The following is a 72,089-nucleotide window of genomic DNA, read 5'->3' as shown; positions in this document are numbered from 1 at the left end:
AAATACACCCAGACTGAGACTTAGTATGAAATGAGGAAATTTATGTTTATTAATAGATGTTTTGGATCATTATATAATCCTAGCTGGCTAACTACTTGGGGAAACAAAAGCAGCCATGCTTGCCTTCCTTTGCTCTGAGGGAGACAGCCAAAGAAGGTGACCTCATGACTTGCCGTCCAATGAGAAGAGTGAGAGGAAGGCAGAAGTTGGACTGGATGCAACCTAAGGTGTATCAATCTAAATGTCAAAGGACAGAGAGGCCATCATAGATATCAAAGGTACAAACATAGCCTAGGAAACTGGAGGTCCTTACTCTAACTGTTTTAACCACATGTAAACCTCTTTCTGAAAGATGTAAAGGTAAAGGTAAAGGGACCCCTGACTGTTTAGACCAGTCGCAGACAACTCTGGGGTTGCAGTGCTCATCTCGCTTTACTGGCGGAGGAAGCAGGCATTTTGTCCGCAGAAAACTTCCAGGTCATGTGGCCAGCATGACTAAAGCGCTTCTGGCGAACCAGAGCAGCGGGTAAAATTCACATTCTGTTGTGTGGGCAGGACGGTCCCTCCCCTTACCTGGCCAATCCCCTGGCAATGCCTCCCCAGGCAGGATTGGACGATTGGTTGAGGTAGGCGGAGACCTCCAGGTATCCAGCCTGGGGAGGATGAAGCCAGCCCGAACTACCAGGAGTCGCACTGGGATCTGGGCGGCTGTGCACGACCACACAAAAGGCACCCCCATTTGAAGTGGGAGTGGTCATTGTCTGCAGACAGCTTCTGGGTCATGTGGCCAGCATGACTAAGCCGCTTCTGGCGAACCAGAGCAGCGCACGGAAACGCCGTTTACCTTCCTGTCGGAGCGGTACCTATTTATCTACTTGTACTTTGACATGCTTTCAAACTGCTAGGTTGGCAGGAGCAGGGACCGAGCAATGAGAGCTCACCCCGTCGCAGTGATCAGCAAGCCCTAGACTCTGTGGCTTAGATAAGTTGCACCCAAACTTCCAACATTATCTGCATTGGGTTATTTTCTTTGCTGTCCATTATGAACCATATCAGATCCATTGAGATGCTGTGTGCTGTTTTGTTGTATTTTTATGCATTTGGTTTTTGTTGACAGACAGACAGGCAGGCAGTGCTCAGACTAAGTTAAATTAGTCATCAATGTAAAGCAGCATGTATAATTATATAGTGTATGTTGTGCTGACACCTTGCTTCTAAGCACCCTTGATAATAAGTCTCATTGAGTTCACTTTCAAATAAGGGTCCCAGGACTGCGCCATTACAGTATCTAGCAGTAAATCCCATTAAACATAGTGTGGTTTACTTCTGAGTAAACAACCACAGGATTTCACTGTACACTTGCAATAGACCATGGTTTCCATTGCTAATGGTTCTTCTAAATCTGCTTCCTTGCAGTGTCCGCCTATAAGTTCTAGTCTTCCCTCTGGAACAACATATAGCAAGTCTTATCCAGCTTCTGTGGGGCAGCCCTTCAGATATTGGAAGACCACTCTCATGTTCCTCTTTAACCTTATGTTCTCCAGCCTAAACATGCCAAGCTCTTTCCATCATCCTTCAAAGGACTTGGTTTCCTAGCACATGTGTAGAAGCAGGGCTAGAACAAATATGGGTTACCTCCCCAGGTGTCTTGTGTGACCAATTGGGATGCTGGGGAATTCCATCAGAAATGGGAATGGGAACTGCCACTGTTCATGTTTTTGTCCCAGGTCTGGGATGGACATTAACCCATGAAATACAATCAGCATTTGGTCACAAGGTCATTGTGGGGCTGTTTTAAAAATCCACAATGTATACGTAGTTAATGGTTGTTGGTTTGTTTTTGTTTTTACATTCTTTAGACAATTCCTTTCCATAGCAATGAATGATGTAGAAATAACTGCATCATTGCACTATAGTCATAATGTACATAAATTACATAAAATGTTGTGTAAATTACTGATAGTGAGACGAATAATGTAGAATTTGGCAGAAACTGAACTGCAACGGAACGGAAACCATGCTGATTGTGACAAAGGCAGTCACAACAAAAATCACTGCTTTCTTACAACCGTAATTAGAAGGGCAGCTCCTTAGCAGGGCAGAATTCAAACAATCCTCCTGGCTGATGCTGCTTACATAAGACTGAATCCATTTCTTACTGCTCTGGACAACTTTCTCCTGCTGTTGAAAAGAAAAAAAATTCAAATTCAGATTATCTGTAGAAGCTGATGGGAGCCAAAGGGGAAATGTCTCCTTCAGTTCTTTGCCTGTAAGAGAAGAATTTGCTCCTATTTAGTAAGAAGGCTTTGCAAATAAAGCCTTATTGTAAGGTTAAGCCTTGATAATTAATCCCTCCAGGGCATGCAGTAGTAACAGTCAGAACTGCATTATAGACATGCAGTTAAGTGTCAGCATCTTTTAGATTTATTGAGGAACGGTGCTCATGCAAAGAGGCAGAGGACAAGACAGCACTGGGAAAGGAAGAGTCACATTCTTGAAACAGTCCTGTGCCAGCTCCTAGACTTGTTTACAGAGGGGTAAGTAGCACTGACTTCAGTAGGACTTACTCCAGGTACTTCTGTGCATTCAGGCAGCTGTTACAGCTGCAGCACCTTGGGGGATCTCAGCCCCCTGACCCGCTGCTGCTCCTTGCTGTGGTTAACAATTGCTCACCCACCTGCCTGAGCAGGTGAGTGGGAGCTGCTACCATTGTCCTGTCACACAAAGAGAGAAGGCAAGCTGGCAAAGAGGCATTAGGGTGGGGAGAAAACAAGAATTGGGCCAAAAAGGAGAAATTGTGTTGTGAAATGGCCCCTCCCCCAGCTTTGTTTTCCCCAATCATTTCACTGATCCTGCAGCATGTTGACTTGGGAGTAAGGCCCATTGCACTCAGTGATAATAATAATAATAATAATTTATTGTTTATACCCCGCCCATCTGGCTGGGCCTCCCTAGCCACTCTGGGCAGCTCCCAACAAAATATTAAAAGTACAATGAAACATCAAGCATTGAAAACGTCCCTAAACAGGTCTGCCTTCAGATGTCTTCAGATAGTTGTTTATTTCCTTGACATCTGATGGGAGGGCGTTCCACAAGGCGGGCGCCACTACCGAGAAGGTCCGCTGCCTGGTTCCCTGTAACCTCACTTCTCTCAGTGAGGGAACCACCAGAAGACCCTCAGTATCTGGGCTGAACGATGGGAGTGGAGACGCTCCTTCAGGTATACTGGGCCGAGACCATTTAGGGCTTTAAAGGTCAGCACCAACACTTTGAATTGTGCTAGGAAATGTACTGGGAGCCAATGTAGGTCTTTCTGACCAGTGTTATATTGTCTCGGCGGCCACTCCCAGTCGCCAGTCTATTTGCCACAAGTGAGGCTTACTTCTGGTTAGACAGGCATGGGATTCATAGCTAGGCCACATTCACATCATGTATTTAGAGCACTATGGCACCAATTTAAACAGTCATGGCTTCCTGCAAATAATTATGAGAGCTGGAGTTTGTTGAGGGTGCTGAGAGCTGTTAGGAGACGCCCAGTCCCCTTCCAGAGCTACGATTCCCAGAGTTCCCTGGGAAGAGGGATTGATTGATTGTTAAACCACTCTGCATGAATGTGGCCTTAATCACTTATCCTAAAAAAGAAAGGGATGTCTTTTAAACACCTGGGTCTGCTTTCAAATAATACATCATTGGGATGGCATTCTTGTGAAAGAAAGAAAAACCAAACATTAAAAAAAAACCAACTATGCTTTCTCTCACAGCTTAGATTTTAAAATAACCACACTACACCTTTTGAATAAAACGATCTGCTGAAGGAATGATAAGCCTACTCTGTAACAGTGTTCCCTCTCTCCTGTAGCTGTCCATGGTGCCAGGCCCCAGAGAGTGGCAAAGCAAACACCCGTTTTTATTCTGACAACCATTTTCAATTTACCCAAATTCACAAAGCACCTCAGAACAGGGTAAGAGGTGACATGATGCAAATTCATAAAGTTACTCATGGGTTGGAGAAGGTGCCTAGAGAAAAGATTTCCTCCCTCATGGACATCCATATGAAGCTGAATGTTGGAAAATTCAGGATGGGTGGAAAGTAATTCGTCACCCAATGCATATTTAAACTATGGAACAGGAGTCAGTGATGGCCCCCAACCTGGGTAGCTTTAAAAGAGGATTAGACAAATTCATGGACAGCAAGGCTGTCATTGACTACCAACCATGATGACTATGTTCGACTTGCATTGTCAGCAGGAATATGCCTTTAAACATAGTATGGTTTACTTCTGAGTAAACATCCACAGGACTGCACTGTACACTTGCAACAGACCATGGTTTCCATTGCTAATGGTTCTTCAGAATCTGCTTCCTTGCAGTGTCCGCCTATAAGTTCTAGTCTTCCCTCTGGAACAACATATAGCAAGTCTTATCCAGCTTCTGTGGGGCAGCCCTTCAGATATTGGAAGACCACTGGGAATCACAGGTGAGCTGTGGGCTGATTCACTCATGTCCTGCTTGCAGGCTTAACACAGGCATCTGGCGGGCTACTGTGTCAACGCTGCCAGGATAGCCGACCAGCCGCAGCAGCTCAGGAACAGGCAAGAGGCTTGGCATGCAAATGAACTTTTATTGCTCAGAACACAAACACACGGAGAGCCAGCAGACACGAGTACAGTGGTACCTCTGGTTACGTACTTAATTCGCTCTGGAGGTCCGTTCTTAACCTGAAACTGTTCTTAACCTGAAGCACCACTTTAGCTAATGGGGCCTCCCGCTGCTGCCGCCGCGCGATTTTTGTTCTCATCCTGAAGCAAAGTTCTTAACCCGAGGTACTATTTCTGGGTTAGAGGAGTCTGTAACCTGAAGTGTATGTAACCTGAAGTGTATGTAACCTGAAGCGTATGTAACCCGAAGTACCACTGTACTCAGGAAAGAGACATTGCAGACACTGAGGTTCTGGCCTCACTCCCAGTGCCTTCCCAGCAGCCATTGGCTCTTTGCTCTGCGTTGTTCAAGGCCCTTTGCATTTGGGGTGAGAGAGGTGGGTGGGGGACTGTTCTTCTGCAGAGCAGGAAACACAGCTTCTGCTGCTTCTCTGTCAGCGTCTGTGCTCACACTACACCTCTCCACCTCTATCCTGGATTGACTTTCCCCTTCTGCCTCCCCACAATCACTCTGTATCCAATAGCTCCCAGAAGGTTCCTTCTGCTGGTTGCTCTCCCCAGTCCCACCACCAAGAACCAGGCTCCAAATTGTCTTCCCCGGTGTCCTCCCCTGGGGCTGCGACCACTCCTCATCCAGCCAGTCCCTGACACACTGTGAGAACAGGATGCGGGACTAGATGGGTCATTGGCCTGATCTAGTAGGCTCATCCCCTGTTCTTATAATTATTCACAGAAGCGAGCAGTGCAATGGGATGCAGATGCAGAGCCACACTCCTAACATCAGCATCACTGCAGCTTACTCAGATGGGGCTGGGGAGGGGCAGGTGGCATTGACGTCAGGGCGGCACAGATGCTCTAGTGGAGCCAATCTGATGTTCCTGCCTGTGCATCTCCATAGCCCTGACTTCACTGTCTGCCCGCCTTGCCCTGTTTAGGTGAACTGCAATATTGCTGATACAGTGGTACCTCGGGTTAAGAACTTAATTCGTTCTGGAGGTCTATTCTTAACCTGAAACTGTTCTTAATGTGAAGCACCACTTTAGCTAATGGGGCCTCCTGCTGTCGCTGCACCGCCACTGCAAGATTTTTGTTCTCATCCTGAAGCAAAGTTCTTAACCCTTAATTTCTGGGTTAGCAGAGTCTGTAACCTGAAGCATATGTAACCTGAAGCGTATGTAAGCCGAGGTACCACTGTACTCTGAGAAAGTGTCTTCACAATTCTGCCTTACCACATCAGCCACTACTGGTAATTCATGACAAAATTCACAGAAGCAGGCTATGACATGAATTTTGACTGAACTGCCCAAGAACATTTCGAGCTGAGATACAATATAGAGCAGCAGGCAGGACTGCCAAAATTCAAGCTTACTTAGGGTAAGCAGAAGGGCTGTAATTAAAACAAATGAATAGGTGAATTAAATGTATTGTATTGAGTTTTCCGTTAGGCCCATAAATTATCCTCTGTGCTAGTGAAATTATTAACTGACAGATCTTCTGGGTGGGTGATGTGTCAGCTTAAATTTATTTGATTTTTTCTCTCCTGCCCTTAGTGTTCTTGGTGTGTTAACAAAATAGAGACAAATCATGGAGATGACAAAGACCTTGACTGGCCCAATAGCCTACAACAGAAGTGTGTCTTTTCCTTCCTGTTGTGTGGTTGCCACTGTAAATCCCTTTTAGAAATGTCGTCTTACTGTGTTGTATGGGCAAACATTTGGTACGTTTTGTTGCATCTCCCCACCAGCTTTGATCCAAACTGAGAAGAAGAATGTTTTAGCTGCCTTTTAGGTCAGTAATGGCCACCCAGCCTAATCCTTTGTTATATAAATTTGCTGTTGGCCTCAGGATAAAGGAATACTACGTTGCCCAAAATATTAAAAGGAGAGTTGTTTAACTGGAGCTAACCCCCCTTGCAGAGTTCAGCTGATGTTCCTCTCCAGCTGTTGTGGAACTGGCCTATGGCAGCTGATCCCATAAAGCATATAGCAGTAACATAACACAGAGTGGCATGCGAACAGCTGTCCCACTTCCTCTGAGTCTTTCTCCAGCATTTCATATGGACACATGCCTTGCAACCCTCCCAATGTTAAAAACACGTGTGTTTTCTCACTGCTTTCCTACATGCTGATTTCAGATTGCTTTCCTCCTACATGCATTTTATTGCTGCCGGATAACGCAAAATCCAATTCTTGTCCAATTATTTCAACCATTTGCCCTTAAAAAAAATAACCAACTCCAACTCTAGTACTGCCAAAAGGCTCCTGAAGTAGCAGAAATGTATTTTCTGAGCCGAGCAGACTAAATATAGGAATTCATCATTCGTCGTAGGATAATTTCGCTGGCAAATAAGATTGTTCAATATGTCTCATGTGTAATTTGAAAATGAGCAGAACAGTGGAAATGGTGACCTGATCGTGGAAATTTTCTGTTAGCAATTGCTTAATGGGTTGAAAGGTTCTAATTTTAAGGCCATCGTTCTATATAAGTTAAACTTACGGTTATTACCCATGCTACTTTCTGCCTATTATATTTAAATGGATGTCATTCATTGATGCTGCACACCCTCCCTTCATTTCAATTACATCAAATCATTTGGACACACTGTAAAACAGACCCCCATCTCTGTGATTGCTCATAAATGTCTGTGAGAGGAGAATTTGTGATGGCATCAAGTGAAGATGGGAGGCATCCAGGAACAGATATTGATAGGCCAAGTTCTCACATGATGGGGAGCTCTTCTGAGATCTCAAATAAGAGCTGGTAGTGTTGGCCCTCTACCAGTGATGTATGGAAGTGAGAGCTGGACCATAAAGAAGGCTGATAGCCAAAGAATTGATGCTTTTGAATTATGGTGCTGGAGGAGACTCTTGAGAGTCCCATGGACCGCAAGAAGATCAAACCTTTCCATTCTTAAGGAAATCAGCCCTGAGTGCTCACTGGAAGGACAGATCCTGAAGCTGAGGCTCCAATACTTTGGCCACGTCATGAGAAGAGAAGACTCCCTGGAAAAGACCCTGATGTTGGGAAAGATGGAGGGCACAAGGAGAAGGGGACGACAGAGGATGAGATGGCTGGACAGTGTTCTCGAAGCTACCAGCATGAGTTTGACCAAACTGTGGGAGGCAGTGGAAGACAGGAGTGCCTGGCGTGCTCTGGTCCATGAAGTCACAAAGAGTCGGACACGACTAAACGACTAAACAACAACCAAAGTGTTGGCCCATACCTGGCTGTCTCTATTGTGGGCATTTCTGGAATCCATTGTAATTTGAGAGGACATCACAGGCTTTGCTGGTTGCCCTTGTGGAGCTCCACTTCCTTTAACTCTGGGGACAACAGCCATTCTTCCTTGGAATGCTGCTTTCATTGAGGGAGGTGTAGCCAATCAAATGGGAACACCAGTTAAAGGCTTGTTTTTTCATACAGACAAGGCAGCTGTAACCTGGGGGTAGCCACCAGACCCTGAGCTAGACAGGTGGTGGCAACCATCAGGGGTGGATAGCCTGTCTTCGTGCACCTGCTTCATGCCTTCCTTAAACTGAGTGATGTTGACAGTCCTCATTCCTGGTAAATGAGTCACCACCAGCTATACTTCCTTTACAGTCATAATTGGGACTAGGAATTGGAGCCCACTTCTTCTGAAGGCCAGATATATTTCCTCCCTACTTCAGTGAAGAGAGCTTTCCTTTTCTATTGCTTACATGTTTGTGCAACTTTACGAAATCTTGAGTTTAAAAAACAGAGGAACGTCCTGGCTCTCCCAGCGTGTGTAGAGGATTAGCTTTTAAAGGGTCAGGGTAACTTCTGCCCTATTTAGGTTGAACTTATATTACGGTTCTTACTTATTTTGTCCCCTTCAAATTGGTCTCCACAGTCACTTTCGGACACACTGTTAAGACTATATTCATGGATGATAATCTTACTCGGCTATGAGTGATTGGCAAAGAAGAAGTGGCTTTGATTTCAGCAAAAACTGTTCAGTTGGAGGCTTATTAAAGGCAGGTTTGAGGAGTAGAATGTGTGCGAGCCACCTTGGAAGATGTTGCTCAAGAAGCGAGCTGGACAACAGGAAGTGGAGCCAAAATGGCAGGAAACAGGAAATTTGAAAGTGGGAAGGGAAGGGGAGGTGTGAAACCCATTGGGTGCAGGCTTGAAGTGTTTAAAAAATTGCAACTTATGAGGTAAAAACTGTGAGCCAGAGGAGTGGAAAGGGATTCAAGGTGAGGTAGAAGGAATGAAAACAGATCAAGTAAGTGAAACATAAGAGGCAGAATAAAGGAAGCTGACTCTGGAGCCGTAAAGAGGGGTGACTGCCAAACAGCAAACAACAACAACAACAACAGCCAGGCGGTGGAAGTGGCAATGGAGGCTTATGAAGCTGAGCCCTTCTAAGAGAATGACAAGGTTTTTGACAGTGAAGAGAGATGTCAGAAGGAAGGGTAGAAGACTTAAGGAATGACTGATTGGTGGAAAAGAGATAGTGAGGATTATAAATCCGCTCCACTTAAATGTGGGGAGGAGTTGCGGTGGACCACATGGCTACCCACTCCCCTCTGGGGATGGTGGGCGGAGCCCCCCATTGCCCGGAGGATTCCGGCCACGTCATCAACCAGCCTGCTGATCTTATGATGGGGGAGGGGAGGTGTGGCCATCACCTGCCCCTCCAAGCTTAAGGATATTCCATGAAAGGAATCCGGGGGTGTGGATCTTGTCCGAAGCCCGGGGTGGGGCTAGGGCCATGCCACGACCCAGTCGGGAACCAAGGAGGAGCTCGAGTTAGTTTGCATTGACAGGGCTCCCCCTTCCAGTGGTTTACCCTTACCAGACTCCCTGCATGATGGGCAGGAGTCAGATATAGTCGGGTCAATCCAATGCCTAAGCCAATACTGCTCACATTCTGTATCCAATAAAGTTGTGGCCAAAATTTGCCCAATAACATTAACCTAATGTCTGTGTCCTGGTGTTTTATTCATCAACGAGGGGGTGGCTACGGGGTCTCGACATGCAAGAAAGGACTGTGAGCAAAATTTGATAAAGTTTGCCAAGTGCCAGCAACAACATCTTCTGCAACAGCAATAATAATTTCCACATTTCCCCCATTCAATAGCACGTATTCAAGTGGCACTAAAATTCCTTAAAGCTAAAATGTTCTGTTTATCAAGATGTTCTGTTTCCTAAAGCAAACCCTCCTCATTCCTGGGACGCCTTCTCTGTTCATTTATCTTGAATTAATTCTGCATACAGTATTTTCCTGTTAGTGGTTGCAATCATCTTAAATTATTTCACCGGTGGCACTCTAATACCATCCTGCAAACAGGGAACTAATTAACTCTTTCCTTTGATGGCAATAATTGAGTCTTTGTTATTAATTTAAACCTTACAGACTGGGTGGATTGCCACATGCACAGCTGCCTTTAGAGGGCCAGGCAGCCTCAAACTCTGGGGAAACTGCCAGCATCCATGTACAATGCACTAACACACCCACAGTAGCAAATCTGATCAAAAGAGAAATCACGTTTCATGCAAATATTATTATTCGCTTGCTTCAGAATGTAACTGGAATATGCGCGTCTATATTCTGTCACCAATCAGATGTATAAACCCAAATGAACATATACATTATGTAACCCTACATATGTATGTAAAGAAGTATAGATCTGTTGTTGTTGTTTTTAATCTGAGCCTACAAGTTTGTAATTAAGAAGAATGTGGCAGAGGGGGCATTGTCCTCTCAATATCTTTGACCTTCAGATATGTGTGTTGCAGATTTGCAGCATTTGACTTTTATGTTTCGTCAGCACTTTTTATCTGGGGGGAAAGGGTGAGGGAACTCACCACGAAGTTTGTTTGCTTATTGCAGACCCAATCGCAGTACCCCGGGCAGTGGATGAATGTAAGATATGATTAATAAACTCAAGCAGACAATAATTTGGACTAGAAATGGGCACAACTTTATTGATTACAGATAAAGGTGACTTTTTGGGTGTTGATTCATTCCAGCACCACCACCACCCCGACAAAACAAAATTATTAAATTTTTAAAAGGTAAGGGAACTCAGCTATCTCGAGTTCCTCCTAAAAAAAACCTCTTCGTTTGTACAGTGGGGAGGTTGGGGTGCCTTTCAGTTTTCTGAATGGTTTCTTAAATTGCACACATGTGGGTTAAACCACAGGACTTGCCGATCAGAAGGTCGGCGGTTCGAATCCCCGCGATGGGGTGAGCTCCCGTTGCTCGGTCCCTGCTCCTGCCAACCTAGCAGTTCGAAAGCATGTCAAAGTGCAAGTAGATAAATAGGTACCGCTCCGGCAGGAAGGTAAATGGTGTTTCCGTGCGCTGGTCTGATTTACCAGAAGCGGCTTAGTCATGCTGGCCACGTGACCCAGAAGCTGTACACCGGCTCCCTTGGCCAATAAAGCGAGATGAGTGCCGCAACCCCAGAGTCAGTCACGACTGGACCTAACGGTCAGGGGTCCCTTTACCCTTTACCTTTAATGTGCACCTATTGGCACAGATGCAGAACATGATGTGATGTGAACATGATCACTCAGCCATCATTTCTGATGTTTTCCTTTCTTTCATCACTGTTGCCTATGCACCTTCTCATGGGCTGCCCCGAAACATCACCTCCTAAATAGGTGTACTTTTGGGCTTTAAAGGAGTTCCCATAATTGTCCCTTAATGAGTCTAAACAATAAATGTAATGTCAATGATAAAGATATAAACTCCACATAAAAAGGAAACTATTAAAAATATTGATTATTAAAGCAGTAAATGTGTTATAACTGAGACCTCTTACCTATCTAAGCAGGAAAAAATTCCAGTAAAACTATAATAAATTAAACTGAGGTATTGAGAATATTCCCATAGAACTCAGTATTACACTACTGAGTTTCCATTTTTTAAAATAGTCTTTAAAGTGGTGATAAGAGTATTATCCGTGTAGTGTTATTTTGGCAAGTTACTTTTTAAAAACCAATATTTCATCAGGCTCTATAGAAAGCCACTTTTAAACATCCCTTTGCTTTAAAAATATTTCTGTTCATTACCACTATTTTTTTTCTTGGCTTCTGAAACTGGCAGAGTGCTGTTCTTATTATATACACAGTAAGAGCAGGCCATTTTAATTTATAGCAGGTCTTCATTTTGATAATTGGAGGTTGGTGTAAACTGTAAATTCTTTTAATGACAGTTTCTAGTATAAGTGGAAATGTTAGCTGGCATTTTTATTATCACCCACTCAACAACTACTAAGAGTCTTCTATTTTTAGGAACTACAGTGTTCTTCATTTGCTTGAAACGTCTCGTGAATTGTAAAGTGTTTAGGATTCAGCTTATAAAGTGGTAATTTGCTGAACGCCCATGAAACCTCTTCTGTGCTTTGGTCAGGCTCCCATAATGCACTTGGACAACAGATCCCCAGACTTCTCAGGCTAGGTACAGTCTAGGCACTAGTTCCATAAGAATAAATAAGATTGTTCCATTTTCAGTGCAAGTAGAAGACTGTAGTCTTTAAAATACATGTCGCCATCACAGCAGCGTAGCATGGGTTGCTGCTGCCCGGGGCAGGCAAACTGCCAATGCCGCCGGAGTGCACCTGACCACCGGCTTCAGGAATGTGCCCTCGGAAGCACAAGGAAGGTGGATAGAGCCCTCCACCTGGCCTGCACAGAGCTTCTGCAGGGATGTGGCAGCAAGGCCAGGCCAGGTTGGGCTCCAGGGTCCAGAGACCCCTGACAGCAAGCAGACAGGCAAGGAAGAATGGAGAGCTGGCGATGGGGCCCGTTGGTATGTGCCTGGGCAGTGGCAGCTGCCCCAAAAGGATTTCTCTTCCACCTTCGCTGGGGCAGGATGGGGAGCTCTGTGGAAGCTGGTGCCTGCATGGGGGTGCCTGGTTGACCCCCTCAGTATTTTGCACCAAGAGCCATGGCCCCACCTGCCCCCCCCACCATGCCACAGGCCCATCATAGAAATCCACCAGGGTGGGGAGTTAATGTGGCACCTTTCCAATGACCTTGGATTATAATTCCCCTATTCTCTGACCTTTGGGCCATGCTGAGTCGGGATGGTGGAAGTTGGTCTAACAACATCTGTATGGCGCTATGTTGGCTACTCCTGCTATAGGCCGATTCCTAAGGAGAAATGCATGGAAGTATTGGAATGGAACAAAAACCCATTGATGAATCTTTCCAGAGGAATCTACAAAGTATGTTCCATTCTACTGTATGTTAAGCCACATATATTCCTTAAAGCATGGGTAGGCAAACTAAGGCCCAATCGCCTTCTAAATCTGGCCCGTGGACGGTCCGGGAATCAGTGTGTTTTTACATGTGTAGAATGTGTTCTTTTATTTAAAATGCATCTCTGGGTTACTTGTGGGGCCTGCCTAGTGTTTTTACATGAGTAGAATGCGTCCTTTAATTTAAAATGCATCTCTGGGTTATTTGTGGGGCATAGGAATTTGTTCATTCCTCCCCCCCCCAAAAAAATCTAGTCTGGCCCCCCACAAGGTTTGAGGGACAGTGGATCCTCAGTGGACCCCCTGCTGAAAAAGTTTGCTGACTCCTGCCTTAAAGTACAGAGTTTCTTTCCCCTGCATGTGAATACAGGCTGCAGCAGATTGAGCGGACAAGAGCAAAAGTGAGCCAAGTCTCTCAAAACACAGAATGTTGGCACTTCATGTATATTGAGCATTGATTCTGATTTGTTTGCGGGAAGGTTAAACAAAGTGTTGTTGGCTATTTAATGAGCAATTATGATGTTGCATCAAAACAAGTGTTCTCCGGCATTTTGCAGTATATTTCCCCATCCCTTCCTTACTGCAAAAAGTTAAGAACAGATTAACTCATCATTCACCTCATCCACGTTAGAATATGGTGGTTATTTCTTAAAAGCAAATGCTATTGTTAAGGGTAATCTTCTTTGAACTTTTCCCTCTCTCAATTTTCCCTCATTACTGAGAGTTTCTTATGGCCTCTACAAGTTGACGACCTTTATTTCCCTATTTCATTCTTTGAATGTAAATTTATGATGTATTGACAGGATGACATTTTCCGGCTTCCTGAAATCCAGAAGATCACTTGCACAGATCGGATCATTAATCTGCTGTGTAAGGCTGGTGCCCCTCCAACTCTCATGAATCACTAAAATGTTTCTGTGGAGAAGTCTTTTTAAGAAGTGCATATTATCCAACTGAAAATATACAGGACAGTGTCAGACCATGACTGCAGATGTGCCTGCTTTGAAGAGATATTGCTACTTCTATTCAATAAAGATTTCCATTCAACATTTTCATGTTAACATCATTTTAATAGCTCTTTGCTTGTTGTAGCACGATTATTGTGTTCATTACTGCTGCATTTGTAATGATCACAGTAACTGTATTCATAGCCCAAATGAGCTTATAAAATCTATGACTATTATTTATCTCAGAGGGAACAGGCAATATTACTGACAATTATACTTCTCTGGGTTTTTGTTTTATAAAAAAAAAAAGTATGGCAACTAGAATTACATAAACAACACAGGGGTATCTCTGCATGAACAAAACAAATTCAACAAGATTGTCTCTTTTTGCTTGTGGATTTCCCTTGTTTCATCCACGCATAAGAAGAGTCTTTCTGAACAAAGGCCTAACTAGTCAAGAACTCTACTTACCACATTGACACGCATACCCTCCAACATTTCTCCGATGAAAATAGGGACATCCCATTCCATAACGATAATTTTACTATTTATACCTCACACGTCTTACTGGGTTGCCCCAGTCACTCTCAGCAGCTTCCAACATATATAAAAACATAATAAAACATTAAACATTTCAAAAAGCTTCCCTATACAGGATTGCCTTCAAATGGCTCAGGGGTCAGATAACCCCATACCCTCCAACATTTTTCCAATGAAAATTGGGACATCCTAAGGAAAAGCGAGACATTCCAGGATCAAACCAGAAACCAGGGCAGCTCCTCTAAATCAGGGATGTCCCTGGAAAATAGGGACACTTGCAGGGTCTGCATTGGCCAACCAAATGCCCCTAGGAAACCCTTAAGCTACTAGTCATGGCAACCATGTTCTGCTTCGTAGCTCTGAATAGCATCTGTTGGCTTTGCAGGTGGGGAGGGAGAGGTCTATTGCATCCAGGTCCCGATTACGGGCTTCCTATAGCATATCTGATTGGACTAGAGGGGCCAGGGTACTGACTAGAGGAAGGTTGGTTGGTTGGAGAGTTGGAGTGCTTGGTGCTTGGTTTCCATAGAGTTAAGAATAAGAGGAGGAAGAGGTTAGGCAAAGACGTTAGAACCAAAAAGCTGACAGAGTGGCTTTGCTGCCAAAGACTTGCTGGGGGTAGCTTATGAGTGATGCTAGAAATTAATTATAGGACCATGTAGTTTCCATGTTTATGTGGGGAACCCCTCCCCAAAATTGTAAGCTTACATTTACTATCCTGTTGTATTTGTTGAGGTAATCTAGACAATTTTGGAACGGAATAATTGTTAAGAAACATGTTGTGGATTTTGATTTTTTTGTGAATTAAAAAAATGTTTTTTGTTTTAAAGAGAAACTGAGAGGATCATGATATAAGCCTAATATATAGGATGGCACAAACAAATATACTTTACAGTGATCTCTCCACTTTCATGTTTCATGGAGCTTTATTCACGACATGGTTGGTGAGATGTAAAGTGTAATTCATCCCTCGACAGTAACTAATTATTACTGATTACTGAGGAATAAGTCAACAAAGATATTTTCCTGTTTACATTCTTAGCAGAGTGTATCAGAACCATCTGTACCGCCAAGTCCTTTATCCCAAGGGATAAATACTTCACATTGTTCACTGAAAAGAGGCAGGCGAATATGCCAGTTTGATGTGATGCATGGAAGCAAACAGTTACTGAAACGTGTGGGTGAAATTTAAACAAACAACACCCAGAACAAAAGTAATGTGTAGCAATAGCTGATAAAATGATTTACTTGTAGGTCTATGGCTCTCAAAGCGCAATGTGGACCCCTTTAGGAAGATGTCAACAAGAGGCAAAAAACTCTTCCCTTGCTTCTACCTGCATATGTCATTTTTTGATCCACAAAGCAGAGAAACACTAAACCCCTTGGATTAATTTGACAGCTCTCACCCCAATCCTGTGATTTGCTTCCAGGTGAACAGGCTTCAGTGCTGGGCCAGCTCCAAGTTTGAGATGACAAAATGAACCCATGCCTACACAGGAGCTCCCTTGGCTTCCATTTTGAAAATTTCCCACAAAGCTCTAGGTTGCCCAATGAAGCATGCCTCCAGTGCATTGTGGGCAATTTAAATGGCAGACCCCGCAAGATGGCGGCCATTTAAATCTCTTACAGTGCCCCTCCACATTAATGCTACTTGTGGGAAATGTAAAATATCAGACCGATCCAACAGCCCAAGGGCTTAAATTGCAGGAGGGCTTCTAATTAATTTGTCTTTTTTTTTTTTTAAAAAAAAGGATATCCCACATTTTGAGGAACTTCCTCCCCACAATACAGAATGGAGTGTGTGTGTGTGTGTGTGTACCAGGATAAAAAGTGAAGCACAGAAATAATGAAGTGTACAGAAATATAAAACATGTCATAGATATAGATAATATTAAAACATTTTTAATTCGATCTATTAATATGGAAGAGACTTAAAACATAAAAACCAAGGAAAATAGAAAAAATCCCGCAAGCTTCACATTATAGACCCTCTGGCAGCTGTTTTTAAATGGTTACAAGGAGGGCATGATTTCACTGAAATGGGGAGATGAGGTTTGTGGACTTTATTCGTCCCAGCTACCTCCCCTCTGCCCATCATTTGAAGACTGCATACAATATTAGAAAGTACGTAATTATCACCTTCAAACTTCCTGGGTAATTTGCAATAAGAACTGCAGGGGTCTCGAGTGTTGGATCGTTAGCAATGAAGAGATTCTTTAACTTTAGCCCTGAAAATTTCAGGGCAGTTTTGCATATCCTACTGGTTCAAAGTAGGATTTAATGGTCTCCCAGCTAGCCTCCTAAGAAGTAATTGTACTTCATTTTGGAAGGTGGATAGTACAAAGTATCTAAGAGGCTAGACTTTGGGGGAAGCACACATGGAAAATAAAGAAGGGAAATGTTAAAAAAATAAAAAAATAAAAAGGGAAATAGCCTAGGTAAAGAAAGCACCTGAGCAACAAATATGGGTATGCTTAGTCTGGAGAAGGAAAGATGAAGTCGAGACATGACAGCTGTCTTCAAATATCTGAAGGATTGCCATGCAGAAGGAGATAGCGCAGACATGTCCCCTGCTTCTCTGGAAGGTGGAACTAGAAGCTTAACACGAGTAAACTCTTTGATGCAGCAGCAAAATAAATAAATAAGTAATGCTATTCTAGGCCGCATCAACAGATGTATAGTGTTCCAGATCAAGGGATGCCACTCGGAATACTGTGTCCAGTTCTGGGCACTACAATTTAGCAAGGATATTGACAAGCTGAAACGTATGCAGGGGGCAACCAGGAGGATCAAGGGTCTGAAAACCAGGCCTTATGAGGAATGGTTGAAGCAGCTGGGTATGTTTAGCCTGGAAAAGAGGAGAATGAGAGGAGATATGATAGCCATTCTTCAGATATCTCAAGGGCTGTCACATGGAAGAGGGAACAAGCTTGTTTTCTCCTGCTCTGGAGGGTAGGTCTTGAACCAATGGCTTCAAATTACGAGAAAGGAGATTCTGACTAAACATCAGGAAAAACTTTCTTCCAGTAAGAGCTGTTTGACAGTGGAACGGCCTCCCTCGGGAGGTGGTGGACTCTCCTTCCTTGGAGGTTTTAAGCAGAGGTTGGGTGGCCATCTGTCATGGATGCTTTAGCAGAGATCCATAAGCATTGCAGGGGTTGGACTAGATGGCCCTTGGGGTCCCTACCAACTCTACAATTCTATGAATCTAGAACCCATGAGTGAAAACTGGAGGAAATATATTTCGTTGTCGGTTTGCAAGCACAGTGGAATCACTCCCACTGCCAGACTATCCTCCACCAGGGCCAGGGCTTTTTCAGCGATGGCTCCGACCTGGTGGAATGCTCTGTCCCACGAGACTAGGATCCTGCAGAACTTGATCTCCTCCCGCAGGGCCTGTAAGACAGAGCTATTCTGCCTGGCCTTCAATTTGAATTAGCCTGATCCTCTATTCCCTTTTTCCTTTCCTCTTCTATGAAGAAACCCTTTCTGGGACACCACATTTAAATTCTTCCCTGGTCTCCTTGCTGGCCCTAGTAGGACCAACTTGGCCAGTTAGCCCTGGTGATCATTTGATGTCTACTGACTCCCCCCCCCGAAATGATCCCTGAATTTTTGAATTTTATTGATATTGATGCTGCATTTTATGTTGTATTTTATGCTGTTTTAAAGTCACATTTTAATCAATGTTTTATATTTTCTGTTAGCCACCCTGAGCCCAGTTTTTAAACCGGGAAGGGCGGGGTATAAATAAAATTTATATATATATATATATATATATATATATATATATATATATTTGAAATCTGCACTAAAGATCTGATTTACTTAAGTAAGTCTTGTGAATGCTCCCAAGGCAGCACTGACTGGCAGGCAGCAGATGTGTTGCCAGGCACAGTGTCCTGGTATTTGACATCGTAAACTCCGGCCAATTTATTTTTATTTTTTGGCTAGCATGGCACTTGCAACATCCTGACGCGCCCAGACAAATCACACATGGAGAGGAAGAAGCAGGTTTTCTTGTGGTAGTAGCGGTGGATGATGTGAGTTGGCTAATGGATTGAGAGATGGCACAATTCAAACACCAGAGCTCCAAGGATCTGGCAAGGGAAGGCATTGGGAAAAGCTACGAAGATGGTACCGAGATAGGTGAAATGTCCAACCGGCTAGAAAGGAGTTGGCTTAGCCTTGAAAAGACTTTGATGTTGGAGGAGAGGGAAAAGAAGAAACACATCAAGCCAAAGTCATAAAAATAGCGAGAGACCTTATATGGCCATGGCCCTCCTCAGCTCCCCTTTCTCAGGAACTTCTGGCTCACTTAGCAGCGCAAGGCAATAAAGCTAATTCATCGCAGGCCTCAAGTTGTAGGCTGAGGCTCCAGAAATCTTGTCTCCTGCGAGTGAGAATGTAAGGAGGGTTTTAAAAACAACACAAAAAGGGCCAGACGAACCCACGAGGAAACAACTATCAGCCTAGGGGTGGTGTAGGAATTTGTTATGGGCCAGACTTTGAGGCAAACCTACCCAATTCACACTTCCCAGAGCAATATGCGAATCAAAGTACAACTGTACTTCACAATTCACGCTCATCTGAATTTTGTGACGTGGTTCTCCAACCAAATGATGTGTACGAAAATGTGCAAATATGTAGCTTAATGATTTATTTGTGAAAGTAACAAAAAGATGCATTCTGTATTGGGGAACATTGCTTGCAAAAATGTGCGTAGGAGGAGAAATCTGTACTCGAATGCTGGTGAATTTTCACGATGAGGTTTTGTTTTTCTTAAGTGCAAACTAATGCAGAAATGTAGAGAGCTGAACTTCAGGCGTGAAGAATGGGAAACAAAGAGAAGCAAATCTGAGATATTTGTCAATCTTTATTTTAGAAATAATAATAATAATAATAATAATAATAATAATAATAATAATAATAATATATCATTTATACCCCACCCATCTGACTTTTATTTCCCTCCATGTCTTTTCCTGCTCTTCTCTTCTTGTACTTATTTACTCCCAGGTCATGGGGGGGGGTCTCTTTTCTTGGAAGGATGGTAGCTAAGAGCCTAAGCTGGGCACTAGGAAATCCCTGGTACAAAATTTACCTCAGCCATGAACTCACTAGGTGACCCCTGGCAACCTACTTTCTCCCAACCTTTGCACCCCTCTCCAAAGCAAGCATATGAGCCTGCCCTACAGGATCTTCATAAGAGCTGCTGAGCACTATAGAAAGGCTAAGTGTTGTAAATAACATGCTTTTATACTGAGGTACTGTGTGGGGGGGGGTGTCCGTGTATCAAATCACTATGAGGCAAATCACTTTGTTCCTCACTCAGTAGGAAACAGTCTTGCATAAATTTAGACAAGGCCGGTGGCATGCTGGTGCTTTTTTGATGCTTCAGGTGCAGCCCATTGCAATTGGGAAGGATTTCTCCGCTGCTACCATCATCACCATTAAACACAAACCTCCAACATGTGATTTAGAAATTGTGCTTTCCCCACATATCTATGACCCATCAGGAACTGCCACAATCAAGAACAAGACATCAGGTGTTGTGGAGAAGACGCAGCAATAGCTACAGAGTAGGAATTTATTTGGGGTTGTGGCAGGGGAAGAAAAAAATTAAATTGCCTTTCCTGCAACCCCCCAAAAAAATCCCCCAATGCACCCCGTGCCGTTTGCATCTTCAAAAACCTTTGCGGTAAATTCAAGGTAACATTTAACATCACGCCAACTTTGGCCCTTAGCCTTCAAGCCCTCTGCTAGGGCGAGATAAACCCTTCCGTTTCCAGGAGGTGGGATTGCGAGACCAAAGATACTTTTCGCAAACAAGATAAGGCAGGCATCAGAATGACTTAGTTGTGGGAGGAGACCATCAGCAAGCAAAGAGCGCTTCATATTGCGATAAGATACGGGCCAGCCTCTGGTAGCGCTTCGTGCAAATCATGAATAGAAGGCCCCTGCTCTGTATTCCACGTGAGCCTTCGATGGAGCTCTTTGCTAGCGCTGTCTGTGCCAGCAAAAAAAAAAAGGTGCTTTCAGTGTGCATGAATTGATGCAGCCGTGCAACTAGACAAAGTATATTAAACTGCTGCTGCATGGAGAGCTGGCCGTGTAAAGGCTTAGAAGCGATGTGCTGGGGAATCATCCCAAGTGAGTATTTAAGCATAGTCAAACTACTGGTCCAAGGGCTAGAGAAGACTCTGTCTTTTCAGATATTCCTGGACTCCAACTCCCTTTGGCGTGACCGGTCGGCATGGATTATGGGGTTGTGTTTAACCACCCTGGTATCCTGCGTGAAGGTGAACGCCATGTACGGTAATTATCTTTGTGTTTAACAGAAAGAGACCCAGATGAGAGTTAAATTCACCCTTAGTCCACTAGAGGGTAGCCCCCTCCAGATCAACCAGAGAAGCGTTCCCAGCCACCCTAGGTTCCTCCGATTGCTTGCCTTCACACTTCATTGGGTTCAAAAAAGGGTGAAAAGGATGAAGAAAGCAGAAAAGAAAGACATGTCATTCAGGCTCCTCCTCGTCATTTTTCTTCTGCAAGATTTCATTTCCAATTTAATATGCCACAATTTTGATTTTTTGATTATTTTTTTAAGCAGTGGGTGGGAATCTGAGTTTGGTGATGATGCCTCTGACAGCCAAATGGGAACTTAGCATGTTAAAGAAGAGGATGTATCAGAAATTTTAGGGAATTTCCAAAAGAAGTGATACCATGACCACCGAAACGATGGGATTTCTATGAAGCCGGGTTTTATTTTTGTTTTTAAAAACCTCGTCGGTTTAGGTGCTTTGTGAAAGAGAAGAAAGAAAGAGAAAAAGAAAAGCATATTCCGAACAAGTAGCTACATTTTTATACAAAGCATAAAGATAGCGGCATAGCCTCTGAGCGTGCCAGCCGTCCTTGTTTATGTCACTCCGTGATCTGCAAAATCAAAGAGGGCATTTGGCACTAAAATATGCCACTACCTGATTGGATTTTTCTCCCCAAATTGCTTGCACAGGAGCTGAGTGGGTGTTGCTGCTATATGTGCAGGAGGTAAAGCGATAGGTTTTTGTGTGCTTCCTCCATTGTTCAACAGTTGCAAATCCTTTTGTTTGTTGTAGTAGATTAAATGGAGGGTTTGACTGTAGTCCGAAGGCCAGGTACAACGGTTCTGTTAAAGGGACAAAATTTCATTGAGGGGTAAAGATGTGGCTTCTTCCTTCCACATGGCAGCATACCCATCTGAAATATATCCACGTCCTTGATCTTTGTATCTGTTTGCCTATCTAGTCTAGCCCAGCCCAGTCAAAATGAAGAGCTTTCGTGTCGTTTCAATGGGGAAGTTTGGTGGCGCATTCCTAAATCAATAGGACTTTTAAAAAAGTAGTTTGGTTGGAGTGTACCCATTGGGGTGTGTGTGTGTGTGTGTGTTTAGTTAAAGTGAAAAGAATTGTGATCTTCCTTTCTGGTAGATAGTTAGGCTGCAACCCTGAACATGATTGCTAAAGAACAAGGCCCCCCTGAACTCAAGTGAACATGTCTAGCATTGTGCTATGCAATATAAAACATACATGTGCAGCATTGGGAATGTCAATATATTTGATGCATGATTTCATTAACTTTGACCCCCCCAAAGTGGGCACTGTATGCTGTATTTTTTTCAACGTGTTATTCGAATCAACATCAACATATAACACTATGGGTGTGCTTTAAAAACACACCATGTACACCTTTCAATTATCCTGCACCATTTCTTAATTTCTCCTCTAGATGGAAGTTGGGCTGGGTGGATTAGATGTTTGATTACAAAGAAACAGTCACTTTATTCTTTTCTCAAACAATGCCCATCCCCATCCCCCTCACTTAAAAACAGCTGGGGGGGGAACCCTAAGATGGTTATTTTCTTTTTAAATTACACGTTAGGAAAGACAGTGCAATTTCAACAGAGCGGGTCCCCCCCTTTTTTTTTGTCTGGCAAGAGCACAATATGATGCATATATTTGGAAATCAAATTATTTAGAAATATGACCATGTCATCAAAATAAACCATTTTGAAATGCACAGCCAGCTCACAAAACAGATTGCATGTGAAAATTGGATAATACTTGGCTAGAGACCTGACAAGTCAGTGAAATCTAAACTCCAGGGGATTGTTTCATTTTATTCGCCTTGAAATATAAATCTATTTCAACATGATATTTAAAGCTGTGCACGGTGTGAACTCCCAGGCGACGGGATTTCTTCGCCGGCTTTATGAGTCAGCAGCACCATCACAGTCTGCAGGTTGGCCACCAGGTGGCGTCCTTTGGTAATGGACATCTGTCCATTGTCTCCTTTTCGAAAGCTCGGTGGGGAGATAAATAATATTGCACCCAGATTCCTGTTTCAGGCAGGGGATTTAACACAGAGAGATAAAAAAAAGATAAAGCTTTCACCTGCACTGGTATAATAAAAAGGGCTTTAAGAGCCTTGTTACTGCTAGATTTAATAGCGTACACATTTTTTTTTTTACAACCCTTACACACCAAAGAGCAGAACATAATATTGTTGTTCAGACCATAAATAGCGCTGCTGCAGATCTATTTTACACAGTACAAACTGTGCCTTGTCTTTCATCTTTTAGCATCTTTCACTGCCGGCCTGTGGTGGCAAAACTTGGGATAGTATCTGTCCATTAGAAATAGAGGCTCCAAGGTACATGCAAGATTTCATTTTCATCCTGATTGTCATTCCGAAGTAAATGCAGCTTCGCCTCTGTCACAGGGTGGGGACTGTGGTTTGAGTTCAAATCCCAGCTCTGGTAATAGGCTTGTTGACACTGAGCAAAGCTGCCATCTCTGAAATGCCTTCTCCATCTGCAAAATGGAAACAGGGCTATTGACAGTGCAGGTCTGTAATAAAAACCAGAGGCATTTTTGCTAGGAATGGTTGGAGAGGACATTAAAAAGGAAGATCAGAAATTCTTCCTGTATGCCGCAGCAGCAGGAAGACTACTCCTCGCACAGAGATGGAAACAACAGGATATTCCGACAATTGAAGAATGGCAACAGAAAGTATTGGAGTATGCGGAAATAGCAAGGCTAACTGGAAGAATCCGACAGCAAGACAATGAGAAATTCCAAAAAGAATGGTCCAAATTTATGGTATACTTAGAGAAAACTGTACATAAATAAAGACACTCACAGGACTGAAATAAAACTCATAACGTTTATTGTAAACATTTGGTTAGACCACAAGATGTAATGCTGTAATATAATAAGGAATGTATGTCTAAAGTATAATACAAAAAATTATTAAGGAATTATAGACATTTATAGAATGTATATATAGTAATCACGCTTAAGTAAGAGTGATGTAGAGAAGCCAGAAGAGGGGTGGGGGGAAGTTAATTCGGAAAAGGTATAGACTGAAAGGAGAATAATATTGTTAAGCTGCATTGTGTTTAAGATATTTGGGGGAAAATTAATAAAAATTATGGGGGGGGGAGAGACATTGCAAGTCTGTTGCAGCGATGAATAACTCAGCCGTTTCCAGGTAAGTGTGTGCATATCCCTCTCACACACACTTTATTGTATTTTTGGATTGTGCATACTAGAGAAATCTTGGTGTATTTTAACACTGTGATCCTACAGATGTTTACTCCTAAATAAGACTCTATTGAGCTCAGTGGGACTCACTTCCAGGTAAATGCGTACCTAGAACTGCAGTCTCTTTTTACATGGACTTATAGCTGTAGAATGAAGCGATCCACCATCTCTTAGCCAGTGACCTCAACCTTGATCTTTTCGGGACAATTAGATCATTTGTTTGCAACTCAAACCATCCCTGGTTCTATACCCAGGCAAAAGCTATGTTACATTTTGGGCTTCTTAACACCATAAATTTTCACATGCATCTGTGAGCAACACACACACACATTTATTATTCTATTTTGGCTCTACCAGCTTTAACTGATTCACAGGAGAAAGGCTGTTCCGATCAAAGGGTTGGGAAGACGAAGGCTCGTGACAGGCTAAAAGAAAGAAAGAAAAACCCCTGTATTCTTGCCAGTGAAACAGCAGGCCGAATGCGATGCACTCCTTCACTCAGGAAAGGCTTCATAACCACCATTTTACCATCTGCTCAGGAAAGCAGTAAAATGGTGGTAAAGGAGAAGAGATTTTCAACACCACACGTTCAATCTCAAACTGCAACGAGGCTCTGCGAGCATCTTTGGTGATGGCGGCGGCAGCAAAGGCAGCACCTCACCATTAGATGTAACGAAACCAAGATTCAACACACAAACACACCAAAGACAAAGGGGAACGAGGACGCAATTCAGATGTGCATCAGCCCAAAGCACTGGCTAAAAATTAACCTTGAAATTGAGAGAGGAACAATGTGGCTATTCAACTCGAAAGGGCCCTGCCTGTGAAATACTCTTAAAAACCACAATAACGCGACCCCCACGATGGCGGCGCAGGCTGTTGAGAAGACACAGACTCCCAAGCCAGCAGGTGATCTTGTGATGCTGCAAAATGAAGGAAGCGCCGATTTATTTAACGGTAAAAATGTGTGTATTTGGCCAAACAAGCTGCCCTTATGTGTACACAACTGGAAATAAGATGAACTTTGGGGAATGGTGCATCTGGCTATTTTGGGCTTGGGAAGAAGGACATTTTCCATGGGATAAGCCTACAGATTTGAAATGTGGTTAGTGTGGATAAATTGTAGCATTTGTCTAGGAAGAGGGCCTAATCATATGCATGTGGGAGATTTTAGTAATGGGGGAGAAGGGAACCCTGGGTATTACACTTTGTATGGGTGTGTGCATTTGTGTAGTACCCACAGTTTCTCTCCGCCTTTCCTCTGATCTTCCCCACTCACAGCATTGTGGAAAACGTGTGTAAATGAATTGAATAATGCACCCAAGAAGGGCTCACACACAAATACATCCACCAGGAACTCTGAAGGCTTGCTGCACTAGTAAAAAAGTGCCAAGAGACCAATTTCTCCACCGGTGCAAAATTGCCAAGTGTGATGTTACCGGTCTTCGTTACAATTGCAGGTAGCTAGGAGGACAACGCAAATGTTAGCGATTGCACTTCGACAGATCTGTGGAAATGCTTAAAGTTTAGTAACAGGATGGACTGTCTTCATCTTTTGATCCACGAGCCCTTTCAAATTTAACAGTTAAATATATTCATGTGCAAAATATAAGCCTAAAAGCAATAGGAAATGCTCCAGGAATGGTGGCTGCTGGAAATAAGTCAAGGGCTTTATGTTCTAAAGGTGTGTGATATGAAATAAGGGGATATTGCTTAAAACAGGGCAGAGCCCTTAAAATAATAATTAAAAAATCCCATCATTTCCTCCACTTTGAAGAAACTTTTTCTCTTCAATTAATCTACCTGTCATTAAAGCAGAACTCATAATCCTGCATCCTAAATATGGATTAAGGCAACAGCATCATTTGTCGCCTAGACTGAGACTGGTTCACCTAGCTAGGAGTAGATTCCACTGAAGCAGGGCAATGGACTCCTGAGCCAAAATTCTGCAAAAGCTGGTTTTGTGTATTATGGAACAAGAAGTTGAACCTGAAACAGGTAGCTGAATTTTGGATTGTTTCAATTTTTGAAATCTGGCTGCCCAAAAGCAAATTGCTTAAAATGCAGAGGAAACACTTAAAGCTGCATGGAAGCACTTCGAAGAGATGTATGCCTCATAGCTCTAATTCACACAATTCCAATCATCTGAGTGGCGAGTGCAGGACCATGTCTGCTGGCTACACTGTTACCTCCCCATTGACCGCCCCATCATCTTCCACATGCTGGAGGGCTGAACGTCTACAGCAAGGAGCTGGATCTACTTAGATCCAGCGACCCAAGTGTGTGGTGCTGGGATGGAGAGCCAGTGAGCATTTCCTTCCTTTCGCCTCCTCACACAATTGGAACTGGAATTGTCTGAGAAGGAGCACATGAATAGGGCTATGGTATATCCAAAATGGGATGAAGATCATCAGCTTTCATGTGTGAAATGTTAGCAATCCCATACAAGTTTTATAAACGCCCTGAAGCTCAATGTTGTGCCAGTGAATGTTGTCACCTAAAACTGACTGTCAACATTCACTGCTGTGTAGCTGAAAAGCAGACAAATACACAATGTAACTATCTTCAGGTATTCGCAACCTTTGTGCGGAATTGATAGCCACAGAATTTTGGACATGGTAGGCTAATAGTACATCAGAAGCCTGATGGGGGAAGTATATGTGGTGAAAAGGCTCAGACAATAATTGACTTACAGGGCACAAGGCAATGAAGCTTTGAATCTCCTTAATTTAAATAGGAAAGAGTTAAGCACATCCTTTTCTGCCCCACTGAAATCTATAGGATTCATAGTGGTCAAATTGTGTTCTTTAGCATGATGGATCTGTATGCTGGATGAACATCTGTGTTTCCTTTTGTATTAAAAAATATATTATTATTTTTTCAAAAAAATCCTGCTTCTAAGCAGAGTCAGGAGCCCAAGTCATATTTCTGTATTGAAGAGAGAGCTTAACTCATAATACAGAAGGCAATTCACTGCCTTGACATTGGAAAATATTTGTAGCACCTCATAGTCCAAACAGCAAGACTTTGTCCAATTGATTTATCAGGGAATCTGGCCGAGAAATTAATGTGGTGTCAGTAACAGTTTAAGCCAGATAACAAAAAGGGGATTATTGTTATTATTTGGTACAAAAATTAGGCTTCGTGTTTTTAATTGGTAGCATATCCTGTTGGGAGTCTGCTGAATTTAAATCACAGCCCTTCCATGTTAGATGGGAGAAAACGGAAGTCTTAAAAGAGTAAGCCCTTTCATCCAGCAGTGTGGATTTTCTAAGAAAAGACAACAGGAAACAGTAAACATAGCAACACCATGAAAATAATTTTCTGATGCACTATTTCTTTCAGTGTTCAAAGACTACATCGCACAGACCAGAAAGGAAGCTGTTGTGTCATTAAAAACACAGGCAGCCTCAAACAGCTACCCTTTTGTAAAATGAGCACCCCCTTCCCCCTTGGACTGCCATATATCTCATAAATCTTTGCTTCAAACTAGGCTCAAACCATGAGCTGGCTCTGCCTCTTGCATTAATGGCTCGAAACTGTTGTGCATCATGTTCAAAGGGAACAGAGAGTATTTTTTTAAAAGGGAAAAAACCAACTCCTGGTGCAGGATGCAATTATAACTGACAGCCAGATGTCTGCCCTGTCTGGTACAGCAAGCCTACCAAGAGATTGTAAAGGGTTCTTAAAGCCCCCTGGAAATAAACAGGGCATCTGAGCGACTGATAACTTGGATAAACAACAACGCCACAAATCACCGGTGCAAGGCAGAGGACTTGTTTGCGGGGTTGATCAAGATTTTAAGCACTGAAGTCAACACCACCACCACCCCAGTGCTGTTTCCAGTCCTCTTTTTACTACGCCAGAAACAAATAATGGAGGACCAGGGTTGCAACAAGCATGATCTCTCCTTGGTTTCCGTCATTTCATCCAATAAAGAGGAAGGCCTCATGCACAAATGTTTAGACGGCCAGGTTTAATGCACCCTACCTTGTGGTCGTTTATCCTATTAAATCACCTAGACCTCGGTCATTTGTGTCAATCTCTTGCACCACGTTTGTGTTCTTTCTCCAGTATGAAAGTATTTCGTACCAGCTGCCATTTGGTTACGGTCACTTGCCAAAGCACAGAACCACACAGAACCAACAACAACAACAACAACAACAACAACAACAACAACAACAACAACAATTTATTATTTGTATCCTGCCCATCTGGCTGGGTTTCCCCAGCTACTCTGGGCAGTTTATGTTTTGCAAAATGAACCATGGAAAGAGAGGAAGGGAAGTCATGGATACCTTAAGGATGTAAAAAATGAGTACTTCAAATTGTAAAACAGAAAATTTAATAAAGAATTATATATATAAAGAAACTTTCATTATGTATCGTACTCCTCTAAATCCACCTCTGTAAGATTCCATGTGCACAAGTCCAGACTATCCAGACTGGACGATGACACCCAAACTCAAAATGGTATGGTTTGGAAGTAAAATCTACTAGGTTCCCAAACATACTTTGTTCCAAGGAAATTTAGAGTGGAATTCAACACAGTCCGTCTGCCCAAACTCCTTCAAGCACATACAAAAATGTGCCCATTAGGAGAAATTCACACTAAGATGCCGGCAAATTCTCTTGAGGACTTTCTTTTTTAAAAAACCAACAACTGCAAATTGATGCAGAAATATGGAGAGCTGAGCTTAAGATTGGGAGAAAAAGAGAAAAACTGAAAGAAACAAAAATTGACAGATTCACCCATCCTTTGTCCAGGGGGTGCTGAATTCTTCCTTGCAGGAGAAGGGTGGTGCTGGGAAAGAAAAAAAAAAAGCTGGTAGCATTTCCCACTACAAGGATATATCCTTAGCATCAACTGAAGAGTTTGTGAATTAGCCATCACTGGTTCATTCCTGTATAGAACATTTGTGCCACTTCATGTTAACACAAACACACTAATTTTCGATGAAGATGCTTCATGCATTGAGCTGAGTGTTCAAGTGATGAAAGAAGAACGGCCTGTACGTGTGGACCAACCCATAGAACGAAGTGTGTGCTGACAATTAGCCATCAAAGTGATTTTAAAAGAACTTGAAGCATGTTGTCCATGAGAGACATCTTGCCCAGATTCCCTCCCAAACAGAGCTGTTTCTGTTGCCATTAACGCAACACCTGGTCATTCGAATGACTGACCTGCTCACTGTGTGCGATGGAGAGGGTTTAAGTTAGAGAGAGAGAGAGAGAGATTTGTTGCCACCCTAGATCTTTAATAATAGTAGCAATACACTTGTTGGTAAGTGTGAAATACCGGGCTGTTGCAACATCCATTGATACAATGAGCCTTTGTGTTATGTTTCCCCCCTGTATACAACAGGAAAGCTGTGCATACAATAACCCAATGGAAGGAAAGTGGGTGTAAGAAACATTGCCCACGTTGCTTGTCACCACCATACTCTAGCTATCGGTGAGTGTATTTGTTTGAGAAGGAGAGAGAGAGAGACAGAGAGAGAGAGAGAGAGAGGTTTGCCATGCAGGTAGTCAGTGTAAACAGCTCCTGTACACCATTTCCTGTCCACTGGGAAACTGGCTAAGAAAGAGGTGCTCACAATGAGTTGTGCTTGGTTTTTTGGTTTTTTAAAAAACTCCTAACACTTTCCCGTTGCATAGGACTACAGAACACACACAGAACCTTCTTGTTGTTTTTCAAGCTTTTCCCGACTTGCTTTGAGCCTCACCAACCCACCGGCAACCATCTTTCGGGCTGGTGTTTGCACGCAACACAGACACAGGTCCAACACTGGTGTGAAGGAGAGAATGAGACAGCCCTCTATTCAAACGGCTGTCAGGAGACTGTCCTCGGTTTTAAGGCCTCATCCTCACCTGGAGGAGCTGCTGTTTTAAAGATCGAAGAACCCTAAGCAGGCACGGTGGCAGGTGCCTGGAGATTGCTCGCCTGCAGTTAGCAACTGGAAAATAGGGATGGGATTGAATCACAGAATCATGGAATTGTGGAGTTGGAAGGGACCACGAGGGTCATCTAGTCCAAACGGCCTCGGTCCAGTATACCTGAAGGAGCGTCTCCACCTCCATCGTTCTGCCCGGACACTGAAGTCCAGCACCGAGGGCCTTCTGGCGGTTCCCTCACTGCGAGAAGCAAAGTTACAGGGAGCCAGGCAGAGGGCCTTCTTGGTAGTGGCACCCACCCTGTGGAACGCCCTCCATCAGATGTCAAAGAGAAAAATAACTACCAGACTTTTAGAAGACATCTGAAGGCAGCCCTGTTTAGGGAAGCTTTTAATGTTTAATAGGTTATTGTATTTTGGTGTTTTGTTGGAAGCCACCCAGAGTGGCTGGGGAAACCCAGCCAGATGGGCGGGGTATAAATAATAAATTATTATTATTATTATTATTATTATTATTATTATTATTATTATTATTACCCCTTGCAATGCAGAAATCTTTTTTTCTGCTCAATGTAGGGTTCAACCCCAAGACCCTGAAATTAAGAGTCTCATATTCCACCAATTGTATTTCTGTTGAAATGATAGTGCTTCCCCCCCCCCTCAATGGGCATGTATACATGCATACATTAGCACATGCAAATGCTATGGCCATCTGTATATTTTTAAAGTTGCATTTCCTCTTTTTTGGCAAGATGTAAGTGTAGTTATAGAGAAAGAGGAGGGGGGAATGGTCTGGTTTTAAAAGAGAGGGGCTGGGGGAGTGAGGGACACTGAACCCTCCCCATGGCTCATGCTGAACCCTCCTAGAGCCCCTCTTTCCAGGCAGTTCAGTTCCACCCATCAGCGTCTACTTATCAGAACTTCCCATGATAGTCCACTCCTTTGTGGTGTGTGGTTGGCCACATCCCCCTGCCAGATGTTGGAGGACGAGAGGAGCATTGGCCAACCAATGCACACATAGCTCGTTGGAAAGGAAGAAATTCAGATTGGCTGGACAACAGCCCATCAAGATGCCATTGTTTGTGTGGGCAAATTTTAAGCTGCTTCTAGCTTTGGGAGCGTTTTTCAATGGGAATTTGTGAATCTACACAGCCGCTAGTTTAGAACCATAGAATTGAAGCACTGGAAGGGATCCTGAGGATCACCAGCATTTTGTTTGTTTAAACCGGACCATTCTTGGGCATGGCACTTTATCACCTCATGAAAAAGATAGATATCTGCCCCAGGGAACTTACACACTATATTTATTTATTTATTATTTATTTAAGTTTCTAGACTGCCATTCATCTGAAATTCACAGGGCAGTTTACAATATAAAAACACACAAAAACACGTAACATAGTAACAAGCAAAGACAATAACACACCAGGCACAGTTTAAAAGGCCTTGGAGAAGACAAATGTCTTTGCCTGGTGCCTAAAGACATGTAATGAAGGTGTCAGGCAAGCCTCCTCCAGGAAGCCCCTGCGGAAATGACCTGCTCTCATGTTGTTGTTGTTGTTGTTATTTGTTTACCACCCTATGGGACATGGGTGGCGTTGTGGGTTAAACCACAGAGCCTAGGACTTGCCGGTCAGAAGGTCGGCGGTTCAAATCCCCATGACGCGGTGAGCTCCCGTTGCTCAGTCCCTGCTCCTGCCAACCTAGCAGTTTGAAAGCACGTCAAACTGCAAGTAGATAAATAGGTACCACTCTGGAGGGAAGGTAAACGGCGTTTCCGTGCGCTGCTCTGGTTCGCCAGAAGCGGCTTAGTCATGCTGGCCACATGACCCAGAAAAACTGTCTGTGGACAATCGCTGGCTCCCTCGGCCTATAGATGAGCGCTGCAACCGCAGAGTCGGCCACGACTGGACCTAATGGTCAGGGGTCCCTTTACCTTTACCTTTACACCACCCTATACCCGCAGGCCTCGGGATGGTTCACAGGACTGTCCTCCAGGCCTCTTCCAGAGAATGCACCTAAAGAAGGGCCTCAGATGATGATCGCAGGATCCAGGTTGCATCATATGGGGAGAGGCAGTCCTTGAGGTATTGCAGTCCTGAGATGCTTATGGTCTTATAGGTTAAACCTGCACTTTGATTTGGGCCGGAAACTGATTAGCAGCCAGTGCAGTCATGCCAGGATCAGTGTGATATGCTCAAGCTGTCTTGCCTCGATGAGCAACCTGGCTGCTGAATTTTCCACCAGCTGAACCATCTTCAGAGGCAGCCCCAAGCATAGCATGTTGCAGTTACTGAACCTAGAGGTTACTAGACAATAGAATAAGGAGAACACAGTCGTTCTGTCCTGATTCTCTGGCCGCATAGGCTGCTTTTACCATTTTATTCTGCTGCTAGCTTTTATAATGTGTTTTGTGATTTTAAAATTGCTCTAAGCCACTCGGAGCACTATTTCTGCAATGGAAGGGCGAGGAAGACATCCTCTTAAATAATTCCATTGTAAGATTTTGATTTTCTCCACATGTATCTCCACAGCTCTTTAACAATTGGATAAAGTTTGTCCACTTTTGCCACTGTGTTTACATGAAAATAGAACCTTCTTCTGTCTGTGCACTAATATGGCCACTTAAGACTCTTTGTATGGATTTGGCTCAGTTTTGGGAAAGCGTGGGGTTAAAAAATAAAGGGTGATACACAAGTATGTGAGATCTGATGGATACCATGAATACTTTTTTTAGAAGGAAAAAGGGGGGGAAATAGAGAGATACATATTGTGCTCTCCACCCCCACAGCAAATGTTTCCTGTCACACAGTTGGCATTCACCCCGCACAGAGAACTCCCGTTTCCATTGACGTCACTGGGAGTTCCATGTCCAGGACATGATGCCAAATCCATCGACGGCAGCAAGAATGGAAGGGAGAGGCATTTCACTGAATTGCTGGCATTTTTCCTAGATCAGAACAAACTCCACAGGGAGAGCCAAGGGTCACGCTTTTGGCTTCTCCTATTTCACTCGGACAATTTCACAGGACAATTGGGGATGGATGGAACAAAGAAAGGGCCATAGCTATTGCCCTGCACCTGATTGCTCAGACAGAAAGCTCTGGGAGTCAATGAAATTCACGCGTGTACACTGACTGCATGTCTGTGCCCACGAAACACCGTCAAGTCCTGTGCCCATAGCTCAAAGGCATGTCAGACCCTGATGGACCAACCCATAAAGTCCAGATTGCCAGATTGCGCTAGTGGCAGCTGACCCTACAGAGGAGAAGAGGACCCCAGTTCTCCATAGCAGAGGTTCATAGGCTCTCAGTCCTCTTTTGGTTGACCATCCATCTTTCTGTAGAAGTTCTTCCTTGGCTTAAGCAGTTCCTGAAGGATAGGATGAAAGACAGTGAGATGATGCCTCCCTCGAGTATGAAAGGTCTTGGGTTCCAGTTATTTGACAATCCATACCCTCCAACATTTCTCCATTGAAAATAGGGGTGTCCATAACAACAACAATAACAACAACAGTAATATTAATACCCCAGCTATCTCACTGGATTGGCCCAGCCAGTCTGGGCGGCTTCCAACAAATACAAAATAATAATAAAACATTAAACATTAAAGAACTTCCCTATACACAGCTGCCTTCAGACGTCTTCTAAAGGTTGTATCGTTACTTACCTCCTTGGCTCGAGGGTCACATAACTCCATACCCTCCAACATTTCTCCAATGAAAATAGGGATGTCCTAAGGAAAAGCGGGACATTCCGGGATCAAATCAGAAACTGGGATGGCTTCTGTAAATCTGGGACTGTCCCTGGAAAATAGACACACTTGGAGGGTCTGCAGCTCTACACAGCCAGGGCAAAAGGAGGTTCAATCTCACCCCACTCCTTTTGTTTTCAAAATGGCAGTATCCTACAGTGGCCAGAGCATTATATTTGGATAGTGGAGGTCTCAGTTCTGGTCCCTGCTTCACCGCGAAGCTTGCTTTGTGGGCCATAACACACCGTCTACCTTTAGTCTAATGTGTTTGTTTATTGACTGACTTACTGACTACATTTTTAGGCTGCCCAAATGGTTCTCTGGCTGTTGTTGAGATGATCATGTACATAGTTAAAACCATAATGGTGGCGCTCACTTTGCTTTTAGAACGTGACGCTCACTACAGAGGCTTTTTGTGTCTTTATAATTTATGCCTCTTCTTGTTTAGTAGCTTATTGTTTATTGTTGGTAGTTTTACGCATTTTATTGGCTTTGCACATGGTTTCTGTGTTGTAAAGCACTTTGTGGTTCTAAGAGGCAGAAAAAAATGGGGTATAATTATATATAATTAATATCACATAAAAACATCCACTGCTTCCCTTCTGTCCAACACATCGCTGCTTTGCTCATTGAGAAAGGACTGTAATGGTCACATACCATACATTTAGAGCGCATGGCTTTCCCCAAAGAACCCTGGGAGCTGTGGTTTGTTAAGGGTGCTGGGAATTGTAGTTCTGTGAGGGGCAAACTATAGCCCTTAGGATTCTTTTGAGGAAGCCATGAGCTTCACATGTTTGTTACATGTGCTTCAAAAGTATGAACAATATCTCAACTTCCTCCAGTTCTTGCAGGCGATATAGATTTCGGGATGCTTTTGTTTTCTCCAAGTCCTGGAATAAGATCTTCCCTCCAAAAATGGAAAAATAGCCAAATAAAAATAAAAATAAAAAAGCATTCCAGGCAATGCTTCATCTGCCTGTGCTGTCACTTCCATCGCAGTGGCTGAGAACATGAAAACATGAGTTGGCTTTTTCAGCTTTTCCCAAACTGGGCTGGGAGCCACCAGCAAAAGCTTTCCCCTTTCCCATACTGAGTGCCCAGATCTTCATAGGGAGTTTGGCATCTTAGTTTGGAGAGTTGTGTGTCTAATGATCCAATGGAAAACAAGTTCCCTCTTCCTACATCTTGGAAGGCAAGCACAGGACTGATTTACAGACTCATATCAGGGTGAGGTCCAAATAGCAGGACTCATATGAGTCATACTCATGTCATGTGACCTTCGTATAGACCAGCCTCCCCCAAGCTGATGCCCTACAGATGTAGATGGCCTACATCTCTAGCCAGCAGGGCCAGTGGTCAGGGATGATGGGAGTTGTAGTCCAACCGTGTCCAAGGGACACCGAGTTGGGCAAAGCCAATCTGAAAAGGCATGAAAATGGGCTACTTTCTTGTTTTAAAGTACCCAGTTTTTGAGGGTCTGACATCCATGTCAGGCACAATTTGCAAGTTCCATAGGGGGTATTATCAGCATATGAATGAATAAAGTAAACAATAACAGACCCTCCAAGTGTCCCTATTTTCCAGGGACAGTCCCGGATTTACAGAAGCCGTCCTGGTTTCTGATTTGATCCTGGAATGTCCTGCTTTTCCTTATGAGGTCCCTATTTTCATCGGAGAAATGTTGGATGGTATGGAGTTATGTGACTCCCGAGCCAAGCATATGAGTAACTATATAATATTTAGAACACATCTGAAAGCAGCCCTGTATAGGGAATTTTTTTAATGTTTAATATTTAGTATGTTTTTATATATGTTGGAAGCTGCCCAGAGAGGCTGGGACAACCCAGTTAGATGAGTGGGGTATAAATAATAAATTTGTTGTTGTTGTTGTTGTGAAGTAGGATGTTCCTGTTTCGATCAGAAAAACGTTGGAGGATATGCAATATTAGCAACATGTGAACGAATAAAATTATTTTCAAAACCCTCCACTTAGGTGCAACTAAAAATGTTGAACAAAGCACGTCAGAGAGAAAATAGTGGCAGGAAGAAGCGGGGGGTAAACTTGGTTTCCCTCCTCCCTTCCTTTTTTGGCATGTTTTTAGGAAACAGCAGACCTCAACGGAGCACATTTAACGCTAAAACAAAGCTGCCCACCTTGCTTTCAGTGTCAGGAAATAGAGCCGTTTCTCCTTTTGACACAAGAATGAGTCGAGCGACATGTGTTAAACGGACAATTATTTAAAATAAAAGGAAATGACCTTAGGAACAGCTGCAGTAGCTCAGGCTGGAGAGAGCTGAAAGCACACAGCAGAAGGGCCTGGATGAAACAAGATCACTGTGTAAATGGAATGCACATGGCATCGTTCCTGGTCTTTTTTAGAACTGGTGCTGCAAAGAACCAGAACAGAACTACAACTTGAATTGCCCTTGAGCCTCCCTGGCTGTATCTCCCATAGGGCCACTGCAAAATGTTGCAAAACCAGACGAAAAGGATGAACGGTGAAAAGGCCGAGGCAAAAAGAGAAAGTGCACTCTGAAAAAGCCACGTGCCGAAAACATTACATAAAACGATTTAAAAATAAAATAAAATACTGAAAGATCCCAGAGTCACGTGACTCAACTTCCAACCTGCATGAACAGCAAGAGACTCAGCAGTAACCGGCGCAGAAATTAACCAGGCCTGTGCCATCACCGTTCTGTTTGCAAGAAGGCTCAGCCTGTTGATGCTCTGGGTGTCCATATCTTTCATGGCGCATCTGTACAGCTATTAAATTGGATAATCCCTCTGGCCTTTGATACATTTCTGGACATGATTATTTCATTACTCGCCATATATCAGTGGGATCATAATAAAAAGGACTTCTGACAACCTGCCAAGAGTTTTGTGGCCTTGTAAACACAAAAGTGCTCTAATAAAATTTTATTAAGTGTTAAAAAGTCATAAAAAGTGAAATAACATAAACTACGAAATTTACTGTCCTCAGCAAATGCTGAAAATATCGTCCATAGTAAAATTAAATTAGCATGTAATAGAGAGAGAGAGAGAGAGAGAGAAAGAAAGAAATAGAAAGAAACAGTCTGGAGGTTTGAAAGCTAGGGAAATAATCGCATTGCAAACGAATATGAGTCATGGGGATTTAGCTGATTGAGAGTCTTTCTTTTTATTGGGGAAGGAGAATTTGACTAAATATGCAGGTTAAGGAGGAGGGTTCTAAGGTCATCTGTGTTCTTGAAGCTGTCGATACTTGGCTGAGAAATAATATATTGCTGGCTGCCCGAATAATGGCGAAGGAAGGGCCGGCTGTCCACGAGGGTGCGCTGTGCGACTAAGAATATCTGCATGCTCCTTGCAGAGGCCGGGGAATCATAACTTCGCACCGAAATAATCCTATACATCAAAAAGAATGCCGCCACTCCCCCACCTTAAAGAAATTGCCTCTCGTCTCTCCCCCGCCCCGGTTCCTTGCAAACTGAAAGGGGGGGGGGAGAGAAGTGCAGAAAACAATGCAATATACGCACAGCCTCTTCCTCCTGGGAAAAAGCGCGCGGCAAGCAAGTCCCCACACGCTTCCACGCTTCTCACGCAACTTGAACTCCTGGTGCAGAGACAGAGAGAATGAGAGAGGAGGCAACCCACAATGATCCTCTGATTTTTAATGTGGGGGTGGGGTGGGGTGGGGGGTCTTCAAGCAGCAGCATCCATCCTTTGGCGTTCCTTAAAACTCAGTGCACCACTAGCGAGGATAATCCAGCCCAAGTAAGTTTGGAATGCTTTCGGTTTGCTTCTGATCCAGCAAGAGAGGGTTGTGGGGCACAGTGGTGAGAGGCCAATAAGGTGGCATAGAGGGAGTTTGTGATACATTTCCCCACCCCACCCCGCGGTTGTCCACAGGAAATCTGGGACTAAGAAGGCTCCCACCCTCCGTTTAACTCAGTGGAGTTTTCTTCCCTGCCATACATGCATAGGATCGGGGGCAAGGAAAGCTGCGGTGCAGATGAGAAAAACGTAGATGAGATCCTATGTACCATTTTGGGGAGGGAGGAATAAAACTCCGCTGAAGGCAGCCAGGCGCGAGGGAGTCCCACTCACCTCAAGGCAGACCTTACTTCCGAGTAAACACGCAAATGTGGATGCGTGGGGAGGGGGGAGGAACTCCAAAGCCCGACTCATTTAATGCATGTTTACTGGGAAGCAAATGTTTTGCTGCAGTTTGACATTGCTTCTTGGTTTGAAGGGATCGCAGATTTGTAGACCGCCTTGGAATCTTTTCGATGTAGGGCGGTTAAGAAACGTTTTTTTAAAAAAGGAAGAAGCAGCAAATCCTATCTAATCCAGTGGGGTTGCTGCCTCCCAAAGAACTGGGCATAAAATAGCAGCTTTAGCCATAGGGATCTGGTATGCCTGCAACTACACGCAACACACACAGTGTGCATGTGGGTAAACATGTGTATTGTATATTACATATTATATATGCATATATACGCACACACAATAAAATGTGTGTGCGCGCGCGCACCTCTGCTTTTGCACGATCAGGAATTGGAATCCTTCTATAACGCCAGGAACCCTAGAATTGTAGAGTTGGAAGGGGCTTCAAGGGTCATCTAGACCAACCCTCTGCAAGGCAGGCCTCTTTTGCCCAGCGCGGGACTCGAACCCACGATTAAGTGTCTCACGCTCTACGGACCGAGCTGGCGCAGCTGCAGTTTCCAAGTGGGGCTGGGTGGGGAACGACGACAGCCCTTCTATGTAATAATCCCCGCGCCCCATGGCTCTTGGCCCGTTCCCCAAATCTCCGGGGAGTTCGCGGGGGGGAGTACTGCGGGCCTGGCAGCGGATCGAAAGGGAAGCAGCCGTCGGAAATCCGTGCAGAGCCCTGCCTGCCCGCCTGCCTCTTCTGCGCAGGGCCAAAGGTGCCCATTTCACGTCGGGGGCGAGAGGAGCGCGCCTTCCGGGGGTCCGCGGCGCTTCCTGCCCGCATATCCTCCGATTGTGTGCCTCGCCCGCGCCGCACCTCGGAGCGGAGCTGCGGCACGTCCAGGCCCGGCAGAGCAGGCCGCTGGCGCAGGCAAACAGGAACCCCGAGGGGAGGCAGCTACCAAGGGGACAGCTCGTCTCTTGCAGGATATCCCTTTCGCTCGTTGGGTCCTTGCCTTCTCTTTTCTGCCCTTTAATTCTCGCCAGAAAGGAAGCGAGCGCGTCCCCACGAGGACGCTCCACATATCTGGGCATGGGGGAGAGGCAGGAATGCGCATTTCTGCACGGACAGAGGAAGCTTCCTATTGCCAGCGGACTCCCACCTGCCTGTCATGGAAGGAGGGTGATGTTCAAGGCCAGGCAACACGGAAGCCCACACCGACCCGTGGAAAGCCTTTAGGCTGCAATCCTATACGTGCTTTTCTCTAGGCGTAAGCCCCATCGATAGCACGCAGATAGTTCTTTACCATGCTAAACAGGCGTTCCAAATGCACTCAGTTGTGGGTTTTTTAAGCCATCAATGTGTGCCATCATGAAAGCAAACACATGAAGCTGTTCTTTTAGAAGACGAGATGTGGCCTGAGAACATTTGCTGAGCCAAAGGCAATGATCCAGGCTGTGTTTCGACAAGCATGTGTGGAACAGGCACCTAAAGAAATCGGAGGCAAACAGGGAACTATTTTCAGAGAAGGCTACTTTTGTACAATTAATTTAGCCTGGATAGATTTTTAAAACGTGCGTCCAATTGCATTGTTTCATGAGTGCAAGTTTGTTTAAGAGGGCCATCTTAAAAATAAGCAAGTGTTAAGGAAGAGGAAAGCATAGAATACAGGCATGGTTTTTAATGACTTTCATTAAGCAATATGCAACTAGATATGACATCTATTTACTCCTGTTGAGTTAAATGGTGTTCAGTCCCAAGGAAATGTGAATAGGATTATAACTTTAATGCACATAAGTGTGTTTTTTTCTATATTATTATTGTAAGTTGCTTCTCCTATAGAAACTTACTTGGAACAGAGTTCGTGTGATGGAACTGAGACTTACTTCTGAGTTGAATTACATAGGATTGGAACTTTAGAGCTCTGGTAAATAGTACACCTTCTGTATTTTTTTATTACATCTTTTTTCAAGCCTCATTTTCTGCTCCCTCCTTATTGAAACAATGCTGCTGTGGACATATTTATTGAATGGAATAAGGAATAAGGAATAAGCTTGATTTTAAAAAAAACTTTAATACGAGTTTAATAGCCATACTCGCAAGCCACAATTCATGTACTTGAATTGTGACAGGACTGCTTTAGAGTAAGGCAGTATCCAGTAATTAATGTCCAGTGCCCTGATCCAAAAAATGTTTTTTGGAAAGGAAATAGCCAATATGCTTTACTTCTAAGTGACTGTACCTAATACTGGGGTACAGATCACATTCTAAGACTGCTTGATTATTTTCAAAAGGAAACATTTTAAAAGACACATCTTATTTCCTATGACACTGTAACTGAATATATTGTTCTATGTAAAAGGGCATTCCAAATAATGGATATTTCAAGCCATTATTTTCATATCATACTTAGTAGACTACAAACTGTAACTGACTGCCTATAATAATATTTATACTGGAAGCAGTAGAACAGTACAGTTAACACTCCAGTCCTAAACACACTATATCAAAGGAAGTCTCAACTAAAATCCTAGGGACTTACAGACATGGAAAGTCACTGAACTTTGACAAAGTTCTACATAAACATATAGAACTTTAGGACAAAGATAGATGAATGCATTTATTTTATAAACTGAGTAAAAACCCAACCATTAAAGCAGGAGTAATGTGTTGTCTCTTCATTTTGGATAAGAAATCTGCTTGAAAACTGGCATACTGATGCATTACTTAGTTTAAACTATTATAATTTTTTTTTTCAGTTTCCTAGAACTGACAACTGTTCCATGCACAATTATTGGATTTGAGTTACTGTTTAAGTTCCTCAGACAAATTGTTTAACATCAGCTATATGGCAGTTGCATTTTTGCCGAAGGGACGTCTTACACTTGTAAATGCAATTCATCAATGCAAGATGTCTTTGTTTTGTATCGGAGGGAAGAGTTTGGCCTCCACGTAGCTGAGAACGGATTTCTCTTTAATATGCAGGATGTTTGGGTTACCCAGTGCGGTGGATTTCCTAAGCAAATTTCTCTGCAATCCCCCAGTTTAAACAATAACAGAGTCAGTGGCAAAAGACCACTAATACATTCTCAGTTCAAATGTGGAAAGATACAATGCAGGAAGCTGAAAGACTGATCTTGAGGAATGGTGAAAGATATATGTAGCAGAGTGAAAAGTGTCTCTGAATCCTGTTACTAGAGATTGTTGTTTTGTTCAACAGCACTGGGAAATGCACCAAACATGTTACAAATCTAAATATACTGTTGACCATATAAATCTAGTTAGGGTCTGAACAAAGAGGCACATGTAATACAGGAGGTAGAAAATGGTGCTGTAGGGAGTGACATCTCCAACCCTTCACTGGGGAATTTTGTTGTTGTTTATTCATTTAGTCGTGTCCGACGCTTCGTGACCCCATGGACCAGAGCACGCCAGGCACTCCTGTCTTCCACTGCCTCCCGCAGTTTGGTCAAACTCATGTTGGTAGCTTTGAGAACACTGTCCAACCATCTTGTCATCTGTCGTCCCCTTCTCCTTGTGCCCTCCATCTTTCCCAACATTAGGGTCTTTTCCAGGGAGTCTTCTCTTCTCATGAGGTGGCCAAAGTATTGGAGCCTCAGCTTCACGATCTGTCCTTCCAGTGAGCACTCAGGGCTGATTTCCTTAAGAATGGACAGGTTTGATCTTCTTGCAGTCCATGGGACTCTCAAGATTCTCCTCCAGCACCATAATTCAAAAGCAACTATTCGGCGACCAGCCTTCTTTATGGTCCAGCTCTCACTTCCATACATCACTATTGGGAAAACCATAGCTTTGTCGGCGAGGTGATATCTCTGCTTTTTAAGATGCTGTCTAGGTTTGTCATTGCTTTTCTCCCAAGAAGCAGGCGTCTTTTAATTTCATGACTGCTGTCACCATCTGCAGTGATCATGGAACCCAAGAATAGGTTTCCACTAAACAGCAACTTTTGCCTATTATCTACAGCACATTGTGCTTTTCCTTCTTACAAGACTCCTTAGAATTTCATTCCCTCCCTTTTGAATCTGGAAGAGCCCATTTATATATTTTTGCAGTAACTTAATTGCTTCGTATCTTTCCAGATCATAGCAGTTTAACCAAGGCATCTGAACAGACAGCATCAACGGCATACCTTCAGACCGCCTTTTCTTTTGGAATAATAATAATAATAAAAGCTTATTTTCCTACTTATTTTTAGTTGTTTGCAAAGCCATTTTTCTCCAGGGTAATTATAAAGTTGCAGAAGGAAGAGCATTTTAAAACATGTAATCCATTAGTTACAGTGCAAGCCTGCGTACAGAAGTAAACTTTGTTGAGTTCAATGACCTTTACTCCCAGGTAAGTGTGTACTGTCAATCTTCTATAATTAGTTAGGACCTATATGCTTCTAGATTTACTATTTGCATTGTACTGATTGAGAGCTGGAGTGCTTGGATTTAATGTGATTTTAAATCCTTTGATCTCAGTTCTCAAACAGTTTAATAGAACACCGGTTTAACAGGTTGTTGAACTGAGCCAACAAAATTGTGGATCTCAGCTAAACCAAATGAAAGACTAATTATTATACACCATTGTTTCTTTGTAGCTCTAGGAATTTAGAAGCTTCAGGAAGTATATGTAAAGCCTGCAGATTGCTGCTTCTTTTTTTAAAAAAAAATGGATTCCATTTGCTTAATCCATAAAAGGACATGAAGGTAGAGACTGGCGTTGCCTAAATCTGATTCAAGTTCTGAATCAGTGAAGGAATGACTTTCTATCTGATTGGTTGCAGAGAGGTCTCTTTCTAATCCTTTGAGTGCTGTTGCTTATGTATCCAAAAGGGTCACCATCAGCTCTCAAGAGGGAGGTATCAGCAGACTCTAGAAGACCCCGAGGTTTGCAAAAGTACCCGAAACCTTTATGAAAAAAACAACCAACCTACAATAAAAAAACGACGCAATGAGGTCTGAGCATGCTCAGTTGTCACGGAATACTGAATGCCTTTAGAGGGGATGGCAGAAAACAACTGGTGAAGGAATTGGGTAGAATCTTGAACAGCAGCACTACAGCCTTGTTAACATCTATTAGCTAAGATACCTAAATGGAACCTAAGATACAACCTAAGATATGTCTGTCATCTTCCTAGCCTGTCTGTGTGCTTCCAGAGGCATTGAACTGACCATGGGTAGACTGGACAAATGGTGCAATCCTAACCATGTCTACTCAAAAGTAAGCTCTATTGCATGCAATGAAACTTACTCCCAGGTGAGTGGATTGCAGCTTCTGTGGATCCTGGTCTTAACAAGCGTGAGATTTACAACGCTCTTAATCATCTAATTTGCTGGCTTGAGCTGTGATCCAGAACAGTAGGCCCACAACTTATGCAGGGGTTATGTTCCGGGGATCATACCTAAAACCAAATCACATATAGTAAAAGAAATCATTGGCAGGTGGGATTGCCAGTATCATTTCCCCCTGAATGCTTTCCACCCTTTTTAATTTTTTGCCACATGCATAAAGCTGAACGCACACAAGTTAAATGAGCGCAAGTTGCGGGCTTACTGTAGTCTCTTGCGCAGTGCTCAGGTCTGGCTCCCTCCAGTGAAACCAGTTGGATTCCCCCCCCCCTTAGTTCCTGTGTGCTTTGGTTTTCCCATGTCTTCGTTGGTTGGAAATTAGGTTTTTAATTTTTGATTTAACCTCAATTAATTTTTAATTTAACCTCAATTAAGAAGAAGAATTGAATTTTCAAATACACCTTTTGCCATCCATGCACCCACTTACAGTCTCTCCTCTCTTCTCTCTTGTGTGTGTGTGTTTTTTTTAAACAGATAAAGGATTAAGTCTTTGAACATACTGTATTAAAGTATCGTACAAGTTGATACAGTTTGGGGCATTCTTTCTGTGTACGTTCATACCAGGCGGTTAGCAACAGGCAGGCTGTAAATCTTCCCATGAAAAGAAATAATAATTTAGAAAATGTGTAGTATTTCAGGTATTTTTGGAAGATACCAGCATTCTGACAAAGTCATCCAGGGGATTAATTCTCAGGCAACTCCAGGATATCAGCAAACAGGACCAAAAAAGGCATTCCACAGGTGGATGCATATTGAGGCTACATTTTTTCAGTTGTTCCCATGTTAATTCTGATTCAGAATGTTCATGATAAAGTAACCTCAACTGGGCATTATAATGGAAGGCGTGTTTAATTTGGTCTGAATTGTGCTTGTTCTGCAGAAAGAGGGGTGGTAGGGCACAGGAGGAGGTGGTGAAGAATCTGGGCAGGACCAGGCTGGAGAAGAGGACCAACAAACTATGTCCAGCCCATCCATGGCTTATAGGACACCCCAGCCAAGAAGCTCAGCAAGGATGTTTATCTAAAAGAAGAGAGCAGTTGGGGTGCTCCTGATTCCACCAAGATACAACTATGTCCAGTCTAGTGGCCAAATCATCTCATGACACACCTCATCTTAAAAGGGCTGAGGGGCTTCTAGAGAAGATCCTCTTAACACTTGAGCAGATATGAGTGTTTGTAGGCAGACTGGATCCCAGCCAGCTATGTAGGGCTTAAAGGCTAATAGCAGTGCTTTTAATTGTGCTCAGAGACAGGCTGGTAGCCGCTGAAACTTTAAGAGCTAGTGTTTCATCCAGCTGTTTCCTAGACAGCTATGCAGCAGCTCTGTCTGGACCTAATGCAATTTCTGAAGTAACTTGAAGGTTACACACCATGTGTTTCAGTAGTCTTTTCTAGAAATTACCCCAACATAGATAACCATGGTCATTAAAGGTAAAGAGACCCCTGACCATTAGGTCCATTTGTGGCCTACTCTGGGGTTGTGGTGCTCATCTCGCTTTATTGGCCGAGGGAGCCAGCGTACAGCTTCCGGGTCATGTGGCCAGCATGACTAAGCCGCTTCTGGCAAACCAGAGCAGCGCACAGAAACGCCGTTTACCTTCCCGCCGGGGTGGTACCTATTTATCTTACTTGCACTTTGACGTGCTTTCGAACTGCTAGGTTGGCAGGAGCTGGGACCGAGCAACGGAGCTCACCCCGTTGCAGGGATTTGAACCACTGAACTTCTGATTGGCAAGTCCTACCTAGGCTCTGTGGTTTAATCCACAGCGCTACCCGCGTCCCCCTAACCATGGTCATACTTTATCTAATAATAAGGTATCAAACAAAGGTTGGAGGAGATAAATATGTTGGGCACTTGGGGTGGGGGGTTCAAAAATAGATCAGACTATATAAGGCATTTGATGAGGATGGCCAATTTAATGCACAGACTGCCAGCTGAGGGCTCTGGTGTTTTCCTTTCAGGTGCTAAATGTACACATTGATCTCTGCAGGTACATCAGTTTCCTCCCTTAGATGGTTGAGGGAAAGTCTCCGTTCATGAAGACGTTATCGGGGATGTGGCAAGCAGATGGGAGGGGATCTCCCATCTGGGTTTTGCGATCATATCTGGCACGTACATGCAAAACCTTGTGAGGTGTTTCAAGTAATTGCCAAGCATGATTGAAAAACGCTGATGGTTTTTAAGGTAAGCAAGGTGATGCTCACTCCCCACAGTAGCACACAGTGTAAATAGAGACACACCTTCCATGAGCACAGTCTCAGCCAGATTCATTCCACATCACTCCTTCCAAATTGTCCACTCTCCCATACAAACAAACCCTTTGCTATGGGAGTCACGATCCTGTTGCAGTTTACAGGGCTGTGGTAATGATTACTGAGAGAATGGATCCAATATCATCTGAGCACCTGGGGCAAGCATTGTGTAACACATATATCCATTGCCAGCAGAGCTTCAAAGAAGACTCCAGAAACCACCGCTTGGTGAAACAAAAGAGGGCTATATCTATTTAAAACATAACACCTTGGAGGATCTTCAAAATTTAATCAGCTAGAATAACTGAAACAAAATATAGTCTGGGCAGGTAAGTTCCCTAAGGCAGGAGAGATTGTCTCCCTCCCCTTTCCTGGGCACGTCTGCAGGCTCATCCTGTAGCCCCACAGCAAGGACTGGAAGGCTATGCGAACTTCACAAGCACACCACTGCCAGAACCTCATGCCAAGCCAGAAGGACACTCCCAAGATCCCACAAGCCAAACCTATGTTGTGTGACCAAAGAGTGCCCCATACCCAGTAAAGCCTCAGATATTGACTCTATTAGATACTAAAATTCACTCTCCTGCCTGGCTAAAAGCCAGCTAATTCAATTTTTAAAATGCCGCTCTAGCATAAAACAGGCAGCGATACGAAGTAGGAAAAAAGGAAGGCAGTCAGGAGCTCCCCCCAAAATTCCTACTTCTTTTATTCTGCAAAGCACCTTCTGCAGCCTCCCAGGGTGCTGACATTTGCGGAAAATCTCATTACATCCTTTACTGGGATTTTCCAGTGAGAATTCAGAGAGTATGCATGTCAATGCACCTGAGAGCTGGTTGTTGATGTTTTTAAAAGTGAAGTATTTTTACCGTTAAAAAAATAAGGACAGAAAGTTTTATGGGGTTTCTCAAGGTAAAATCTGTCAGTGTACCAATCTCAGATGCCTAGTAGCCAGCCTTCCAAGTCTCCCTTCAGTTATAGCCCAGTGTTGGCAACTCCTGCAATTGGTTCCCCGCCCCCCTCAGATCAGGAAGGTCGGGCAGCTGGGGAGGCTGCGGAGCGCTGTACAAATGTTTAACAGAAAGAGGGTTAGAAGCTTGCCACCCCCAGCAATAAGATAAAATCAACCCTGCCCCTATTAAAATGCTAATGAAATTCTAAGGCCTCCTAAGAATAAGGGAAAAAATGGAAGCCTCTTTTGCAGGGCGAAGAAAACTTTTGAAAAATTGGAGGACAGGTTTTGGAACAGCTCTCATTAGTGCTCCCATGCACAGCCATTGCTTCTGGAGTGTTTTTGAGATTGCGGCTTGAATGTTCTCTGCAGCTGTGTAATCCCCCATTTGCAAGTCACTGCCTGCAGATATCAAACTCCTGTGAGCACAGTCCGTCTAAGCTACAGAGTCTGAAATGAAGGCCTGGAGCCATATATTCACATGGGTGCAACTAACGAGAAGAACGAGGCTTTCATAATGAAAAGCCATTTTTTAAAAAAATTCATGCCTTTTCAAGACAATGCAAGGAGCACAACTCAAGGAAGCAATTGTACATTTGGGGAAATAGAATGGGCTGAGTTAGAATAACAGAATTTTGCAGTTCATTTCAATGCAAAATCCTATGAATTTAGGGTAGGTGTTTTTTTTTTTTTTAAAGTAGCAGTATGACACAATGCAATTCTGAAGAACGTGTTGGTAATTCCAAAGTGTGTGATGTACGTGCATTATCTGTATCCTCCCCCCCCCCATTAAAAGTGTTCAGTTTTTGTGAATCTGAATTTGGTGTTTTGAAATTATTTCTGTCCTTTATATCACTTTATACAGTGGTACCTCAGGTTACATACTGTCAGGGAATCAGGAGCAGGAGCACTGGGGAGAGAGGATTGGGAGAGCGAAGGGGAAGAATCCGAGGGCAGCGTAGGGGAGTATGACAGTGGCCCGAGAGATTCCATGAGCTTCTCCAGCGAATCAGAAGATTCCCAGAAGGGGGCGCCGATGGTCAGGGCAAGGGGGGTCCCAGGGGGGACGCACCAGAAACAAGGAGCCAGAGGGGAACCCCAAAGCAGCAGTGGAGGATCGGGACCAGTTTCCCCACCAGAGCGTAGTGGGGGGGAAGAATCACATGTGTCAGGGGCAGTGTCTCCTCCAGAGAGGGAGTCAGGGCTGACCCCGCCTCCAACGGAGGGGAGGTCAGTTGCAGCTAGCCCCCCCGAAGGGGGAAGCAGTGACAGCAGCAGTGGAACGGTCAGGAGGAAAGCTGCTGGCTGGGCGCACGCGCCAAGTTCAAATGTGCAGGCGCACGGAACAGCAGGAGACCCGGATGGGGAACCAGCTCCTAAAGCCCGCCGGAGGGAGGGAGAAGGCTCAGGGGAATCAGCGGGAGAAGAGGCTAGAAAGGGCGGAACCCCGGCAGGCAGGCGGACCCAGAGGAGGAAGGAGCAGCGGAGAAGGTGGAGCAAGGCTAGAATCTTAAATTGGTGTCAAGGGGGAGGAGACTCAGACGGAGCATCAGCGGTCTGACACTTGAGACGTGGAGCTGCACGCTGCGGCTCTGGAAGTGAAACTGAACTTCAATAAAGACTTTTATACTTAACAACGAAGCAGCGTTGGTCCTTTGTGAGCTGGGACCTAGGGTAGCTCTGACACATACACTTCAGGTTACAGACTCCGCTAACCCAGAAATATTACCTCAGGTTAACAACTTTACCTCAGGATGAGAACAGAAATCGCGCAGCAGCAACGGGAGGCCCCATTAGCTAAAGTGGTGCTTCGGGTTAAGAACAGTTTCAGGTTAAGAACGGACCTCCAGAACGAATTAAGTACTTAACCTGAGGTACCACTGTACTTGGGGTTGTTGGTTAGGGTTGTCGTTGTTGTTATTATTATTATTTCCACCTATGGCTAATTACCACTTTGCACAATGACTTCAATGGAATTTTTTCCCCTCTCCTCCCCCCCACACCCTCTTAAATTTGTTCTGAGGGTTCCCCTGACCTTTTGGAGCAGATCTGAAGCTGTCTTGGGGCATGTGTAAGGGGAGAAGGGAGGAAAGACCCATTGTACAAGCAGAAGAAATCCCTACTGCACATTTTTTAAATACTGCCCATTATCTATATGCACTGAGAACCCCTTTATAGACTGATGTGGCCAGGAAGGGTTGTAATACCTCTGCGATGTCTAGTACAGTCAATCCTCGGATCCCGAACACCTCCGTTTTGGAGCATTTCGGTTCCTGAACCCCGAAAACCTGGAAGTAAATGCTCTGGTTTTCGAACTTTTTTCAGAAACTGAACGTCCGACGTGGCTTCTGCTTGAGTGCAGGAAGCTCCTGCAAGCAATCGGAAGCTGCGCCTTGGTTGTCGAACATTTCGGAAGCCAAATTTGCTTCTGGAACAGATTACATTCAACAACTGAGGTTTGACTGTATATCAATGGTTCCTGTACATCGTTTTATTGCAGGCCTCTGTTCTGATTGCATATTCTTTATGAACCATCACATTTCCTTACCTAACATCTGTTAATCCAGGACAATGCTTGAAAAGTTCCGCCCCCAACTCTTTTCTCAATTTAGCATTGAGGAAACCTAAGCACATAAATTCACTTAAGCATTGTGGCAGGCTTTGCAAATACCTCATATTTGTAACAACGGATACAAAAGCTCTGCTGCAACTCTGCAAGGCTACATCAATTAAGATGTTACTGATTCCTTCTTAGCGCAATAAAACAGTAAGTGAGTGATATCTTCATATTATCAAAGCCTTTGCCAGTTCTGTCTTGATTGCACTCCAATATTTTCCCATGAGCTCCTATTTCTTTAGGAGGAAGTAACTTTTAATATGATCCCTGAAGAGTAAATGGTTTGGGGCCATGATCCCATTCATTTTCATTCATAGATCATGCCTTTTAACTTCAGCAGCTTTATATGATCACAAAGCCAAAACCAGAATGTACACTCTAATCCCTGCCCCAATAACATGTAAATGCAGAAACCAAGGTAGCCTATGAATTTTAATGCAGATCTATTCCTGTTCAATGAAAGACAGTTGTAAGGCAATATCTTCATAAAATAAGTATCACAACCAATGGTGCACAATGCTTTAGTTTCCATTCACAATACACATTAACTATTACGACTACTACTAATAACAATAATAATAATAATATTTTTTATTTATATGCCGCCCATCTGACTGGGTTGCCCCAGTCTCTCTGGGCGGCTCCCAACAAAATATTAAAAACACGATAAAACATCAAACATTAAAAACTTCCCCAAACAGGGCTGCCTTCAGATGTCTTCTAAAAGTCAGATAGTTGTTTATTTCCTTGACATCTGATGGGAGGGTGTTCCACAGGGCGGGCGCCACTACAGAGAAGGCCCTCTGCCTGGTTTCCTGTAACCTCGCTTCTTGCAGTGAGGGAACTGCCAGAAGACCCTCAGAGCTGGACCTCAGTATCTTGGCTGGATGCAGACAAAAATACATTATTTGGTGTATATACAAAACTTGCTGGTCTGTTTTCGGATTGATGGTCCATGCACCCTAAGTTGGAGTAGCATATGCACTTTACACAGCTAGGTCTGTTTACATGATTACAATCTCATTCAGCCAAAATCTCATTGAGCCAATCTCATTGAGCCAAAAATTACCAGGTGAGTTTTGGAGGGATAAACACCCTCTAAAGAATATTGCGCAAAATGTGCCACCTCCCCATGTATGCACAATTTCGTTACCCGCAAATATTTATTTATTAAATTTTATTAAATTTGTACATTGCCCTTCAATTCCATGGATCCCAGGGCAGTTCACAAAATAAAAATACAATATCAAAACATGCACAAAGAACCTTCATAAACCAATAAACCCACCCCCTCACAAACACAATTAAAAGGGGTATAAGATATTGATAACATGGAGCTCTCTTATGGGCCATTTTCATTGAGCCCTAGAAAATTCTAAGCTAATAATAATAATAATTTATTTATATGCTACCCATCTGACTGGGTTGTGATGTGATGCAGATGATCATTTAGTGAGTAAGTCACTAATATAAAATAAAACTGACCTGAAAGCATTTTCATTTTGGTAATTTTATGTCACAGACAATTCCCCTCACCTCTACACAGTTCTCTCAAGTCCCCTTGAGTTTCAAAATAGGCATCAACAGTGCGATTATAATCTATGACGGTGCCATTGTCAGGTTAACACCTGTATGTGCTGATATATGACTAGTACCGTGTTGCAACAAGCATGCAAATAAGTTTATAATTAGTACATAGTTTAAAAAGTACTGAAATTGTCATAACTTTTATATATTGCTCCATTACAACCTTTAAATAAATGTTTTGATGGAGATCAGCAGTGCTAGGCCAATTTATTCTTGTCTATCATTAAAAGGCCTTACACAAAGAAACAATACTGTTCCACATCAAACTGTCACGAAGAGACATTTCCCTGCAACACCTGCTTGTTATGAATAGACACAGGCTAAGAACAGTTTATCATGATGAAGATAGCGATTCTTGCAAAGCCTTAAGGGAACCAGTTTTCATATAATGCAAGTAATATTTTAGAAATGTCTAAAATATATGTTCAGCGCAATGAACATATATTTGACTTAACCTATTACTTCCCAGAGATCAACTTTAACAATGTATTTACTTACAATTCAACAAAGTGGTCCCACTAGCAGATACCCACACAAGGACTTCCACTAGTGGAACTGGGCTTTCCCCCTCATCTCTCCCCCCCCCCCGCAAAATTTTTTGGTTGCCTTCCCCCAGGGGAAGGAAAGAGGAGATTCTTTCATCAGGCAATCAAAACTGCTTCTGCTGATGGGGCCATCTCCTTTGCACTATGCTGACACATTAGCAAAAAAAAGTTATCTGGGTGGTTTACAGTTAAAATACTAAAAATAAATAATAAAGTACAGTATAAAAATACAGCAACCAAGAAAGTACAGTGGTACCTCAGGTTAAGTACTTAATTTGTTCTGGAGGTCCGTTCTTAACCTGAAACTGTTCTTAACCTGAAGCACCACTTTAGCTTATGGGGCCTCCCGCTGCCACCGCGCGATTTGTGTTCTCATCCTGAAGCAAAGTTCTTAACCTGAGGTACTATTTCTGTGTTAGCGGAGTCTCTAACCTGAAACGTATGTAACCTGAAGTGTATGTAACCCGAGGTACCACTGTAGTAGCATTCATATTCTAAAAAAAGCATTCAAACACATTTATAAATCTGAAAAGCCTGGGGGGGGGGAGATTTAAAAGTTATTTACCCAAAGCAGAGAAGACCACAATGTAGGTGCTAGGCGAGCTTCTCTGGAGAGGGTGTTCCACAGTGGGGGAGCCATCACTGGATAGCTTAGTGAGTAGCATGTGAGACTTAATCTCCGAGTTGTGAGTTTGAGCCTCACATTGGGCAAAATATTCCTGCCTTGCTAGGATGATCCTCGTGGTCTCTTCCAAGTCTACACTTCTATGATTCTGTGAAAAGGCCCTCTCCCTTTTGGCCACCTGCCTCACTTCATGCCTTTTATACACCCATACACACCAGTCACCCAATATAAGTGTCAAAGTTAACTAGATTTGCCTGTAGGCATATTTTCAGATAGATCTGGGATGGCATAATCAGTAGAGCATGAGACTCTAAATCTTGTGGGTTTAAGCCTTGTGTTGGGCAAAAGACAGGGGTTTGGACCAGATGACCCTCAATTCCCTTCCAATTCTACAATTCGTCTCCACCCACATCGTTCAGCCTGGACACTGAGGTCCAGCACCAAGGGCCTTCTGGCGGTTCCCTCACTGAGGGAAGTAAGGTTACAGGGAACCAGGCAGAGGGCCTTCTCAGTAGTGGCACCCGCCCTCTGGAGCGCGCTCCCATCAGATGTCAAGGAAATAAACAACTATCTGACTTTTAGAAGACATCTGATGGCAACCCTGTTTAGGGAGGTTTTTAATGTTGATGCTTTATTGTGTTTTTAATATCTTCTGCCTTCTCCTTTAAGATGCATAGGGTTTTGTTTTCTTTTCTTTTGTTTTGTGATACTGTTCTCCAACCAAACATGTACAAAAATGCATATATTTGGTGTCAGTGTGCATTAAAATGTATATATTTGTTAAGATGACATACAAAAATGCATTCCACGTGACATGCAAAAATGTGTTGTCAGAGCTACCCTAGGTCCCAGCTCACAAAGGACCAACGCTGCTTCGTTGTTAAGTATAAAAGTCTTTATTGAAGTTCAGTTTCACTTCCAGACCCGCAGCGCGCAGCTCCACGTCTCAAGTGTCAGACCGCTGATGCTCCGTCTGAGTCTCCTCCCCCTTGACACCAATTTAAGATTCTAGCCTTGCTCCACCTTCTCCGCTGCTCCTTCCTCCTCTGGGTCCGCCTGCCCGCCGGGGTTCCGCCCTTTCTAGCCTCTTCTCCCGCTGATTCCCCTGAGCCTTCTCCCTCCCTCCGGCGGGCTTTAGGAGCTGGTTCCCCATCCGGGTCTCCTGCTGTTCCGCGCGCCTGCACATTTGAACTTGGCGCGCGCGCCCAGCCAGCAGCTTTCCTCCTGACCGTTCCACTGCTGCTGTCACTGCTTCCCCCTTCGGGGGGGCTAGCTGCAACTGACCTCCCCTCCGTTGGAGGCGTGGTCAGCCCTGACTCCCTCTCTGGAGGAGACACTGCCCCTGACACATGTGACTCTTCCCCCCCACTACGCTCTGGTGGGGAAACTGGTCCCGATCCTCCACTGCTGCTTTGGGGTTCCCCTCTGGCTCCTTGTTTCTGGTGCGTCCCCCCTGGGACCCCCCTTGCCCTGACCATCGGCGCCCCCTTCTGGGAATCTTCTGATTCGCTGGAGAAGCTCATGGAATCTCTCGGGCCACTGTCATACTCCCCTACGCTGCCCTCGGATTCTTCCCCTTCGCTCTCCCAATCCTCTCTCCCCAGTGCTCCTGCTCCTGATTCCCTGACATGTGTATATTATGATAAATGCTGACTGAAATACTGGTGAAATTTCCTGAGGACTTTTTTAAAAAACGAAATAGCAAACTGATACAGAAATATGGCAAAACAACAACAACAGAGAATTGGGAAACAGGGATAAACCAAAATTGACCGATTCCTCCATCCCTTTTTATCGCTGTGGTTCCATCATAGGCAAGAAGGGCCTCACCATCAGGCTAATTCACAAATGACATGCACTTTCACCTGTTAACCATGTCCTTTGGCTACTTGGTTCTACCTAGTAGAAACAGTTCAGTTTCTATCCACAAATAAAGGACGGCCTCATTTAGAAACCGGTGGGAGAATATTTCAGTCTCTCAGGACACTCTGCTGCAGGCTTCAAAGTTACTCGACAAAAAAAAAAAAAAGGCTTCAAAAGGAGACTGCAGCATGAAATTGCTGAACTAGAATTTCTCGGCAAATTTGATTCTATTCAATTAAGACTTAATCAGGACTCTGGTCTTCTTTCTCGCTGCAGGTGTTAAATTAAGTTAGTGCAGCTGGAAAGACAGTCTTGTCACAATGACTGCTGTTGTGAACATGTCATCCTGTTCTTATCCTGCGTACATTTGGGAACTCCAGGAAAATGACTGTGTGTGTTTGTGTGTTTATATATACTTATTGAAGATAACAATGAATGTGTCTGACAAAGTGGGCTCTTGACCAGCCCATGAAAACCTCTGCCACGTGACTTTTGTTTGTATTTTAAGGTGCTAAAGGCCTGTTTGATCTAGTGATAGACGATTTGAGAAAAAATATGACTTGTTTGTATGGAGCAGAAATTTCACCCTAAATATATATCTGGTGCCTTTGTAGATCACTGAATACCATTTCATTAATATTTGCATAGTAGCACTGCTTCACTTAAATGCAAACTGTTATATAGTTGTTCATTTCAAATGGGTGGCTGGGCCCTTGTTCAGACACTTATTTAATTTAATTATGTAACTGTTTTCTTTAAACTGATGTGACAACCTCTCGTATTTGAGGTATGGTCTTTCAAAATATGCAACACAATCCTATCAGAAGTATGCCCTACATAGTTCAATGGGACTTACTCTTAGCCTGAAATACTTTACACCTGCATTTCACTTCATTGCTTATGATGTCCGGAAATGTTTATTTAAAAAACCCCAAATAGCTTTTAAAAACAGATATGTTGCAGCGAGATCAGCTGTACGTGTAGTAGGCTGCAATATAAATTAATAAAGTAGGATTTTAGAGCTGATTTTTAATAAATAAAACTCATTTTTAAATTTTATTTTATAGGTTTTATAGCTGTTTAATTCAAAAGGAAAAGGGAGCGTAAGTGCCCTGGTTGGCAGGAACAATTGGACGGGAGCTGCATTTAGGATCATCTGACTGATGATGGACCAGTCAGCGAAAGAAGCTATAAACTAGTAAAAGTTGCTTGTTTGGGTCATCCTCAAGTGAATTTCTACATGGCCTGGAATCCCCAACACTTCATTAGCCAGACTTTAATTGAGGGGTCCATTTTGTACCTGATGAACTTGCAAGTTTGCAGTAAAAAATAAATGTGCTCTCAACCTGGCAGATTCTGAGTTTTCAACTAAGCGCAGCCTCCAGAAAATTGGAAAGAGGTCAAGGGGAATCTGAACTCCCGTGAAGTATCTTGAATTTTAGTTCAACAATGTCAAAGATTGCTTTGGAAACATTCATTAATCTTCGTGACATATTTGTGACATCACAACAGTTCAGAGATGCTTAAAAATGAAGCTGATGGGTGACCTTTCTCAAGGTCATGCCAAGTCAGTAGAAGAACCTGGGAGTCAAGACTAGGGGTCTGTGGGGGTTGGAATTCAGTTCAGGTTGAAGCTGAATCTATCAAATTCACACTTTCTGAAACAGCATATGAACCAAAACACAGCAATCTCCCCAAATTTCCATGTATCTGAATTTTGCTAGGCAGTTTGCCATGCTCTGTTTACAGAAATACATATATTAGAGGGAATTGTGAATAAAAACAACACAGGGGGGAATGATCATATATAAGGAAATTGCTAGCAAAAATGTGTCCCTTAGTCAAAACTGCATATTAAAATGTGTTTATTGGGAGAAATTTGCACTAAAATATTGGCAAAGTTTCATTAGTATTCTTCCCCCTCCCCCCCATAAAACCCCCACAAACGGCTGCAAAATGCACAGAGAACTGAATTTAAGATTGGAAAAATGAAAAACTGAGAGCTGAAATTGACCGATCCTTCCATCCCTAGTCAAGAATTGTAGCTTTGCACTTGGTAACAACAACAACAACAACAATAACAACTTTGTACCCTGCGCGTCTGACTGGGTTGCCCCAGCCACTCTGGGTGGCTTCCACATATATAAAAACATGACAAAACATTAAACCTTAAAAAGCTTCCCTATACAGGGCTGCAACAACATCTAGCAGTGTGACCTGATAATTGAATTGAGTTGCCTTGTTTTCACCATAAGGCTGCAGTCCTGTACGCATTTACCTGTGAGTAACAGAGCAATCTTTAATCAGGGCCTAGGAAGACATGGCACAATGTATCCACCACCATATCTGAAGCTCTGCCACCTTCAGCCAGCCAGGATGAAAGGTGTTTGGGAGCAATCGCTCCACTACTACTCAACCTTCCTTAACTGATTCGGTTGAGCTTCCTTCTGCGCAAGCCAAATACACACCTGACTTATCCCAGGATGAACTGCATAGTTATTTCACCAACAGCTCCTGCAATTGGGATCCTTGTCCTATTGGACCAGCTGGCAGAGAAGGTCATCTGGTGGGATCACCTGGTAAGGTTTAAAGAGCTACTGCTGAACTGGAATAAATTCCATGGTGAAATTAATAATATTGGGATGCCATGGGGGGGGGGGAATAGATGCTTTTAAAGGCCATTGCACCTTCATCTTGATAAGTATCAGTGTGGTGTAATGTTTGTAGCTCACAGTATTTTGGATCACACACACACACAAACAGGCAATATTTTGGAGCCTCTTTTCCTGTGTTCCATTTTTTAGGTCCATAATGTGTGCTGGCCTGCAGTTTGCCAGGTGGCTCACTTGACATACTTTGTGATGACTAACTCTGCGTGGTTTGGACAAAGCGATGCCAAGACGTTTCATCTTGCCCAAGTGACTCACAAGGCGGAAAAGATATTGCAGCATTTAGTTTGCAAGTATAATTTATGTTCTTTCAACTGATCTTGCTGTGGCCAGGCCAATTCAGCCATGAAAAGCAAGGGAAACACATCGGTTCAAGGAGGGAAGCACTGATCTATGAGAACAATTTTAGTTAATTAAGTGGACATTTCACAAGGGCGAGGGATCCACTAGTCCCCTTAAGAGAGCCAGTCAAATATGAAATACGAGTGATTTTGTTAGGGGAAATAAATGGACAGGCTGCAGATGGGGGGGGGGGCAGATGGAATTTTGCTGCCTTTGTAGCTGAAAGAAGAGGATGGCCCAGTAGAACAAAGGGGTTCTGAGCTTATGGAGTTGAGGGATCTCCACTCTTACGTCATCCTTGTTGTCAAGGACAAAAACTACATGGGCATTTGTACGAAGCGGGGTTTCCATTTTGCTATTTCATCCATGTTAGAAAACTGTCAGGTATGGATATAATCATCTGGGCAGTGATGAGTTACTTCACACAATCGGCTTCTCCTTTATTTAAAGGCACATATGGCAACCCGGCCAGAAGGCAGTCTAGGCCAAAATGTAAGAGGGAAATGGAGCTACTTTCCACCTGCTGCTGACTTCTTCCTGTTCTTCTTCAAGAAGGTTTGCACCAGGACAGGGCCCTCTCCTCTGATTGTGGGAAATGCCCCAACTTTTCAACTGAAACCGAAGGAACAGCTGGAGAAGATGAAACTGCGGGTATATCTACGGTATATTGCCGTCTCACCAGTTCACTTTTAATGCTCAGTCCCTTTGTGCATCACTCCCAGAAATCTGGAGTGGTAGTTTTGGGAGCACTGCATGCCCGCTATTTGATGAAATACAGTGATTTATGACCAAGGCTATTTTTTTTTCAGCGGAGCTCAGTTCCGGCACCTCTCAGGTGAGCGCCATTGCCATTCTAAGAGAACAAGGGAGAAGTTTATGGTCAGCTCTGGCACATCATTTTCTAGAAAAAAATAGCACTGCTTATGGCATTTATTTTACCTCAAGAGCTTGGCCTGTCCACACAACAATGCTGCGTGTAGGCCAAGCTGAGAGTTACTGACTGACACAAATTCACCCAGTAACTTTTGTTGCTGAGCAATGGTCTGTATTACGCTGAATTCAGCTTGGTGATGTAGATGTTTGGATGGAGGAGAAATTCTATTCAGTTCACATTTAAAGGCAAACTGACCTAATTCAACAGGTGAATCGAAACACCACCTTTTAAAATTCGCATTCTCTGAATTTTGCAATGCAGTTCTTCAGCCAGGCAATGTGTACAAAAGAGAACACACTGTGGTGATGCGTACATATAGCTGCATATATTAATGAAAAATACTGTATGTACATTAGGGGTTCATAATGCATACAAAAAAAGAGGGCATATTAAGAGAAAATCGCTGGACTTAAAAAAAATAAAATCACAAATTGATGTGGAGAACTGAACCAAAACCACCACATTCACCCATCTTGATGCAGCTGCAGATCATTTATTACTGTAGATTACAGATTACAGTGAGTTTCTGTTATCTGTCGTATGTCTGATATCTGGTGCCTCTTTTCATTAGGTTAGTTCCTGCAGGGGTGCCTGTCACAAAGTGCTCAAATAACCACTTTAATCTTCTCATCAGTCGCTTTGTGAACAAGCTATTTTCACATTTTTCTTCTTTGGTGCTCTGGTTTGATCAGTCTCAATAGAGTGCAGGGTGTGGATGCTAATAACTGCTTTTAATTCATCTGAGCTCCAGGCCATTTCATAGAAACTTTTCTTGGTACTGCCAGTGGTTTCCCTTGCCTCAGATCCACCCTCACAAAGCCCAGATTCTGTCTTTCCACCCACTGAAGATGAGACGCATATATCTACTGGCTTTTATCTGTTAATAGAGAACAGTACTACATACTCAAAACAAGTACATTACAAAGCAAAAAGTAGGCCCCAACTCTCTTCGGCCTATTCTTCTCCTTGTTGCTCTCATATGCCTTCAGCTCGACTGAGGGTGGGGTGCACTTTCATTCAAGGAACAACAGGGACCTGTTCAATCTGGCATCTCCATGCCAAGACAAAAATGCAGTGGGTTCTTATCTGGGAGATGTTGTTTGCAGATGACACAGCCTTGACAGTGCACTCCAGGGAAGCTCTATAGACACATGAACTGTTTTGCCCAAGCCTCCATGGAGTTCGGCTTCACCATCAGCCTAACAAAGACAAACATCCTGGGTCAGGACACTAGCAGCACTCCGCACATCAGCATTGGTGGTAGATGGTTTTGTCTACCTGGGCTCCACCATAACCAGCAACTTCTCCATCAGTGCACAGCTGGACAAGCGTATTGGTAATGGCTCGCCTCTCCAAAAGGGATTGGGAGAATGTGATGCTAACAACAAATACCAAGATGAAGGTCTACCAGACTTGCGTGTTGAGCACCCTACTTTCCGAAAGTGAGTCATGGGCAGTTTACACTCACCAGGATCAATGTCTTGATGATTTCCATATGTGCTGCATCAGGAAGATATTGGGTATCACATGGCAGGACAGTCTCACACAATGAAGTGCTCTTCCCAAACCCACATTCCCAGTATGTTCGCACTCCTGTCTCAGTGACGTCTCCACTGGCTCAGTCATGCACACAGAATGGAAGATGGCAGGATGTGCTTTATACGATATGATACGATACAATAATCTTTATTGTCATTGTCCCATACAGAACAACGAAATTGAAAAATTGCATCAGACATTCAAAAACCAACAAGCCTACTATCCCAGCCTAGTTAGCCCTCTAAAATCTCTGATACCCCATAATTAAATACAATATACTCCCAAAGAGTACTTTGTGACCTAGCAACATGTTGCGCCTAAAGTAAAGTCATGGCTGCAGGTCTGGCTAAACCATTAGGCAGACTGGGGTGTCTGCTTCAGGCAGCAGATGCATAGGAGACAGGGAGCAGTAGAGCGATGGTTGTGGCCTGTCATACACACCTTGACCTAGTAGCCATCTGCACTATACCTTTAAAGCAGGGACGCAGGTGGCGCTGTGGTCTAAACTACTGAGCCTCTTGGGCTTGCCGATCGGAAGGTCGGCGGTTCAAATCCCCACGACAGAGTGAGCTCCTGTTGCTCTGTCCCAGCTCTGCCAACCTAGCAGTTCAAAAGCACACCAGTGCAAGTAGATAAATAGGTACCGCTGTGGCGGGAAGGTAAATGGCATTTCCGTGTGCTCTGGCTTCCATCATAGTGTTGTGTTGCGCCAGAAGCGGTTTAGTCATGCTGGTCACATGACCTGGAAAGCTGTCTGTGGACAAACGCCGGCTCCCTCAGCCTGAAAGCAAGATAAGCGCCACAACCCCCATAGTCGCCTTTGACTGGACTTAACTGTCCGGGGGTCCTTTACCTTTTTTAACCTTTACCTTTAAAGCAGCATCATACCACTGTTTGTTCAGTTAGGTGTATTAAGTGACACCTAAAAAATTTATAGTGCGGGTGAAAAAAAGGAGGTTTTGGAAAACCCATGCTTCATGTAAAATACTATACAAAACACTTGTGGTATTTTCCAGTTTCTTGTGAAATGGCCTATAAGTTTTTACTGAGGGAAATCTCTGCTGGGAATAGCCATGAAAGTTTGCCATAGTCTCAAAACAGAATAGGTCTCCCATTGCTGGTATTGGAAAGAAATGATGGGGATATATTCATGCATTTCCACCCATAGTATCTTGTTTGAGGATAAGATACGCTTAGGTATTTAAGGGCAAAGCAGCTCACTGCTCCATCTCTAATGCCTACTCAAAATCTGGGCTTCAATCTGGGTTGTAAGATGGTAGAAGCACAGCCATGGGTGACTAGTTGACTTAGCATTTTCACTAAAAAGGCATGCCACATAGGACTTATTGATCCAAAAGTACCTAAATGTTTCATCATTCAAGGCAGCTGAAAGCAGGTATTATAAAATATATAAAATAAAGAAAAACATTTGTACATTTACATAAATTACATAAATAACACAAATAAATTGCAAAACAAAACACATTAAAGGAAATGGAAACCTGCTAACAGAATAATGTGCAACTTTTTTTCTATTTGGATCAAGCACGAAACTTACAGCTGTAATAATAATAATAATAATAATAATAATAATAATAATAATAATAATTTGAATTTATTTAAAACATACCTGATCTTCAAAACGATCCTTGTGAATGTTTGGGCCTTGGTTGGAACAGGTTAGTGAACCCAAATGAAAATGCCTTATGATCATTGCAAAAAGCATTGTGGTTCAGGTTTTAATCAATTTATATAGGTTTAACAACATTACATTTACATGTGCTTGATTTCTGAATCATGCTCATGAATAAAAAAGAACATTGCTGACATTGATAAGCATTTTTTACTGCTTTCCCTACCCTACATACTCAATTACTTCATGTACCTTGTTTCAATAATCCTAATAATTATCTTGTAAGTCGTCTTCTTATATTGCAAGGGCTGAAGCTGTAACATGCTGACTTGCCTGAGGACATTGAGATGGTTGGTGATTGAGCTGAAATTTAAAGCTTCCCATAGATCATACTATAGCCAGGTGCAGATGATAATCTAGAAAGAACGAACAGGTACCCATAAATCTGGCAATGGGTCTCCATCATCTCATCTACTTTGGCAGTCAGGTGAGACATGAGCAGAGGAAATCTCTTGGCATGGCCCATGCTTTCAACCTGGTTCTACTCCAAATTCACACTTAGTGAAGGAGGCTATAATTCATCAGGCTGCAGCAGAGGGAGTGTGAGAATCAAGGCCATTCTGTGGAGATCAGCTTCATTGGGCTCTCCACTCCTTCAGCTGCTTTTATTCCAGCTGCTCGTTATACTACTATGTATCTAAGCCCATGTTTGCTTCTTTCCACTTCCCTCCTCTTCCCTCCTTCCTTTTGTGTCTTGTCTATTAGACTGTGGCACTGTGATCCAAACCCCGGCTGGGCATCAGCGGTTAACAGAGCAGTGGGAATGCCACCACATCTGCAGACCTGCCACTCATGCCGGGGGGGACAGAAAGTGGGGGCCGGCTAATGGTTGCATCAGGAAGGAGCTGGCACAGCAACCAACTGGGCCCCCGGGCTGTCAAGTGAGACTGGCCTGGGATCCAGTGGATCCAGGGTCATGAAACCCCTCCCTATCCAACATTTTGTGGGCTGCTCCTGGCAGTGAACCTCCCATGGGCACTTCTACCTGCTCACCTGTTCAGAGGACTGAATGGAGAGTCCATGCCAGTGGAGTGACGCCGGTAACATTGCACAGGTAGAGATTGGTGCAATCAAACATCCCCTCTCCCCATCAGCCTGTTTTGGATGGTATCCCAAGCCTCTGAGCATGGACTGTCTTGTTCTGATTGATCTTATGCAAGGGAGCCCATGCATCCTATTTTACAAAGGAAATTCCTGGCCTTGAAGGGCTGCCTGGTCCAAGTCCACTTTAAATATTAATAATCCTAAGAAGGAAGAGCTGTAAACTCTTGGAGTCCATCATGTGATATGTTGGGACAAAGGGCTTGATGTGAATAGTGACCAGAGGACAACATTGAGCAGGCAAATTAATAATAATAATAATAATAATAATAATAATAATAATAATAATAATTTATACCCCACCCATCTGGCTGGGTTTCCCCAGCCAGTCTGGGCAGCTCCCAACAGAATATTAAAAACACGATAAAACCTCAAACATTAAAAACTTCCCTAAACAGGGCTGCCTTCAGATGTCTTCTAAAAGTCAGATAGTTGTTTATTTCCTTGACATCTGAAGGGAGGGCGTTCCACAGGGCAGACACCACTACAGAGAAGGCCCTCTGTCTGGTCCCTGTAACCTCACTTCTCGCAGTGAGGGAACCACCAGAAGACCATCGGAGCTGGACCTCAGGCTGAACGATGGGGGTGGAGACGCTCCTTCAGGTATACTGAATGGATCATGGATAATGACAGTCCCCACCACCTAAAGTCTGGCTACCACATTGTGCACATAAAGCTTCCAAAAAGTAAAGGACACTTCTATGTCGTGCGCATTCCAGTCCTACCTTGAGGTGGCAAAGGAATGAACGGTTGTTGCTGACAAGAAGAGTGGCAGACTTTGTGCTGGTATACATGCATGCCACAAATTCACACACAAATCGTGCACTTATTAGTACAGTTCAGACAAAATGCCAAAACATCATTTTGAGCTATGAGAGGGGGGAAACCTAGAAAGAGCCTTGCGCTTTGGTGTCTCTTTTTCCTCCCTTACACACTTAGAGGAATAATTTATTTTGTGGCTTTGTACAAACCATGGTGTGCCATTGCATTTGGCCCAGGAAACAATGGGTGTTCTGGAACTAAGTTTCACATTGGAATTAATCCACATGATCCAGTTAGGTCCATTCATTTCAATAAATATCCTCTGAGGAAAAGAATTAGTTGAACATTGCCTGATAGTTTGTGATTCCCATACAAACCAGTTTGGATTTGACAGCAAACCAGAAAGTAACTAATTAAGCCAAGCACATGGATGGAGAAGGGGAAGAGGGAGAGAAGGGGAGCGGAGGCTCTCTCTAGGCCAGTTTTCCTAGTGTCAAAATATTGTGTGGTATTACATATGAACTGAGCCATTTTCCCCTCAGATGGAATATATTAAAGAGGGTAGATAATCAGGAAAGTGTTGGGCTTTCAAATGTACCTTTCAACCTTGACGGTCTTGGCTAGCTTTTCCTATTAACAAATGGAAGTGGTTTGGAAACAAGGCCAAAACGACGGCTTGTATAATGAAGTTCCTGTGATTCTGATTCCATTGATATCAGAGTAAACTACTATGCCGGAAGAAATAGAAACCATTATCTCACCTCCCCCTTTTCTTCTTTTTACAGTGTGCAATCCTCTTTATCTGTCTACTCAGAAGTAAGCCCCTACTGATCTAAATGGAGCTCCCTCCCTAGTAAGAGCACATCAGAGTGCAGGCTAAGTTTATGGTCTGCTTCATATTAAATATTTGTCCCTGTTAGTGCCAAATGAGTTTTTAAACAGAGTGAATTCTCTAGCTAAAATAATAATAAAAAGCCAAGCCTGTGTGAAAACGAGACCACAAATTAACAGGCATAAACAATTCCACCCTAGAAGAAAAGATTCATTAACTGTTCTTTCCTTATTGGAGAATAACACATTTTGGGCAAATCCTCTGAGACTCTGAGGACACTTATAAATACAAGCAGCATTTGGAAACATTTCATTGCAGAGAAAATTCCAGACTTCCATTTTTCTTCTTGAGGGAGTTCATGTGTTGGTTTGTTTGCTGTGTTCGTGTGTGCCTTTTATACACAAAAAAATTAAGTTCCAGCAAAGGGAAAGTGGATTTATGCAAAAGCAATTTATCAACCACTCCTGTTCTCTGAATTCACTGAGGTAATTTAGATACTTTAATGGCGAGGTAGTTTAGGATGGTATGCAAATAAGTGCTTTCTCCACAATATTGCCTCCTAATCGTCTCTGTCAACCCCTACCAACTTCCAAATCAGTTCAAAATGTTTCCCCTCAATTAATCTTTCCTGTGAAATTATTCTCCACCCGCAAATACATAATTTAAACACAATACCAATTTCCTTTTGTGCTATATGTTCATACGCTGGAAATCTGTTATGAACAGCTTTGTTATACTAGGCACAGCAAGAGGACTAACACAATGTGGTGGTGCTGAGCACTAATCTGATTTTCATAGCGTTCGGCGTGTACCAATAAAAATAGGGCCCTTTGCATCTGTTATTTGACTTTAAAAAGAGAGAGAGAGCAAAAAACCCACCCGTGGCCTTGACCTTAGTGATGTCAGGCATATACTACAGCTCTTCTATAATTTACAATTGACATCATGGATTAAATTTGTTGTTTCAGCTAATGCAACAGAGCAAGTTGAGGTAGATTGTGAAACAAAGCCAGCCACTGAAATACGAGGCTTGTCAAGTATAAATTTACAAAAGATATTCAGACGGAGCACACAAGACACAAATAAATGGCTGGAGAAGCTGTTTTTGACAGACTGCAAGGGGCTAGAGACTTAAACTTGAACATTGTAAATCCAAGTGTCACAAAGTGCTGCAGCAGAGTGAAAGACATGTCTATTCTTCAGGAATATAAATGGTGATACGAAAGCAAACTTCCAAGATGCTGTGCATTTTGGAAAAGTATATCACCTCTGCCTTGCGACACATTTAGCGAGTCTTCCTTGTCTTCCTTACCCCCAGCTTTGAAACATAAAGATCAGCGAGTTAAATATTCAACAGGATAGAAGGCTTTGGGTGCACTGATTTATCCAGAATGCCAAAAAAATATTGTTTTTGCTTAATCTATTTAGCAGCAAACTGAATTATGCTGTTTGCTATTTTACATGGCCTGAAATAAAGCAGAAAATTCCCAGGAGGCAGAGGGCTCCATTGGATCAAAGAACCTTCTGTCCATGGAAAAACACCACTGGACAAGAGCTACAAACTACAAACGGTGGATTCTCACACACACATGATACAGTAGGAATGACTGCATTATATTATAAACCTCTGGAGTTTCGTTGTGTACTGCCATGTCCCCCGCCCCCTGTTAAATCCTTTCTGATTCTTGCTAAAAGAAAAGATCACCTACGATAAACCAGTCGCCATAAGAAGGAGTTACAAACCATTGAATACCCATAGTCTGTGAACCACCCTGAGACCTCTGGTTATAGGGTGGTATATAAATTCTAATAATAATAATAATAATAATAATAATAATAATAATAATAATCGTGGTCTCCAAAAGTTGTTCACTGCATCTCAGGCAAGAGATGCCAAAAAACCCTGTGATTAGAAGTCACAATGGATTTTTTTTTGAAGTCTTTTAAAAATACAACAAATTAAGCTCAGTTGTATAATAACATTCTAATTGAGTTCTGTCGCTTTATCTGTTTAGTGGTGTTTTTTTAAGTTCTCATTTGGAAACAGCTTTTTCTTGCTGTTTTACCTGCTCAGTTGTGTTCATGCAGGTTTGTATCTTATACGCAGATTGCAAAGGCATATGCTTAAACCTAATAAACAGCACCCAATTCTGAAACTTTTCGTGTTCTTCATTTGGAAATATAAGAATATAAAATATCCTTGTAAAATGATCTTTTCCACAGTCCTCGAGCTTCTTCTGTCTCTGTGATTGTAGCGTGTTATATATATATATATATATATATATATATATATATATATATATATATATGCAGGGAAAGAGAACAGGCTCTCTGTTTGTCACATGATCCAGCATAGCTCCCCTTGTATAGGATTTACTGCCATTTCAAGGATGATGTAGTACCCGGCTGCCTATTGACAGGATGCAATAAAGCATGACATCCAGGAATTCTGGAGGTGCAGGCAAGCTTGCGTGTGTTTGCTGTATCCTGTGGAAATTTTTTACCATATTTTCTGTTTATCCCAGATGCGAAAATCACAAAGAGGATAACTGTGACTGTAAACACAGGAAAAGGACACTAGCCAAATGTGTAGAACTCCAATTCCTTCATTTCCAATGTAAACCAGCCAAAATAAAAAATAAAAAAGCACTCTTCCTCCCTGCCTCTCTGCCTTTCTTTATAGAGACAGGGCTGAGCTTTGGGGAATAAATTTGACCTGAGGAAATGAAAACACTCTGGCTGTATAACCCAAATAAGATGTCAACAAGAGATTTAAGGGAAACTTTGTTGTCACAGGACCATCAATGAAGTTAAATACAGGCAGGTTTTTTTTTATTATTATTTTGAGTGAGGCATTCTGAATATAACTGAAAGGCTAGCTGAATATTTCATGATTTGAAAACCTGAGATAGGAGGTGTTCTGCTCAGATTCTTTCAGGTGACGGTGTGGGGCTTCATTTTTTATATATGTATACAAAAAGCCCCGCGGCGCTATATAAATAATAATAGTGAAAATAATAACATAGAGAAATAAGTGCACAGGGAGAAAATGAAAGGCAGCAATTGTTTGTCATCGGTATACAATGTTCTCTAGGTGGTCCCCATTGAAGCAAGCTTGCTACAGGTTTAAAAGTAAAAAAAAAGATAGCTTTTGTCAGACTATTCACACATATTAATTGACCAATAAAACACTCAGCCTAGTTCACATAATACCTGGGTCACTGGTGTGTGTTCTACTACAGAGATGACAGGGGGTGTCTATGTTAATGTACAATTCAGGGAATTTATTTCCCTCAAAGAGAGAATGGGGGGGGCGGGAATCCTCATCCAGACATTATCTACATGGTGATGTTATAAGAGGATGCCTCTACAGCATCAACCCTCAGCAATATGTAGCTGGAGTACAGCAGTGGCTAGGAAAATGTCAATGCGTTGATGACGTCATATTACACCTTTTCACGTTACCAGGGAAATGTGGAGAAGGCGTGGATTGGTGGCACCCATGCATCTCCCCGTGCTTTGTAGAGTTTGGGCATCTGCTATGGTAACATCCATTAGTAAAACGGGAATAAGCAGAGCCCTACAGTAAGGGATTCAACTAACCCTTGTTCATGATGGGTGTGGTTTGCCTTTTATAGCATTTTCAGATTGGGAGTATTTTTGGAAGCTGTTTCTAGAGTCTTCCATCCTGCACCACTCCGGTACTATCTACAGGCACCAATATGCTTGCACATCCTGTAAATACCCTCTGAAAGAGTCTCAATAAATATCCCCTCAAAAACCCACCATACATGAGATACTTATTGATCTTCTGGCTCATTTCCCGTATGTTCTGCTGCTTAGCCTCTCCTACACTGAACACATATTCTTATTTTATTATTTTATTTTATTTATTAGATTTATATACCGCCTTGCACCATAAGATCTCAAAGTGGTTCACAAAATAAAATACAGGATTAAAACAAGTGTTCTTAAACATGTCCATATTTTATTGACACCCACCTCTTGTCTGTGATTAGTGGACAGAAAGGGAGCATACCCACACCATTTTGTGGACCTGTCTCATTTCCCGCACTTTTACATGTGGCGGCTATTTTGTGCCATGCCAAACACGATGGCAGCTGTTTTGTGGCTTGTTACATCCCCACACCAGCCATTCTATGCTATGCTCAACCTCGTGGCAGCCATTTTGTGACAGGCACCCATCGTACTTTCTCAAAATTCTAAATGTGTACTCTGGGCCCGAAAAGGTTAATGAGCCCTGGTATACAGGAACTGAAAACAAGGATATTATCATAATTGCTTCTTATGCTGGCACCCTTCCTTCGAACACTGGTTGTTCTGCCATGAGAGCCAACTATGTCATTAGCCCAACCCCTGATATTTTTTCTAAATAACACATGAGCAGAGTGGCACAAGAACCAGCCATGTGCAAGCGAACATCATTCTAGGCTATTGTGGCTTGATGCGGATCAGACCTGAGTTCCAGACACTGAACCAGTGCACCTAATACCTCAAATTCACATGGACACCATGCTGATCATTACTACTTCAAGTGGACTAGAAAGGTCACAAAGGAGCCACACCAACTGGTGCTAAGTTACCATCGACCTTCCATGATAGTAGATACCTCTTGGATGTGCTTCTTATTTGAACACTGGGAAAGCTGCAGTTCAGAATAGCTCTGTTGTCCTGGACAAATTCTGAAGTAGTTTGTGTGTGTGTTAGTACATGTTTTGAAGCACTTTTAATGTGCAACCCTCACATTGATCACATTGTACAATGACTTTGCATACCAGATCTGTACATCCCCAGCGGTTTATCTCAGCCGAGTACAGCTGCCCCGTGTACACAGAGCATATGCAAATAAATGAATGAATCAATAAATTATCCCACCAGTGCTATTTTCAAAAGCTATAATCAACATGTGGGTTTCATATTCATTTCTATATGTAAGTATCATTCCCCTTGTGCAACTGGAGTGGAAGAAAAGTGGGGAAAGAGGCTATTATACATTTCAGAGAGGGTTTTTTGGAAGTGGGATTATAATATTTTACCTGCCATCAGTGTTCTGCAGGATAACATCCAAGAAACTCCAGAACAGAGCTCAAAATAATATTAGTGCAATAAATAAGCAATAGAAAGCTACACCCATTTTAAGATTCACCCTTCTTTTGTATTTGCATAGGACATTCCTGAGATAATGCTTGAGAAGCACCTGTATACCTGAAGGAGCATCTTCACCCCCATCATTCTGCCCGGACACTGAGGACCAGTGCCGAGGGCCTTCTGGCGGTTTCCTCCCTGTGAGAAGTGAGGTTACAGGGAACCAGGCAGAGGGCCTTCTCGGTAGTGGCACCCGTCCTGTGGAACTCCCTCCCATCAGATGTCAAAGGAAAAAACAACTACCAGACTTTTAGGAGACATCTGAAGGCAGCCCTGTTTAGGGAAGCTTTAAATATCTGAAGGACTATTGTATTTTAATATTTTGTTGGAGGCCACCCAGAGTGGCTGGGGAAAACCAGCCAGATGGGCGGGGTATAAATAAATTATTATTATTATTATTATTATTATTATTATTATTATTATTATTAAATTAATTAACAACAGCAACAGAATTGTGGAAGTGGCAGCTGTTAAAATTCTGCCGGCACAATATAGAGAAATGCTAGACTATGAAGCGCAATATTGCCTTTTCGGAAGCTGCCAAAGGTTATCGTCGTGTACACACCCGGTGCAAATACGCAATAAGCCAGTCCTGCCTTTAATTTACCTTTCTAGCTCACTGAATCCTAGGCTAGGCTTGCGCTGAGATTCATTCACCAGACAAAAAGCGCTTCCTATTATTAATGGCTGGGAGAGGCCTCTGTGTAATCAAAGGGCACAGCTGTAGTGATGTACAGCCAATGACAAACCGAGAGATCGTTCCCTCTCCCTGCTACAAGCTTGCTAGCTAGCAGCAAGGAACTTCCCTTGCTGTATATCTGCAAGATAAATGGCCCCTGGTGTGAATATACCTAGTGATCGCAGTCTTGAAAAGTATTGTTATAACCCACCTCATACAATCACTCTCAAAGTGACTTGGCTGCATTTTTCACCATTTCATAGCTATTCTTGCTGTTTGTAAATAGAAGGCAATGCCGAGCAGAGATTTAGAGCCTGCGGGGGATGGCTTTCTCCGTTCCGATTTCAAAACCAGTGTTTCCGCAATTCACGGTGTCAGCAGAGCACCTTGCATGAGATATCCTATCTGACTCTTCGGTGAGACAAGAATGAAGCAAACGAATTTATCTGTGAAAAGGATCTACAGAACGTACAGGAAATCTTTCTTTCTTTCTTGCCACGTGATCTGAAACCTCCCTTGCGTGTGGATTTGACCAAAAGGATCATTTCTGTACACCGTTATGTTAAAACAAACAGGAAGGAAACCCCATTGATCACTGCTGCAGCCTGGAATTATTATAATAATGAATATTTTTTTTAAAAAAAAACAGCAACACACTTAAGCTTCCGGCGGAGAAAGCTGTTCATGAAAAGCAAAGCTGGCGATAATAGTTAATCCATGGAATTCTTAATGAATGATGGAAATAACGCATATGCATTCCATTGTAGTCTTCCTATAAATACCTTTTGTAAAAAAACGTGGAAGGGGTACATGTTTTCACCAAATCAAAGGCAGCGATGCTAACTCAGACATGCATGCACGCACGCACACACACACACACAGACACACACGAAGTCTCTGCAGCTCAGTGACCTTTTCATGAACTTTGTCAGAGAGGGAAAGATCATTGAAAGAGGCAAAGGTCAATGTTCATGCTGATCACAAACAAAAATAAGATTCAGCCATGCAATGAAGGACAGTTAATAGACCATCTATGATTTGAACAAAACATTATGAATATTTGCATTTTTATTAGCTGTAGGATTATTATTATTTGCATCTCTACCCAGCAAGAAATAATTTTTTTTAGGTGTGCTTCTCCAAGCCACATCCAATCCTCAGATACTTCGAAGGTTGCAGCTAACATGATTAATAGGTCAAATCAACATCATTTGCTATATTTGCTTGTTAATTTATCAAGTTTACTTAATCTGTTTAAAAGTCAGACTCTATTAGCATGAAGGAGTTCAAACAATGCGATTAAACAAATGCCGTAAGATACATTGCAATAGCTATGCAATCGTGTGCTTTAACGTTTCTAAATATTTGAGGTTATAAAAATAAACCGCATGAGCTTGAGGATGTTATGTCAGTGGACAGAAACAAATAGGATGCTGGACTAGGTAGGCCTTTCGTCTGATCCAGAGGGGCACTCCTCATGAGTAAATCACTAACCATAATGGATATATTGGTTTCACAGCGCAAAATTGCTGTGCAAATAATGGTGACATCTCATCTTGGCTATTTAGTATGTAATAAACAAAAATCTGCCCTTATTCCCTTATGGGGGATACAAGAGCCCTTATAGAATCCTTTGTAGGTTCTCCATTGGTCCGAGAAAATAACAGAGGCCAACCAGAGAATACTGAGAAGCAAAGCAGCTTGTAAGGCTTATCTTTATTGAACTGTTGCAACAGGGTGCTCCCCTCACACGCAGGAAAGAAGGAGGACCCAGAACCAAGGTGTCCCTGCCCTTATACAGACATTTTAAATTCCCTGCCCTGGAGCTCAAGACCACCCTTCCATACATCATACATACATCACAGAAGGAGTGTAACCCAAGACCACCCCCCACAAACATCATACCTACATCAGAGAAAATGTGGTCTACAACAGAAATTTGAATGTTGTTGTTTATCCTGTCTGCCAGGTTATCTGATAATGCCTTATCTGATTGCCTTTCCTAGTAGTCTGGCCATTCCTTTGAGATGGTGATTTCCCAATTCCTGAGACAATGGGAAGGTTCCCTCTCCCCCTCCCTCATTCCAAGGCATTGTGGGTAGGAATGGTGGCCGCCACAAAAAAACAGCGGATAAAAGTGTATTGTGAGAAATTTCAGCTCCACCTCCCTGCAGTCTTGGAAAGCATTGCTATGATTCACCTCATACCTAATATAGCTTTGCCTGCATTGTAATGGGATTGCACAATTCAGTTGTGTGCGATAGAAAATCATCTGGAATGGTTCAAAAGAAACAGATCACAGCTTTAGAGCTTCTCACCAGGTTGTATGGAAAAGTCAAACATAATGCATATGAACTTGTGAAGAACTTGTAGCTTGCAGATGGTGCGAGCTGGTTCATATAATCCACTTTAATGTATCTTTGAGAGACAATTAACCAGATAAAAGGGGGTCCTTTTCTGTTTTTTCTTTTCTTTCCCTACTGACAAGTTTGTTCATGTCACATGTTCATGGGCTGTTCCTCTCAGTCGTGCATAAGCAACTAACATTTCTCCCTATTTGTGGATTATTGGAAATATGAACTATGGATAATATTGGTTCAGGTAGGTAGCCATGTTGTTCTGTCGTAGTCATAATAAATAACAAGATGAAAGATATTAGATAGATAAATAGATAGATGATAGATAGATAGATAGATAGAGGTAAAGGTAAAGTGACCCCTGACCATTAGGTCCAGTCGTGGCCGACTCTGGGGTTGCGGCGCTCATCTTGCTTTACTGGCCAAGGGAGCCGGCGTACAGCTTCTGGGTCATGTGGCCAGCATGACTAAGCCGCT

At 43.1% G+C, this 72,089-nt stretch overlaps 1 long non-coding RNA gene across 1 annotated transcript; it reads left to right on the top strand.

Moving 5' to 3' along the window:
• Positions 1 to 37,045: 37,045 nt before the first annotated feature.
• On the top strand, positions 37,046 to 59,129 carry LOC310743461. The gene is made up of 3 exons (XR_014539040.1): positions 37,046 to 37,364; positions 56,050 to 56,117; positions 56,302 to 59,129. It is a non-coding gene; the product is annotated as an uncharacterized lncRNA (long non-coding RNA).
• Positions 59,130 to 72,089: the final 12,960 nt, after the last annotated feature.

Source organism: Podarcis filfolensis (assembly GCF_964270895.1).
Source record: "Podarcis filfolensis genome assembly, chromosome: 1".
Lineage (NCBI taxonomy): Eukaryota > Metazoa > Chordata > Lepidosauria > Squamata > Lacertidae > Podarcis > Podarcis filfolensis.
Note: the sequence above shows the minus strand (reverse complement) of the source record. Positions and strands in the feature narration are given on the sequence as shown.